This window comes from Zingiber officinale, chromosome 1B (genome assembly GCF_018446385.1).
Source record: "Zingiber officinale cultivar Zhangliang chromosome 1B, Zo_v1.1, whole genome shotgun sequence".
NCBI classification, from domain to species: domain Eukaryota; kingdom Viridiplantae; phylum Streptophyta; class Magnoliopsida; order Zingiberales; family Zingiberaceae; genus Zingiber; species Zingiber officinale.
The window spans coordinates 158111779-158183344 of NC_055986.1; the positions used below are offsets into that span (position 1 = coordinate 158111779).

A 71566-nucleotide genomic window follows, 5' to 3' on the forward strand; every position below is an offset into this window, starting at 1 on the left:
CATAAAAGGTTCCCAGTACTGACGTGGCGAGGCACATGGCCTTCTTGGATATGGGAGCAACCACCACCGACTAGACAAAACCTTTAATAGAAAGCTAATATTTAATTTCCTAAAATAACTTTAGGTTAACCAAAGAGAACAATCAAATCACAAGGAAAAGAAAGAAACAAAAGAACACAACTTCGAAAAAAAATATATTCGAAATACTAGAACGTAAGCCTCTTGTATTTGGTATTATTTCCATAAATAACTAGCATGATGCGGAAATAGAAATTACTAGTTATACCTTGTAGAAAAACCTCTTGATCTTCTACCGTATTCCTCTTCTAACCTCGGACGTTGTGTGGGCAACGATCTTCCAAGATGAGAAACCACCAACCACCTTCTTCTTCTCCAAGCAAGGTTCGGCCACAAAAGAAAAGCTTCACCAAGGAGAAAAACCAAAATACTAACCAAGCTCCAAGAGATGCTAGCTTTCTCTCCTTCTTCTTCTTCTTCTCCAAGTAGTATCCGGCCACCACAAGAGCTCCAAGGAGGGGAGAGAGGTTCGGCCACCACAAGAGGAAGAGAGGGAGAGGATGGACCGGCCACCACAAGGAACAAGAGAGGGAGAGGAATAATAGATGTTGTGTCTTGAGAAGGCACCCTTACCCCTTCTTTTATATTCCTTGGCCTAGGTAAATTAGGAAATAAATTTTCCTTAATTTCCTTGACATGATTTAATTGAGAGAAATAAAATAAAATTTCCCTAATTAATTTGTGATGGCCGGCCACATCATTGGAAGGCAAATAGGACAAGTTTCAATCAACAATTAAAACTTCCTAATTTGTTTCCGGAAAAAATAAAATTTCTCTTTAAAATCTCTTCATGGTTAATAAAAGGAAATTTCTATAATTTTAATTTTATCAATTATGTGGATAATTTTAAAGAGAAAATAAAATATCTTACCAATCTACAAATTAGGAAAGAGATCTAATCTCTTTCTTAATCTTTTGTAGATCTTTTACCAGAGAGATATTTTAATTTTAATTCTCTTTAATAAATTATTTCTTCCACATAATAAAAACTAAAATTAAAATCCCTTTTTAATTTTATTTGGCCCTACTAGCTTGGGTTCAAGCTAGGGCCGACCACCCAAATATACCTAGGCCGGCCCTAGCTTGTTCCCAAGCTAGCTTGGCCGACCCCCATTGGGGTATAGAAGGTGGGTATAGGTGGGTATAGAACTCTATAAATAAGAGGCTACGATAGGGACCGAGAGGAGGAATTGGTTTTGGTCTCCCGATAAAATTAAGCATCCCGTGTTCGCCCCGAACACACAACTTAACTTTATCAATGATAATTCATTCCACTAGAGAACTATCATTGAACTACCGCACCAATCCCAAATTACATTTTTGGGCTCCTTCTTATTATGAGTGTGTTAGTCTCCTTGTGTTTAAGATATCGAATGTCCACTAATTAAGTGAGTTACTGACAACTCATTTAATTAATATCTAAGTCCAAGAGTAGTACCACTCAACCTTATTATCATGTCGGACTAAGTCCACCTGCAGGGTTTAATATGACAATCTTTATGAGCTCCTCTTGAGGACATTATCAACCTAGTATCACTAGGACACAGTTTCCTTCTATAATCAACAACACACACTATGAGTGATACCATTTCCCAATTTATCGGGTTTATTGATTCATCGAATTAAATCTCACCCATTGATAAATTAAAGAAATAAATATCAAACATATGTGCTTGTTATTATATTAGGATTAAGAGCACACACTTCCATAATAACTGAGGTCTTTGTTCCTTTATAAAGTCAGTATAAAAGGAACGACCTCAAATGGTCCTACTCAATACACTCTGAGTGTACTAGTGTAATTATATAGTCAAGATAAGCTAATACCTAATTACACTACGACCTTCTAATGGTTTGTTCCTTTCCATTCTGGTCGTGAGCTACTGTTTATAATTTATAAGGTACTGATAACATCATCTTCTGTATGTGACACCACATACTATGTTATCTACAATATAAATTAAATGAACAACTACAAACAAATGTAGATAATTAGACCAAATGTGATTCTTTATTCATAATGAATGTTTACAAAGCTTAGGCTTTCAGTATACACTCCAACAGAGGGCGCCTTCAATGTTGTTGAGGACACTCTCAATGCTATTGAGGGCACCCTCAATCTGATGAGGGTGGAGGCGCCTCCAACGACTGTCGAGGGTGCCTCTAGCTGCTTTTCCAGCATTTCTTCATTTTCACTTTAGCTTCCGAAGTTCCGATTGCTTGGGTGATTGCGACTAATCGAAATAGGGCTCATCCGAACCTAATTTCCGGTTTTCTCCTCGAGCAGGCTTCCGTCCCGACTTCTCATCCCTCGAACATCGCACACGTTCTTCTCGTCCACCAATATACTTTTCCGCAGCTCTTTCGTCCTTCGGACGCACCGAGCCCGTCGACTCTTTTTCCGTGTCGTCCTTCTCGCTAGCTGCGTCTTTCGCTCGACTTCCTGCGCTCCTGCACCCACACAGGGATCAATAACAAATATGATCTAATCTAACTTGGTTAATCACATCAAAATAATTACGGAGTACAACAATTTTGTCTTATCAATTCATCCTAAGTTAATATATAAATTAACACAGAGAAAATAAATTATAGATGACTACTAATTATTAATACAATATTAGTACAGTCAAACGTGCTAATCATCAATTCGACTCCAACATACCACGTCTTAACTAACTCGGATTTTATTGGCTCTTGCTTGTATGCTCTATGATAACGGGATAGATGCTCCTTTTTCCACAACTTGTGGCGGAAGCCACTGCTTTGATTGATCGATTAATAAGTCATGTCTCTCGCTGATAGATTTTGAGCTCAAGGAGGTCGCTCGGCCACGCTGTTCGTCTTACAATCGCAAATCGCAAGGCTGACTATTAACACGCAGTCGATCACATAGAAGAGGAGGAGTGCAGCGGAGGGCGATGCAGCGGTACTGGCCGCAGTCGTTGGGCTCTTTGGCGCAGTTGCTGTGGGAGGAGGAGTACAGCAACTCCTTCGCACTCGGCGAGATGGGCACCGTCCTCGATTCCCATTTCTTGGCGCTAACCGCCATCGTCACTGTAAACCTCCCTTATCTTTGTTTGCGTCATCCTCTCTTTCTTTACCTGGGGATGAGTTTTAGGGGTGTTCTCAACTTCTCTGTCTTGATTTGCCTACTGGAATATGCCAGGTTGCCTATCAGTTTGTGTTCTTCGTCATTACGGCGCTCCTCAAATTCGATAAAGTTACAGATTTTGCAGGTGAATACTGCTTTTTGATATTGCCACTGTCTTTCTTGTTCGATTCTTCAATTTGTTGCTTCACCATTTTCATCCAATAAGGTAGCTACGATATGTTCCTGGATATCCCGCTATGATTTAACTGTAGTTAAATAAGGGACATATAGCTGTCCAACTATTTTGGTTCTGTAATTATTAAGAAATTTTGATGCTACTTAGTTCTTAGGTTTTCACAAAAGAAACAATGAAGACAAAACCAATGCATGATCAAGAGTTTAGCCTTCCGTCAGAAGAGGGTTGCTGTCCCTTGCATGAGTTGGCAATAGGGTTAACCCTCACACGCCTAAGCCGATCTAGCATGAATTAGGACATACCTAGTGTGACTCTACTATAAACAAGCTAGGTATGCCCGAGTTGAGGGGTGTGGTTAGCTCATTTTCATGTTTGACCAACTCTGATTTTGGGATAGGTCGGACCGGGATGGGCTTGGGTTGGGTCGAGCATGGGGGCTTAAAGCAATTCGAATCTAGGGATGCAATATAGGTCAACTGAATTTAGCCTTATGCTACATATGACTCAAGCTCAAACCTAATGTACTTCGACACTTTAAATAGTCAAAATGCTTATCAAATAAATAAAATTATAGGGGTATTTTAAAAATAAAATAATCCAAATATGTTTTTTTTTTTAAATTCTCTCATAAATACCCCTCCTTGCCTATCCTTTTCTTTCAAATTTAATTCAACAAATTATGTAATTGTGTCACACATATAAGAATAAGTACTTTTTTTATATATAGTTTTGGCCAAGATCAAGAAGTAACCTAACCATGCTTGACTCGATGTGGATTGACCTAGGCTAGTCAAAGGGTCAAATAACTTGTATACATAACTATTATAACTATTGAATATGTTCTTGGGATAAATTAAAGTCATTATATTAGTAAAATCTGTAAAATCACACAATGAGAAGCCATAAATATACCCTATATGGCAAATAGTATAATAATAATAATAATAATAATAATAATAATAATATATATAAAAGAGAAAGAGATAATATATTTCAATAACCTAATCTGCTTACATATAGGTATTTATATATATAAGAAGGGAAAGAGGATCATATAATTATGGTATGTCTATCAATCATTAATTACAATCAATCTTAATCCCTATAATCAAGCTAATCTAAATCAATTATAATCCCTACAATTAAGGGAATCTTTGGAAGTATTAAACACTCCCCCTCAAGCTGAAGCATATATGTCAATCATATCTAGGGTGTCACAAAGTTCTGAGAATCGTTTTCCTCCTAATGCTTTAGTGAAGACATTGATAACTTGGTCGGATGATGATGTGAATGACGTGACAATTTTCGGACTCATTACATACTCATGAATAAAGTGAGAGTCAACCTCAATATGCTTAGTCCTTTCATGAAAAATTGGGTTACTTACAATGTGAATAACTGCTTGATTATCACATTACATTAGGGATGACAATTTTCCCCGTGGGTTCGGGGCCTCGCGGGGAAAACCCGAAATGGGGATGGGGATCCCTGATTTTTCGGGGATGGGGCGGGTTTGGGGCGAGTATGGGAATGCTATCCCCATCCCCGAACCCGCCCCGAATATTATTATTAATAAATAATAATAATATTATTATTAATAAATAATAATAATATTATTATTAATAAATAATAATAATATTATTATTAATAAATAATAATATTATTATTATTATTAATATTGATATTAATATTATCATTAATAATAATGATAAAATAATAATAATAATAATAATTAAATATAGGGATGGGGGCGGGGATGGGGATTTGATCCCAGTGGGTTCGGGTTCGGGGATTCCCCGAACCCGAAAAAATGAGGACGGGGCGGGGATGGGAATGACAAACCCGCTCCCGCTCCGCCCCATTGCCATCCCTACATTACATTGGCAGTCGTTAATTGTAGGTGAACCCTAATTGTTCAAGTAAATTCTTCAGCCATAACATCTTGGTTACAGTGTGAGCCATGGCTCTGTACTCGGCTTCAGCAATCGATCTAGCAATAACATTTGTTTCTTACTATGTCATGTTATTAGATTTCTCCCTACATAAGTGCAATACCGAGAAGTAGATCATCTGTCAGTCTTAGATCTAGCATAATCGACATCAGAATAAACTTCGATCTTTAGGTGCCCATTTCTCTTAAATGACAACCTTTTTCCTTTTCCTAGAGATTTCTTAATGTACTTAAGAATCCTGATAGCGGCATGATAACGTTTAGATGAAGAAGAGACAAAAGAGAACACTCAATAGCAACAACTTAGATGAGGAAGAGACAAAAATTGAGAATCAATTTATTTCAAATTGCTAATAAATCTAAAACATGGTTACAAGCATAGGCTATACATGCCTTTATAATGTAGTAGGAGAAACTAATCTGATCCTAAAATCATGCCATGGATCCTTAAATTATGCATCTAGATTTTGACTTGATTCAAAGCATATCCATTAAATACGGACATATTCTATCTTAATTTTGACTTGATTTAAATAATACAACATAGTCTCCCTTAAACCAAGTCACAAATGTTAGCCATCCCAATTGCCTTCTTCAACTTGAGAAAAGTCTCTGTCTTCATTGATTTTGTAAAGATGTCTGCAACTTGACATTCACTAGGGCAATACTCAATGTTGATTTGTTTTTCTTCAACCCATTCTTTAATTTTATGATACTTGATATCTATATGCTTGCTGCGACCATGAAAGACTGGATTCTTAGATAATGCAATTGTTGACTTGTTATCACATAAAATTATCGTAGGGCCATCTTGTTTGTGTTGAAGAAAATCAAAAAATTTTCTTAGCCAAATTGCTTGCGTAGCACAATTTGTTGCTGCTATATATTCTGCTTCTGTTGTTAAAAGTGCTACCACTTGCTGTTTTTTAGAAGACCAAGAAAATATAGCTGAACCTAGATGAAAAGCATATCTTCATGTACTCTTTCTAGTCTCAACATCTCCACTATCTGTAAATCCAACAAGTTTCACAATTTAATTAGTAAAATACAAGATTCCATCATTAATTGTACCTTTGACATATCTGAGAATTCGCATTGCTGCAACCCAATGTGATTCTTTTGGTTTCTCCATAAACCTGCTAAGTACCCCAATTCCAAAAGAAATATCTGACCTCGTAGCAACCAAATATCTTAAACTCCCAATCAAGCTTTTATAAGCTGTAATATTCATACTCTTACCAGTTTCATCTTTGGACAACTTTATCTTTTCAATCACGGCAGTAGGAACCGGTTTTGAGCACTCCATTCTAAACCTTTTCAAAATATCAAAAGCATATTTCTTTTGTGAGACAAAAATCCCATCATCCATCAACTTCAAGTCCTAGGAAATAACTCATTAAGCCTATATTTGTCATTTCAAATTTACTAACCAAAGCCTCCTTGAATTCTGTGATTAACTTTAAGTTATTTTCGGTGAAGATCAGGTCATCAACATAAAGACAGACTATGAGTGTATCACCAGATTTAGTATGTTTAACATACAAAGCGTGTTCATAAGGACATCTCAAAAAATCATTTTTAGTAAAGTAAGAATCAATACAACTATACCATGCTCTCGATACTTGTTTTAAACCATATAAAGCTTTCTTTAACTTGTAAACTTTATTCTCTTCCCCTTTCTTCACGTATCTTGAAGGTTGTTCAATATATATTTCTTCTTCCAAGAAGCCATTCAGAAATGGATATAGTTTCCAATTATTTTGAGCAGTAAGTGAAATAAGCATGCGAATTGTATCCAGTCTACTTACAGGAGCAAAAATCTCAAAGTAATCAATACCCGCCTTTTGCTTGTAACCTTTTGCAACTAACCTTGCTTTAAAACAGTCAATTTCACCATTTGACTTATACTTTGTCTTGTACACCCATTTTACTCCAACTGGTCATTTTCTTGGAGGTAATTCAGTCAATTCCCAACTACCATTAGTTTGAATGGCCTGAATTTCCTCATCCATTGCCTTTAACCAATGAGTCTTTTTTGCAGCATCCTCAAAAGATATAGGATCACAATCTGCAAAAAGAGAAAACTGAACAATTTCCTCATCAGATAGGTCATTATCATTACTTAATATGTAATCTTGTAAGCGAGCTGGAAATCGGCGCTCGCGTTGTGATCTCCTAGTTGGTGCTTCAGATTGTTCAGAAACTTGAATATTATCTTGAGTAGGCTGCTCATCCAAAAAGTCATTGGGAATATCAGGAATAACCATTGACTTTTCTTTTTCAATAGATCAATTCCAACTACCATGTTCATCAAAAATCACATCACGACTTATAATAACTTTCTTAGTTTTAGGATTATATAGCTTATAAGCCTTTGATGTATTACTATAGCCAATAAAGATATATTTCTCACCTTTATCATCAAGTTTCTTCCTCAACTTATCTGGTACATGTGCATATGCCAAACAACCAAAGATCTTGAGATGTTTAACAGTTGACTTTCTTCCACTCCAGGCTTCCTCAGGTGTCTTATCTTGAACACTTTTTGTTGAACACCTATTCAAGACATACATAGCACAAGATACAACTTCTGCCCAGAAATGTTTAGGCAGATTTTTTGATTTCAACATACATCTTACCATGTCCATAACAATTTTATTTTTTCTCTCAGTCACCCCATTTTGTTGTGGAGTGTATCTAGCTGTCATTTGATGTTGAAAACTATGCTTCTTTAAAAAATCATCACAAACAATATATTCTGTCCCTCTATTAGTTCTTAAGATTTTGATTTCATGTCCACTTTGTTTTTCAACAAATAACTTAAATTGCTTGAAAATATCACATGCTTCTGACTTTTGATGTAGAAGATAAACCCAAATTTTCCGACTCAAATCATCAATAAAAGTAATAAAATAATTATTACCTCCAAGTGATGGAACTTCAACCGTGCACAAATCTGAATGAACAAGTTCTAACTGTTTTTGGCTCTCCATGACTTTTCTACAGGAAAAGGTTCTCTATGCTTCTTGCCAATTATGCAAGTCTCACAAACATGATTAGGCTTCATAATATCATGTAACTCAAAAACAAGCTTCTTTCTCGCTAAATAATTTAATCCAGAAAAATGAAAGTGCCCAAAACGCATCTGCCACAACCAATTATCATCCAAAATCTCAGAATTAAAGAAAGAAAGAAATTTATGCTGAATTTTTAAAGGAAATAATCGATTTTGAGACATCTTTACTTTTGCTATCAATTTCCCTATTCCATCTGTTATGGGGCAATACCCCTGAGTAATGCATATTTTATAACCCTTTTCTGATAATTGTCCCATAATAAGTTTTGGTGAAGTTCAGGAACATAAAAGACATCAGATATAAAATTTTGAGAACCATCTCTTAATTGAATATAAATTTTACCTTTCCCCAAAATTGGTACTTTTGTCTTATTTCCAAAAGTAACCTCTGACTGAATTGATTCATCTAACTCCGAGAATAACTCTTTTCTTCCACACATATGGTTACTACATCCAGTATCCAAAAATGATAAATTCTCATCTGCAGGTAAACTGTTACTGGCCAATAGTAAAATTTCATATTCATTAGTGTTCTCACCATAATTTCCAGCAATATTTGCCTGGTTGCCACGATTGTTAAATTTCTTGTATCTACAATCTGCAATTTTTTGCCCATATTTTCCACAATTATAGCAGTGAGCAGGAAACTTATCTTGCTTGACATTATCTCCAATTCTTCATTGATTTGAGTAATTACCTCGTCCTCTTCCTCTTCCACGACCTCTATTGAATCCTCCTCCTCCTCTTTGACTAGAGTCAGTCGTGTTAAGAATAACATGACTCTTTAAAGCTTCTTCATTTGCTGGTGTTTCCATCTTTGCTTCGATCCTATCAATATGACTTTCTATCATACTTTTTAATTTTGCAATTGTCAGTGGTTCAATATCATGTGATTCTTGAATTGAGGCCACCACATGATCATACTTCAATGGTATGGTTCGAAGAATCTTCTCAACTATGACATTATCTCCAATTTTATCTCCATACAATCTCATTTTATTGACAAGATCAGTAAGACGTGAAAAATATTGCTCGACTGATTCTGTTAGCGATTGCAACTTTGATTTTTGTGCTCGATCAACTCCTTTGTATGTCAATTTTAAGATGTCCCACGCCACCTTTGTCGTCTTAGCATTTGCTATCATGCCAAAAATTGAATAATCTACTCCTTGATGAATTTGTTCCAACACAAGTTGATCTCGACGTTGAGAGTTTGCAACGTCTCCTTCTGAAAGACCTGGATCAATAGAGCTCCAAAGATTTTGAGCTTTCAAATGTGTAGACATCATTATCTGCCAATAATTATAATCGAGCTTCCCATCTAATTTGGGACCAGACCAAACAACATTAAAGTTGTTTGTCATATTTTACTATTAAAAAAATGAGCTAGAAGGTAACTTGGCTCTGATACCACTTTGATAACATTTAGATGAAGAAGAGACAAAAGAGAACACTCGATAGCAGCAATTTAGATGAGGAAGAGACAAAAATTGAGAATCAATTTATTTCAAATTGCTAATAAATCTAAAATATGGTTACAAGCATAGGCTATACATGCCTTTATATAGCAGTAGGAGAAACTAATCTGATCCTAAAATCATGCCATGGATCCTTAAATTATGCATCTAGATTTTGACTTGATTCAAAGCATATCCATTAAATACGGACATATTCTATCTTAATTTTGACTTGATTTAAATAATACAACACGACATCCCACTGAACTTGCTTTAACTTATCCATAAACGACTAACTATTCCAATTGTAAAGATATGTCAGGTTTCGTTGCTATTAAATAGATGAGTTTCCCAATAAGCCGTCTATATTTTGTCTTATCCTCAAAGAACTTTCTAGTATCATCCTAAACACTTGAATTAATATCCATAAGTGTATCAACCAATTTCGTTCCAAGCAATCTAGTTTCTTTGAGTAAATCTGTAGCATACTTTCGTTGGCATAATGAAACTTCAGATTTGTTGTGAGTAATTTCAATTCCCAAGAAATACTTAGGACGTCCCACATCCCTCGTCACAAAGTGTTGTTGTAAATACTTCTTAACTTTGTCTATCCCACATATATCACTGTCAGAAATTAAGATATCATCAACATAAGTAATAAAAATGATAATCTCATTTGTGCTCTGTCGTATAAACATAGAATGATCCAATTTGCACTATTTGAAGCCAACAACACTGATTATATTATTGAATTTCTCAAACCGGGCTATGGGGCCTTGTTTAAGACCATAAATAGTCTTTTTAAGCTTGCAAATCATAGTAGCATTCTCCCCCTAACAAGATACCCTGGAGGTTGCTCCATAAACATGGTCTCGTGCAAGTCGCCATAAAGAAAAACATTCTTCACATCTAGTTGTTAGTCAAGATTGATTGACAACCAAGGAGAATAGAACTCTAATAAAATTCAGGCGAGCAATAAGAGAGAATGTCTTAAATAATCAATACCATAAGTCCGTGTTGTTGGTCCCGTGCGACCGACAAGAGGGGGGGGGGGTGAATTGTCTGAAAAAGAAATATACCCTTCTCGATTCTTTCGATTTTAGATTAAAAAAACACTTGTTAGAAAAACATAAATAAATTGCATAGAAATGAAAAGAGGCTACCGGATTTTACTTGGTTACAATCAGGGAGGTTGTTAATGAAGCATACTAAAAATCTCCTTTCATCGTAGGCTGAGAAGCCTCTTATAAGCGTTGAAAGCACAGAACAATGAAGATAGAAAAGAATAATTCGAGTACAAGTGTTGTGTTCAAATGAAGAAAACTAGGGCTCTACTTATAGCCCATTGGTCAAAAATAGTTGTTTGCTGACGTGGCTACTCCGGGCGCTTGGACTCGCTCCGGGCGCTCCTAGCTATGAGCCTTATCTGCCCACAACGGTGCGGTGATTAAAATTTATCACGGTTTGGGTGTCTGTACCTAGTCTGGGCGCTCGGACTGCTGCTGACGTAGACTCAAAGTTGATCCGCAGTAATAGATATGACAAAAAAAATGCGACAAATATTTCCTAATAGTGTCACAACCCAGCCACTTTGTTATCAAATTAGTTTTTAATTTTAGGATAAAAGGAGAAAAATACAACAAAAGAAGGAAACGATTATAATGAACTTTCTGTTAGAAAATTTTAGGTGATTTCAGAATATTCATCGATGAAGGCGATAAAATATTTGAACTTAAAGCACACATATGAACATTGATAGGGAAAGATGATCTAGTATGTTTAGCTAATTTACAGTGCTTGAAGACTTGATAGATTGGGATCCATTTGCCTCTGAGTTTTGGAGAGAGGGATGATTAATAGGGCTGTAAATCTCGAGGGATGAAGATGTAGCAAAGAGGGTCAAAGACAGTAGAGGTACATATAACTAATACAACCCATGAGATTCATCCCTAACACCAATTAGCTTGCCTACTCGAATGTTGAATGGAAACAGAAGTAGCATCAAATGTGATAGAACAATTCAATGATCTAGTAGATTTGCTGATAAACAACTAGTTCAATAGAAACTGATAGACGATTGATTGAATGAAAACTCAAAGATATATAAAACACATATTTATCTTCCTTAGTAAACAACTGGAAAGAAAAAAGTAAAACTATCTTCCCATTTATTACTATTCTCCTCTCCTTCTCCTTCTTTCTTTTTTTTCATGTTAGAATATGTCATATATTTATAGGGGTATTTCTATAATTATGTAGCATACATCTTTTCTATAAAAGCCTAACCCGTGGTATCTCATACACGAGATTTTAGGTTTTACTTAGAACATGGTATCAGAGCCAAGTTTTTAATAAACCCTAATTTTCTTTCTCGCCGAGCGCCGTCTATCTTTCTCTCTCTCGGACTCGCACGCCGAGCGTCGTCTTCCTTTCTCTCTCGCACATGCACACGGCGTCTCTCTCGCGAAGCAGCAGTTCGTCTTCAGTTCTTCTTCCTCCAAGCTCTCCGAACACGACGAGGACATCTTCGACGTATCCTGTTGGTTGCTACTCGGAAAACCTAGAGGTTCCACTGTACACAAATTTTGTACAAAGGTCTGAACCTTTTCCTAGCTACCATGTGTTCTTTTAAATTAAATTTTGGATCGCCTGCGGAACTTAACACGTTTGATCCAAAACTTAATCTATTTGTTCTTTTAGGTTTTGACTTGGATCTCCTGCGGAACTTAACACGTTCGACCCAAATCACCTTAAGTTATTAATTTCATTAAATATTAATTTCCATAATTGGTTCCCAGTACTGACGTGGCGAGGCACATGACCTTCTTGGATATGGGAGCAACCACCACCGACTAGACAAAACCTTTTATGGAAAGCTAATATTTAATTTCCTAAAATAACTTTAGGTTAACCGAAAAGAACAATCAAATCACAAGGAAAAATAAAACAAAAGAACACATCATCGAAAAACATATTCGAAATACTAGAATTGTAAGCCTCTTGTATTTGGTATTATTTCCATAAATAACTAGCATGATGCGGAAAGGAAAAATTACTAGTTATACCTTCTAGAAAGACCTCTTGATCTTTTACCGTATTCCTCTTCTAACCTCGGACGTTGTGTGGGCAACGTTCTTCCGAGATGAGAAACCACCAATCACCTTCTTCTTCCTTGCAAGTTTCGGCCATCAAAACATCTTCTAGGATGAAGAGGTTCGGCCACCACCACCATGCTCCAAGGGATGCTAGAAACGTGGCATGCTTTCTCTCCTTCTTCTCCTTCCTTGATCCGGCCACTAACAAAAGCTCGACCAAGAGATAAGTTTCGGCCAACAAGAGGAGAGGAGAGAAATAGGGCCGGCCACACCACCAAGGAAAAGAGGGAGAAAAATAGAATAGAGTCGTTAGCCTTGAAGCCTCCTCTACCCCCTCTTTTATAATCCTTGGTCTTGGCAAATAAGGAAAATTTAATAAAAATTTTCTTAATTCTTTTTCCATTGAAAAGAAAAAATTATTTAATTAAAAATAATTTTCTTTTTCAAATACAATGGCCGGCCACCTCAAGCCCCAAATCAAGGAAAGTTTTAATTAAAACAAGAATTAAAACTTCCTAATTTGTTTCCGAAAATTTATAAAAATTTCTCCAATAATTTAATCCCTTCATGATTGGTTTATAAAAAGGAAATTTAATAAATTAAAATCTTTCTTTTAAACATGTGGATAAAAAGAAAGTTATCTCTAAAAATTAAAATTTCTTTTAATCTACAAATAAGGAAAGATATCAAATCTTTTCTTAATCTTTTGTAGAAACTAATAAAAGAGAATTATTAATTTTTAAATTTTCTTTTTAAATCATGAACATGGTTAAAAAGGAAAGTTTTCTTAAAATTTAAAATCCTCCTTTAATCAACAAATAAGGAAAGATTTCAAATTTTAAACTCTCTTTTAATCATGTAGATGATTTACAAATAAGGAAAGTTTTTACCAAAAATTAAAATCATCCTTTTAAACTACAAATAAGGAAAGAGATTAATCTCTTCTCTTAATCTTTTGTAGAAAGCTATAAAAGGAAATTTTTAATTTTTAAACTCTCTTTTAAAATCATGATATCCACATAAGAAATAATTTAAAAAAAATCCTTTTAATATTCTAGTGGCCGGCCACCTAAGCTTGGGACCCAAGCTTTGGCCGGCCACCTACTTGACTCATCCACTTGGTCTTGGCCGGCCCCATTGGATGGGTAAGAAGGTGGGTATGTGGTGGGTGTAAATCTCTATATACAAGAGGCTATGATAGGGACCGAGAGGAGGAATTGGTTTTGGTCTCCCGATGAAATTAAGCATCCCGTGTTCGCCTGAACACACAACTTAATTTCATCAATAATAATTCATTCCACTAAAGAACTATTATTGAACTACGCACCAATCCCAAATTACATTTTGGGCTCCTTCTTATTATGAGTGTGTTAGTCTCCACGTGTTTAAGATAACAATGTCCACTAATTAAGTAAGTTCGACAACTCACTTAATTAATATCTAGCCCCAAGAGTAGTACCACTCAACTTCATCGTCATGTCCGATTACGTCCACCTGCAGGGTTTAACATGACAATCCTTATGAGCTCCTCTTGGGGACATTCTCAACCTAGATTACTAGGACACAGTTTCTTCTATAATCAACAACACACACTATAAGTGATATCATTTCCCAACTTATCGGGCTTATTGATTCATCGAACTAAATCTCACCCATTGATAAATTAAAGAAATAAATATCAAATATATGTGCTTGTTATTATATTAGGATTAAGAGCACACACTTCCATAATAACTGAGGTCTTTGTCCCTTTATAAAGTCAGTATAAAAGAAACGACCTCTAATGGTCCTACTCAATACACTCTTAGTGTACTAGTGTAATTATATAGTTAAGATAAACTAACACCTAATTACACTACGACCTTCCAATGGTTTGTTCCTTTCCATCATGGTCGTGAGCTACTGTTTATAATTTATAAGGTACTGATAACATGATCTTCTGTGTGTGACACCACACACCATGTTATCTACAATATAAATTAATTGAACAACTACATTTATCACAAATGTAGACATTTGACCAATGTGATTCTTATTTCTAGATAAAGCTTTATACCAAAAGCTAGGCTTTTAGTATACACTCTAACATATCCTTCTCAATGGACGACCGCTATCTCTGCTCCGCCTCTGACGATCGCAGTGTCTGCATCTGCCTTTCCGCCACGCCCTCGCCTCACCTCCGCCGTCGAGCAGGACACCACGATCTGGACCCGATCTCTCTCGCGAGGTGGCTTGAAGACGATGACTAAGAACTCTTCTTAGGGTTCTTTGCTGGAGGGGTGGTTCTGCTCCTGCTCCGGCGTGGTGGACTTCTTAGGGTTCTCTGCATCCCTATCTCAGAAATTCCTCTACCGACGTGGTTGCGAATGCGAGAGTTTATCAACAGAGGAGATATCAATAGTAGCTTCCAGTGAGTTGCAAGGGTTGAGGGTTCTTCTGGGCGGTGTTGGCAGTCCATCCTCCGGCACTGTTCTTTCCGGCAGTCCGGAGCCTAATCAATGGCTACATCTGGCTCCCCAAAGCCAGATATCTCAATCTTTACCAACCATATCATTGCACCCCTCTCTTCCGAGCAGTTGGATGGTAAAAATTATATCTCATGACATCTCACATTGAGCTTTGGCTTGTTGGACAAGGTTATGAGACACATCTCACTGAATCTGAAGAAGATGTTCAAGCCGCCGATCGTCCTCTATGGAAGAAGGTTGATGCTCAGTTGTGTTGTATTATCCGAGCCACCATCCATCCATCTCTTAGGAATGTCTTCCGTACTCACAAAACCTGCAAAGTTGTTTGGACACAGGCTCAACAACTCTTTACAAACACCTCTCGGCGACTCTATCGAGTTTGTGAAGATCTCATGACCATCCTCAGCGCCCATCAGATTAAGGATTCAATGTCAACTTATCTGGGTTCAGTTTCTAGCCTTCTTTGTGACTTCAATGAACTGCTCCCACCCGCGACCAATCCTATTGAAGAGCTTGAAAATCGGGAGAAATTTTTTATGTCTCTGGCTTTATATGGTCTGCCTACAGATTATTCTTATGTCCGTGATCAGATCCTGGGCAACCCCACAGAAGCTACATGGACAATACCTAGGCGACTCTTCTTCGTGTCCCGGCCAAAGTCTTGACGATGTCTTCTTTTGTTCCTGTCGACTCGTCAGCTTTAGTCTCTCGACACAAAGGACCTCCACCTCGCAAGGGTGGCAAAGGACGTCCTTGGTGTGATCATTGCCACCGACCGTGACACACGATTGATAAGTGCTGGAGTCTACATGGTCGTCCTCCTCATGCTGCTCAGATCGTTCAGAGTTCTGTTGCTTCTTCAACTTCCACTTCACAGTTAACACCTGATTCGACTCCAACACCTTCCTATACTCACTTTCTGAAATGGTTTGAGGATCGTCAGGCTTCTGGTTCCACTGCTACCATTGCACACATTGGTACTTCCTTTGCTGGCATATCTCGTTCTTCGAGTCTTGGGTTCTTGATTCTGGGGCCACCGATCATATCACTGGTAATAAATCCCTATTTTCCTCTCTCACTGCTTCTGATAATTTACCATTGGTCACCATGGCCAATGGTTCCCAAACTCAATCCTAGGGTGTTGACATTGTTCATCCTTCTTCATCTCTTTCCATTCATAATGTTCTTTATGTTCCCGGCGCTCCCTTTAATTTATTGTCGATAAGTCAACTTACTCGATCTCTTGATTGTATCATTTCTTTTACTAACACGTCTGTTTCCTTACAGGACCGGAGTACGGGGAGGATGATTGGCTTCGGATGTGAATCTCGCCTATATCGGCTTCAACAACCCTCTTTTGTTGGTTCGGCGGCGACATCTCCACTACTTATTTATGCTCAGTTGGGACATCCAGGTCTTAATAAGTTGAAACAGTTGCTTCAGGAACTAAGGTTTGGAGAGGTTACACAAATGTCACTCATATGTGACAACCAGGCCGCGATGCATATTGCCTCAAATCCAGTCTTCCATGAGAGGACAAAGCATATTGAAGTTGACTATCACTTTGTCAGAGAAAAAGTCATATCTGGAGAAATATCTACTAGTTTTGTCAACTCACATGATCAGCTAGCAGATATATTCACTAAGTCACTTAGAGGTCCCCGAATTGACTACATATGTAACAAGCTTGGTGCATATGATCTATATTCTCCAGTTTGAGGGGGAGTGTTAGAATATGTCATATATTTATAGGGGTATTTCTGTAATTATGTAACATACATCTTTTCTATAAAAGCCTAACCCGTGGTATCCAATACACGAGATTTTAGGTTTTACTTAGAACATTTCCCTTCTTTTTTCTCCTTCTTTGCAGTTGAGCTTCTATCTGCTGAAATAGGAGGAATCTGCTATTCTTTATTTACTGAGAGCACCATATGATACTTGCTGGCCTTATCTGGACGCCACAATCTGTTCCTTTTTTTTTGGAATTTGAATTTTCTATTGAAATGGGTTAGGCTTCACTGTTACATTCAAAATTCCAGTTTTAGTAATACCTTTCTAATTGTTGATGTATTGTCTGCTTGAATTTTTTAATCAACCTCATGTCTTTTGTCAATACAGGTAGCACAAATTTTATTATACTTGCATTATTAACACTAATAGTGAAAGGATCATGGCATTTCAGACAGGTATCTTTTTCTCCTCAACCACATTACTTGGTGAATTTTGTCCCATAAGTTATTCTTTAAAAGTATATATCAGCATCCCACATTACATATTGTTCTACCTACCAGATTGTGCTGACTATTCTTGTATCGCTTTGGGGCCTCCGCCTAGCATTGTTCTTACTGATGAGGTATTCTACATCATGCAGTTTCTTTCTTCAAGCATTATCCAGATATATTAAATAATAGGTCTTTTCTTTGTTGACCACAATGTTCATCCTGAGATTCAAGATTGAGATTATATTGTTAGCGCTGAACATAAATTTTTACTAGTGAAGGTCATTCTTTTAACTTGTTTCTCCTTTTTATTTTATTTTTAAAGAAAACTAGGAATTGAATCATTCTGCAATCAAGAACCCTTAACCTTCCTTGGTAAAATTTAATGACAGCTATGTTCACAAATGTAGCCTACAATGTGTTTTGTTGATCAAATATGCTCAATAGTCTCTTACAAGATCAACAGAAGGTTTAGAGTTGATTACTACCCTTTGGCTAAATTGATCTATAAATAGTAAAGTAAACCTTCCTTAGTAGCCAATTCCCTTATAATGTGGAAGAAGCCCCTTCACAACAATTACTCCTCTATAATAATTAATTCCTGACCAGCTCAAATAAAATACTCCCTATCAGTCTTTCAAGCAACATCACAAAATATATCATTCCTTCCAATATTAACAATTGTTGCTTCATGAAGCTCACTTGAAACTCTTTTTGACATCACATCCTTACACTTAGGCATTGGTCTTAATTAAATCGTATCAGATTCCACATTGCAAACTAATTCTTGAGCACGGAGGTCAATCCTCAAACCTGCCATTATTTCTATTCCTCCCCAAGTATCAAATTGTAGCGGCAATAAAAGGCTTCACTTCATTGGATTGTTCTTTATCCCGAGAAGATCCCTCAACAAGTCACTTCCCAGCTAAATAATCTCCCATGTAACAAAACTTTTACCCCCTTAACTTTTTTACTAGAGTCCACAGTTCTTTTCCAAAAGGAGATTAATATTCTTAAAACCATTCTATCTTTTGCACAAACATAACATTTCTCAGTTGAAACATTCAAAATTGATGGAAAATAACCTGATGTCGGCAGCATCCCCAAGCTATAATCTTTACAAAATTCTTTGCCTTTAGTGATATATTAATAGTTCATAGAATCTTTCATTTCAGCTGAGTTTAGTCCTCCATAATTTAAAAGTTTGTCTCCCTCATAAAATATTTAGCTACCTTAGCCAACTCATCAGTAGCACCATATTGGCACACCCAAGTATCTTCACACATCAGAAATTTATATTGTTAAGAACTTACTGACCAAGAAGTGTGAACATAATAGAATATAAACAATTCCCATTCAATTTTCCTCGTATGAGCTCTTGAACCAGCTTATATTTCCTTGGGTTCTGCACATTGAAATATGCTGGCCACAGTTGATATGAATAGAGCTAATCCAAGAATCATTTGTAATGTTTATTACTCCCACTTCTATAATCTGTATTATCACACAAGCGCTTCGCTCCAGTATACCCCTCTGAATATTCCTGAAAGCACAAGATGAACTCCCACTTCACACTTCTCCCCAAGGATGTGTGACACCATATCTTCCTCTTAGTACTTGATTTCCAATCAGTCATGTCATTCAAATAAGGCAAACTTCTTTCGCATTACTAGTATACCATTAACCTTCCTTACTCTATATTCATCTGTAGCTCTAGCTCTCCTAGCTGTCACTTCCCACTCTATCAAGTTGACTTTCCTCTACTTAGCATCATCAAATGCCTAAAATAAAATCTTGCATTTTACTGAGACGCTCTTTACCATACTGTCATTCATTTTACCATTTAGCAGTAAAGCAACAAAAGCTCATAACTCAGAGGAGCAATAAGAGGACTAGAAAATCCTGAATGAGACAAATATTCTGGAGGTTGACTTCTGAGTATGCATAAGCTGCGATTCGTATTTACTTGGTAGGCGAACTAGGGGGAAGGCCATCTACCTCCAAAATTAGTTAGGCGAAGCCCGGACACTTGGATTATCAAAAAAAAGAAAGCTCATATCTGAATTGATCAAATATAACCCTTCGAAGTTGTAAAATGTATTTGTTTTCCGAGTATTTATTCTCAAATGCCATCCTTTCCACTAACAAATTCAGAAGAGAAGGAACTCTCCAGAGTGAAGTATAAGCCTAAATACTTGAAGCGATAAGAGCTCTCCTTACATCCTAGAGAATTAGAATTCTCATCCTAGTTATTTTGCTGCATTGATATAGAAAGCATTATGCCATGTACTTGCTCACATTAACTTTTCTGATAGGAAGACTGCAAAAACAATCCAGCAGCACCTTAGTATTGCTGTAAATCTTCTTATCAGCCTTACAATTAATCAATAATCATCACAAAACATCATAGTGGATATTTCAACCCCCTACTTTACAAGGAATATTTTCTGAGCGACATTATGATCAAGCAACACTGCTAGTAATTTCTACGTTGAGAAATAAATGAGACCAAGGATCTCCTTTCCTGATAACAATGCTATTTCTGAATTCCATAGAAAAGAATGTTATTATTCACCTTACAACAAAATATGAAGCCAAACATGCTTTTTAAACCATTGAATTAACTTCTCAAGAAAATCCATAAGCCTCATTTTAGCAATGACTGTGTTCCAAGAAACTCTATTAAACGCCTTTTCTAATTTTGACAATAACATAGGAATTTGCACTCTGAAATCAGCAATAAGAATGCATCATTTCACTAACCACGAGAAGGTTATCATGGATACTCTTTCCTGTAGGAGAAACTTCCTGATTAGGTTTCATTCATTAACAAATCTTAGTCATAACTATATACAACTACTACAACAACAACAACCAAGCCTTATCCCATTAGGTGAGGTTGACTATATGATCCTTCTATATCGTTGGGCTCTATCCTCTACTATATGATCATCTATATTTAACTAAATTTTATAATGTTTTATCATTGCTAACTAAGTCTTCCTTGGTCATAAATGTATAATTTACATTATAAAGTGAGATAGGCCTAAAAGTTTTGATGGCTACAATGCACATTTTTTGATGAAGAAAAAATTATTCTAGTTTTACCTGAGTAGCACAACAACCTATGCATAAACCCCATCCTTAAGAAGTTTTGATATCCATTCACAAGCCCCATAACAGTTTTCTAAGAATAAACAAAAATCTCAGCACGTGGTTCAGGGCTTTTGTCCCTTCTCAAACTATCCCGTGTATAACCTACGCCTTCATAAGAGCAACATCTAACTAGACTATTAGCCTGCACAGAAGATAGCCTTTTCCATCCAACCTAAGCAATATTAGCAATATACTGATAAATAGCAAACTTAACCTTCCATAACTTCTGATACCAATCTGCAAAAGCATTATAAATAGCCTTATCCTCCCTATTAACAACATGGTTTTCCCAAATCTCTGCTGCCTCATTCTTTGTTCTCGTTGCTTTCACCTGATTATGGAAGAAAGCAATAGCCAAGTTCAAGCTTCTAATCTTCCTACTCCCTTGTTCAGTCAAACCTCAACAACTCTCTTTAGCTTTAATCTTCCTAGGCTTCTAAAGAGCTACCACAAATCCGCCTACAATACTCCCACTACTCTTCTAGTCCAAACTGCAAATTAGTTTGCCAAAACCTTTGATTTTTACACCCACATTAAAATCCTTCCCTCACTCTTGTCATTCCAGTTTCTCTTAATAATTTCCACACAGACCTTCATACACTCTCCTACTAGCCTAATTCCAGATCTTATACAAATCAGCACCCAGAGCTACTAGAGATGCCAATATTAGACATGACCCAATCACACCAATTGATTTAAATATATTGTTCTTCTATTGATATTGCAATAGTTTGTGTTTTTGAATTTCATTGAGGTTTTGTTATTGAACTAGTTTATTCTTTCATAAAGCATAGTTATATATGTGTCTAAATTCTATCCAAAACTTCTAGTCACTAAACATTCTTATATGGATACATTGGCTGTCAAGATTCTTATCATTATAAGAATACATGGTACTTTGTTCTTTTCTTGTCTTTCAATTAGAATCCTGCAATGGGGGGAAGACAGGCGCTTTGATGAAATGCGTAATAACTTGGGAAAGTTAGCTGTTTTCTGGATATTCCAGGTTTCAAGCAACAACATATGCTTTGCATATCAATAATGCGACTTCTTAGGACTTAAAATGAAATTGTATGTTTTCTCAGGCTGTCTGGGTTTGGACTGTAAGCTTGCCACTTACTATTGTGAATGCTAGCAAGAGGAACCCATCTGTTGAGGCTCGAGATGTCATTGGATGGATAATGTGGATCGTAGGCATCTCTATTGAAGCAATTGCTGATCAGCAGAAGTTGCAATTTAAGAACTCTCCTGCAAACAAGGGAAAGTGGTGCGCTGTCGGGGTTTGGAAATATTCCCGCCATCCAAATTACTTTGGCGAGGTCATTGACATTTCAATCTCATTCTTTCTCATCCTTTTCCATTTTCATACAATACTCTAGTTATTGCTATCTAGCCAGCACAAAGAAGGCATTGTCATCCAAACAATTCACTGAGATATCTTGATGTGTGCTGAATTTAGCTGTACACATCACTCGGTGCAGTTCAACATATGACGAATTGGCAGTGGATAAAGAAGAACATAATTGAATATTGCTTTGTTCAATGCAGATTTTCCTTTGGTGGGGAATATTTGTGGCTTCCACTCCAGTTTTGAAGGGTGCAGAATGGCTCGTGGTGCTTGGACCCATCTTCCTCACTCTCTTACTTCTTTTTGTCAGCGGCATTCCTCTTCTTGAGGTTGGCAATTATAAACATAACCTTGACAGGCATGTTCGCTGTTACTATGTTTATTCTAACTCACTCGTTGAAACAGGCTTCTGCTGATAAACGATATAAGAGTGTATCAGAATACCGACACTACAAAGACACAACAAGGTCAGTTCTTGTTGCTTTACCTCTGGTTTCATTTCTTTTTTTCCTATCGCAATTGGGAGGTGGAAAAAGTAGAGACTAAATTAAGCTGCTTGTGTATCTTCCAGCCCACTAATTCCGTTACCACCTTTTGTGTATGGAAATCTCCCTGCATGGTTCAAGGTTGCTTTTCTCTTCGAGTTGCCTCTCTATAGCCGAAGCCTTGCACAGGAAATATCTACTTAGCAAAAGCTCTTATGTAGCATTAATTTCTCATAGAATGATCATCGTAGAGAAATACCTCTATTGTTCCATTTTATTAAGAAAGATTGTTACAAGGTCTATCCTAAAACTAGATTTGATAGTGTTTAAGTTTGTTTATTATATATATAGCTCAATTTGTGATGTGATAATTTAAACTTTTAAAATTTATAAGGTATCAACAATTAATGGATACAAATAGTAGTATAAATACACATGTTCAATATATTATTTTTATATAGTTAAATGGAAAATACTTGAGTTTATAAACATCTTTGTTCAGATATCACTGTTGGTAGAATGCAGGGATCCTAATCTTCACGTAATGTACAGTATCTTTGTCATGTGACTGGCACATCTACATATAGAAACCTTCATGCATTTCATGGTATGTTTTTATCCTTTTTTTTTCCCTATTAATCAAGCTAATAATCAACATAGTTGTATTCCTAGATTGGTGTAGAATCTATAAGTGATGCTAGAACTCATTAATAAACAAAAACGACCATTCGAAGACCATCAAAATATTTTAGTTAAAATGCCATCAAGATCAAAATCATATCATACAGATATTATTACATCTCTAGGAGTGTCATGAATATGATTTTTGCATTTTAGCCATCATTTTCGTTACTCTTTTAAGGATATTAATGTCTTTTGAATAAAAAATTTGATGGTAGTAAAATATCCAAATAGCAATTTGAGACTCATTGATTTGGGATTCTTTAATTAAAGAATTCATTTATGACATCACATGGCCAATTTGATTAGTTTAAGATCATATGTAAAAAAAAACCTTGATAAGCCCCTTGACACACACTGAGATACTATAAAAATCTATCCATAACCGCAAATGATCCATTTGAGCCATCTATATATAGTCATCAAAGCATTTTGGCAAAGAAATATTAATGAATTTAAAATGTCCAAATTGACTATCTGACGCTTCTAGGCTTCCATTGTGCTAAGGATGTATTAAAAAATAATAATAATCTAGGTTGTAAAACGTGGGCGATGAAGAAAATAAATTATGAGGACTGAATATCTTTCTAAGGGCATCTATAATAAGAGATTTATAGCATAGGATTTATGCTATAAATTTCCGATTATAAATCTCATCTCCACTGTATGGATAAGGCCCACTGTATGGGTGAAATTTATAATTTTTTTTATAAATCGATACTAAAATCTTAATAATAAGTTTATATTTTTTGAAAAAATTTATAAAGGGGATTTATGTTCTCCAATTAATCTCATTGATTAGTCATGAAGGTAACTAACCCGGCATGAGACGGATAATCCAGAAGTCTAATATTCGTTAGTTGCATGTTTTATTTGGAAAAAAAAATTATATAAATATATTATAATTGAGGATTAAATATAGATGTCTGAGTGATAATATTATAGTATAGAGGACCATAATAAAATTATTGGATAGATGTATAATATTAGAGAGAGGTTTTTTTAGGAGTAAAATTTTAATTTGTGATATGATAGTGATAGGATGGAGCTTAAATTTCTACAAGGGGTTTACTATAAAGAAATTTTATTCCAAAAATATTATTACTCCTATCCCTGTTCTTATATAATAATTTATTATCTTACCAACTCGATAATGAGGCTAAGAAAATATATCCACGACCTTAATTATCAAATATTCACGTGTTATGTCCTTGAGTCTTTTGGTCAAAACTACGTGCCAAAATGTCAAGATTGATCTTTTAAGCGAGTCTTAATTAGATTGATATCGTCGAGGGCCCGGTTCGGAACAAGGCGGCAGTTGGTGAAGTCACGGGACACATCGGACAAAAACTACAGCGCACACTCTCACTGTCCCTCATTTCACACTCGCCCACGCCTCACCAAATCCAAAGCTCCCACAGAATTCAGAGATCGACCGCTTCTCCTCTTCTTCTTCTTCTTCTTCCTTTCTTCTCCAAGTACCATTCTGTCTTCTTTTTTTCTTCTTCTTCTCCCCGTGAGTTGGAGCATCGATCTCACATCTCAGGCCATGGCAGGAAGCAGAGCACTAGTCTTGCTGTTTCTGAATCTATTTCTAGCACTGTCATTGCTCTTCTCTTCCTCGCCGGCCGACGGCCTCAACATCGGCGTCCAGTCCGTCAACCCTGGCGGCCTTTCTGCGGTCTGAATCATTCCATCTCTTTCAACATCTCCTCTTTCTTAACTAACTGTTCCCCTTGCTCTGTTTTCTTCTAGAGCAAAGAGCAATGCAGCAGAAAGTGCGAGTCTTCTCACTGCACCGGTAACTTAACTTTACATATAGAATTCAACATCGAACTATTATTTCTTATATACATTTTTCAACTGTGAACTGTGATTTATTTATTTCAGTTCCTCCCTTCTTGAGATACGGCAAGTACTGCGGCATCTTATACAGCGGCTGCCCTGGCGAAAAGCCATGCGACGCCCTCGACGCTTGTTGCATGGTCCACGACGCCTGCGTGCAGCGTAAAAGTACTCGATCGTCATTTTGATTTTAACTCGACGTGGTTGATCTGGTAGTTCACTGGTGTTATATATATGTATGCATGGATAATTTGATGTGCAGATGACTACTTGAGTCAGGAATGCAACGAGAACTTCCTGAATTGCATCGAGACGGTGAAGGGGTCGGGGAAGGGGACGTTTAGGGGGAACAAGTGCATGGTGGAGGAGGTGATGGATGTCATGACACTGGTCATTGAGGCCGCCTTATTAGCCGGTAGAGTCCTTCACAAGCCATAGAGCCATCAGCCATGGCAGGTGAGGGGAGTTCAGTGTCTTTAGGTGTCACTTAAATGCATGAACGTGGAATTTGCCGAGTTCATACCACAAAAAATGGTGTAATTGTTGTTGAAGTAATTTAACTTTGTGACTGCCCATCCTTGGTGTTTGGTATCTTAAAGCTATCCTCAAAATGCTCTGAAAAAGTAGTATTGTTCACAGAACATCTTTGAAAGTTTTTGATTAACAGAAAATGCTAATGTAATGGTATATTTCAGGTGTTATTTTGCAAAGAAAAGACAAAACATAGAAAAGCATTTTGACAAAGATGTTTTGAGAATGAAAACTAGAGCTTAATTAAGTAGAAGATCAACATGATGAAAAAAAAAAATTCTGCAATTTTTTTCCCATCCAAGCAAACTTCATATTTTCTTCCTATTTCCCAGCTCCCTTCCCTTTCCTTCGTCCCTTGTCCTTTTCATGAAAGAAATAGCGATAAAAAGTTATATATGTTTATTCTCTGCACTCCAACATTGACTAATCATACAATGAGACGGGCCAAGTTGACTCACACTAGATTGCGAAACTTCAAGATACAAAACTTTTCAGACAAATCAAACTCAATCCTTGACAGGAATTAGCTTCTCACACACCGACTGAGTGATAGCAAACATAAACAAACACGGTTTCAATGAATAGATCTAGTAACCTTGCCCCTTCTCATTCAGCAATAGAGAAGACACAAACTTTATGAGTTTTCCGCTTGTTCTTCTAGGTTTGAGATTCCGAATGGATGATTATGGGAGCTTCAACTTGCATTTTCAGAAAATTGAATTCCAGAGCCATTACAGGCTTAGACAGTAACACCTCAATGCTTTGGTCACGTCCAACATCTTCAGTGGCTAATCTGTCCCCTAATTTTTTCTCTTTTGCTTTAAAATTGTCAAATGAGTTTTCAGGTTCAGTAATAGTAGCTTTAGCAATCATTAGTCTCGATATTTTAGCAGCCTCCACAGCTCTCACCCTGCACAGGATTCTCAGTAGAGTTGAAATCAAATTCAACTACTCTTTAGAGTTTCCATAGCCCAATTCTAGTCTTTCAAGAATGGCAATTTCTAAATCTGAAGTTTCATTTAGCTCTATTAGTAGTTGACCAAGAGAAGAACAAGTACATTCGTGCCCATACCTGCATTCAACTTGGCAGGAGTACTTAAGAAGATTAGGGTTGTATACTGTCTGGCCACTAAATTCCCACGGACAATCAAGAAGTTATGCATGAGTTAATCGATATTTACCATCCAAGCTTTGATAATCATAGAAAACTGACCTAAAACTTGGTAGTGATATCTTGATCTTTGGACCCATCCAGCTGTAACCTGCTTGGAATTTTCTAGTCATTGCATGACATGTGAATTTAAGTTTGTGAAATGGAAACCACATACCACACATATCTTCAGTAAATAATAGTTATGTACAGTCAACTATTAAGAATGCATGCTTAACTTAGGGCATCTAGGTTAGTCCTCTTATCCTCCATTAAACTTAATGTAACATATTATCAATAGTAATATTTGAATGTCTTGTATCATTTTGATATACTACATGAATCTTGGCCCTTGAGAGGCAAATTGATAGGACTTATTGACAACATCTACATGATTAAAGCATCTACAATGAGCATCTGTCATGACAATGTGAAAATAAAGGATCAAACTTGGAGCAAAAAATTAAAATTAAAACACAAGCATTATTTTGTTAACTCACCCGCAATAGGTAAACTGATGTTACAAATGGATATTTGGGAAGTATCCTCCATCTCTAGTACTTGAATCTCTTTATCGTCTTCCAGTTTTGGATGAATAGAACTTATTTGGCTCTTATTTAATGGTTGCTCTAAAGCTTTTCTGTTTTTCTGTTGAATAGAAACATGCAAATAAATCAGAAACCAAAACTATAGCAATGCTGAAACAAGCAGACATTGAGCTAACCCAGTTATTTTTTGGTGCAGGTGATTAAGAGCCCCAACTTGTGTTTCCCTTTTTTGGTTTCACTCTAGACTCAAGTCTTTCCATCAGTTCGGTAGAGAGAAAGACAAACATACAGGAACAATTTGATTTGTATTTTTTCTTTTGAAGAAAAAAAAAACTGCATCCTATTCAACTAGCTCAAGTATGGTAACATGCAAGTTTTTCCAGCAAGGTAGTCACAGAGAGAAAAAAAATATATATAGTAATTTATGTTTCCCATCTTTCCCTGGCTTCAAGAATGCCTTAGATTGTTGGATTGACAACACTGTATAGAAGTCTCAAGGCTTTAATTCCGAAAGAACCAAATAAGAAAACCATTGAGGTAACCAAGTGACAGTGATGTACCTTGGAGAAAATAGCAACATGGCTTGGGAGACCTATTTCCTGCAAATTTGAAAGAGCCGAAGTGGCATAACCAACTAAAAAACTTAATGAAAAACAAGTTACAGAATAAATAAATAAATAAAGATGCATAGTGTTTACTACCTTTCTACCATGTCTGCAAGCCTCATGGCTGTTCACAAGCACTCTAGAAGCCCACCTGACAGTATAAGAAATTCGGTATACTTCATAGCAACAGTAACTTCAACAAAAACTGGAAAAAAAAAATCAATACGCGCATGATGTTGGAGGATTCCACACAATACCAGCAAGTACAACGAGCTGCAGATATCATAAATCTGATATATCAGTGGCACTCTAAGTACAAGAACACTATTCTAATCTATCAGAATCTAATCTTCCATAGAAAAAGCCAAACTTTTACAGGAAGTGAAGAGAAGAAACCTCATCAAAAACTCCAGCTGGGCTCTCATCATAGTGAGCCAGAAACAGCCCCCCAAGTGTATATCTACAAACAAACAGAAGACTTCAGACGTCCTCCAAAGAATATATATTGTTCACATCCTTACCCAAATGCTTCAACCAGCTTAAACTCCTTGGGGATGAACGCCCGAACGATCTCTGCTTTAACCAAATGTAACTGATACAATGCTCTAGTAAAACCACACAATTGTAAACAATCCGCGGACAAGAAAACAAAGATTGTAGAAAGAAACAAGTAAAGGTAGCAAAAGCGTCACCTTCCCCTAAACAACCATGGCGGCCCCAGGGCATACCCTGAAGGAGAAGAAGAAGAGGAAGAACCTGCTCTTGATTCCTCCATTAATGGCCCCAAACATCATCAATCAGGAAAACCTAAAAGAGAGTGAAAAAAACCACTGAGAAATAGCAGAAAGCTTTCCAAAATGAGAACTTTGGTCGAGATTTGAATGAATACTCGTTGGTGAAGAGCGACTGGCGCATCGAATCGGTTGGTTGATTCCAAAACGGATTCGGTGGGCGCTTGAGAGAAGCAAAACAGCAGCAGGTTCCAAGGGTTTAGAAAAAAGCAGCCGCTTAAACGTTGTACGTGGTGCCGTACCTTTGGTGAGACGTGGCAGCTTGTGATTGGGTGTTTAATGTCCTTATCTTATTCCGTCGGATTGGATGCCAGCCCCCACCAATGCTGTGGAGATTAATTAAGAGCAAAAACTATAAAACGAAGGCTAAATTGCCCTCAACTCCCCCGGAAAATTTCACCATCCCTGTCCGTCCCTATAGTAAAGAATATTTATTTTAACCCTTAATCTATACTAATTTATCGAATTATGTATACATATTTTAAGGGGCTGTTATAAAATATAGATATAAAAAATTTAAAAAAGGTATATATTTTTTTAAATTTAACATCATTTAAATTCAAATTTAGTACCCTATTTATACACATAATTTTTAGGTACATAATAAAAAAATAGATATAAGAAATCCATAATTAGGTATAATTCTTTTTAAATTCAGCATCATTTCTATACACACATTTTTTAAGTACGTGATAAAATATAGGTACAAAAGGTTCATAGTGAGGTATAATTCTTTTTAAATTTAGCATCATTTAAATTAAAATCTAATATATTTTCTACTCAATTTAACAATATATAATAGATTGAAAAATATTATTTATATATGAATATGTGGTATACGTATATGCATAATTTATTTTATTAGTACAAAATATTTGAAATTAAGTATATGATCCTGTCCAAGCGCTGAGTCGATGGATACTGAGGACGTGACACTCTCTGCTGTCTTTGACTGGTGATGTGGATCTCTGGCGAACCTGCTAAGAAGTTGAGCCCGGAGAGTTTTCCCAACGACGACCCTCCGATGCTCAAGTCAGGCAGTGAAGAAGAAAAGGAGCAAAGTAACATTACTGTGACTACAGTGATGAGAATCCCCTACCTCCGTCGAAGTCTGGGGGTCCTTATATAGGACTCCGGGGAGGAGCAAGCACGCATCTCGATGCGTGCATGCTTCCCCAAACATACCTCAGTAGGGTTGTGTCAGAAAAACATATCTGACGTCATTCCGCAATCGTCCAAGCATATCTCTGATGTGACGGTGAAAACTTCCACCGTACGATACTCTGTCCGCTCCGGTCGCCGACCATGTTGTTTGTCGGCGGCAGGTGTCTCGAGGATGAAGTTACCAGCTGTCTTTTTTGTCTCTTTGCGCTCTTACATGTTCCCGAGCCAAGCGGACCAGTCGCTCGGCGCTCATGGCCTCTGGGAATGTGCATACCTCGGCCGGGGCGGGGGAAGCCCTGCTCATGTGCTCGGATGGAATTGCGCCTTTATTGTCCTATGGCTCGGCCGAGCAGCCTGTCCGCCTCCTGTCCGCCCGGCCCATAAACTCTTTTACCTTGAGCATCGGAAACCCGACCCCTGGTCGGACTGTCTTTCGTCCGGTCCGAGAGACCCCTGGCCGGATGTTCGATCGGCCCGCCACTCCGCTCGGCACGATCTCTGTCCGCTCGACACGACTTTGGGGTTGACCCTCTTGACTATTGACCTCCACCTGTCATTGACCTCTCGTCAATGAGGGTCCCCCGTCCTTACCACCGGATCAGTATATATATAATTTAATTGGATATAATTATATAAGATTATATACATATAGTAAATTAAATGAATTGGTATAAATTAGGAGTTAAAACATAGGGACTGACAAGAAAATTGAAAATTTTATATAAGAATTTTAAGGTGATTTACCTGAAAAAAAACGAGAAATGACATATTTAATTTAACAAATATCTCATAATTAGCTACAAATAATAAATATAATTAAGATGTAACTAGGGATAAATGAGTCGGGCTGAGTTTGCTCAATTTATATTGGCATGACTTGAACTTGAGTTTACTCTAGCATGAAGAGCTGAGCTTGAGCTCAAGCTCAATATTTAATTATGGACTCAAATTCAAACTCGAATTTTTTTATATATTTAATAAATAAATTATATATTATAAAAATATATATTATTATTGGCTCATTTGACTCGACGAGTGATCGAGTTAATAATAATTATGTCCGAATTCGATTCGATTTTTAATTAAGTCAATTTGAGCCCGAGTCGAGTTTTGATCGAATGCAGGACTTAGACTCATTCGCATGTAACTATTGTTAACAGGCCTAGTCTTTTTTTTAAAAGCCCAGGTGTCCAGTAATAACCAGGCCACCTAGTCATGGTTAAAGAAACGAGAAAATCTGTCTCAATTTTCTCTTTTGTCAAGATTGCAGCAAGAGGAGCGAGCGAGAGGGAGAGATGGAGGGGATGTTTGTAGGGATTCTATCGATGCTTCTCGTGTTCGTTCTCTTCCCACTCCTTTGGTGGCGGAGTCGTCAGATTGCGCGGATACCTCACGACCACGAAGACGATCCTCAACCCCTTCAGGCGATTATTCCCATCTTTTTTTTTTCTTTTTTTCTTTTTTTTTCATTTCGATCTTTTCTGTTCTATGGTTTAGGGTTTTTCTTATCAACGCTTTTGGGTAAACATTCTTTTATCTTTCATGTCCTTTGATTTCGTGGAATAATCATTTGCTAGAAGCGGATTTTTTAGGGGAAAATCGTAGTTGGTTGCTGTGCCATGCGTATAGTTTTTTTTTAAATTTTTTTTAATGTAATATTTGTATAATTAAAGAGATAATAGGGTTGATCTGGTAAAATTGGGTATGGAATATTTAAGAAATTGTGGACAGATTTAAACATCGGAACAGATATGAAACAAGACTATATCTCTACATTTTTTTTTAAAAAAAAATTGTAGTAAACTTTTGAGTATGACTGCTTTCTTTGTTTTAGGGAATGGTTTCACACGAGTCTAGATGATTGTAGGAGTGTGTCGGCACTGGTTAAGCGTTTGGGACAAACAATTAATCATTTCATATACAAAATGTTGTGAATAATCCTAAGTGATCAATATAACATAATACTAATTCAGATGAAACAATCTAAGCAACGCATACAAAAATTACTTGCTCTAGATAATTAACGTCTCTTTTCTATATGGATAAAATTGATTTAATCAAATCAGTTTTGAATTGAACTTTAACTGTTTAGCAAACTAGGGATTCGTTAGCCTTATTTGTCTATAAGTATATTCTGTGTGTTCCCTTCCTGCAGAAATGTATGCAATTGCATAACCATCTTATGTGGCTGTAAACTGATGCATGGTGGTTCCTCACTACCTTAGCATATGTAAGAGATAATCTTTTCCTAATAAAACAATAGCAGAGTTTTCGACTAGATATTAGTCACTGAGAAATTTTTGTCTAAATATGTTAATCAGATTGATCACCTCAGGGTTGTGTCTTCCAGAGCACATAATTTTTTGAATATGTAGTTGAATCTCCTCCTGCCACAGAAATGATATTTTTTCTTTTGTGTGTTTAAGGTAGGTTTATTATTTCTTAACAATATTTAGCAGAACTTAATACTTGTGCGAGATTGCCCCCACAAGATCTCTTCAAGGGTCTCATTCAATCATTAAATTTCAATGCACTCTTTTATATATTCTAGCTATTATGTGCTCATTTTTCAGTATCAAATAAGATCCCTGAATTCCTTCTAAAATTATATGGTTTGCCATTTTATCCTTGGTGTGTACATTGTGATACCTGAATTATTCAATGTCACAAGCTAAACAATAGGCTTTGTCCCCTTAAAGTTGTCTTAAAAAAGGGTTGGCAAATTAAGAATGTCTTGAGGAAGTTTCCTAATGTTTGATCGTTCAACTAATCGGCCACAATCTTTACATGCCCAACATTATGAGCTCTTTATCTTATAGCCTTGCTAAGTAGATGTTATTGTGTTTAATTCGACTCGTGTATAAATGATCCTTATTTGATGGTTGTTGAATCAGTTTCAGTACCAGTTCACGTGCTTTGGAGAACTATCATATGCTTTTCTAGCATAGTGCTGAATGGAATTTTTTTTTCTGCCCTCCTAAATCCTTCAAAACATTTCATGTTTAATGTATAATTTTAATGCTTGATTTTAAATTGGATTACTTTTTCTTAAGAGAAAAAAATCCCTCTGATATTATTTACATTATATAGGCTGAAAGAGTTGTTCGTCCTTCAGGTGCTCGCCGCATGCGTCGCAGGCCTTCTGCTGCCAGCTCATCGGTTGCTTCCACCAGTGAAGGTACTCTCCACCCCTCCACACGAAATTATTGCAATTATCATTCTCCAATATGGGGTCCTTCTATTATTTATTTTAGTAAAATAAGCAACTGTGTTATTGTTTAATAAGTTATCTTTGGGAGTAGGGTTGTAAACATGCCGAGCCGAGCCGAGCTTTAGGGTGTTCAAGTTTTGATAAGGTAACCAAGCCAAGCCGAGCCGAGCCGAGCTTAAAATGAACCAAGCTTTTGAAATGAGTGTTAAAGCTTGGCTTGGTTTATTTTTTATGAGCTTGAGCTTGTTTGAAGCTTCGCTTGAGTTTGGTTCGTTTAGATGTTATCAAGCTCTCAATTTAAGCTTGGCTTGAGCTTGGTTCGAGCTTGGTTCGAGCTTGGTTCGTTTAAATGCTATCGAGCTCTCAATTCAAGCTTGTTTGATTGTTTGAAACTTTTAGTTGTTTGAATAGTTATTGAGTTTGATAATTTAAATTTATTTATTTATTTTATTTTATTTTATTTTATTTTATTGTTCATTTAGCATATTGAAAAGAGTTTTATTAATAAATATGGTTCGTAAACATTGTTCATGAACGTTGTTCATGAATATTGTTCACGAACGTTGTTCATGAACATTGTTCACGAACGTTAACGAGCTGAACACATATGTGTTCAAGCTTGTTTGTTTAGCTTAACGAGCTGTTCAAGCTTGTTTGTTTAATTAACCTTATGTATATTGAACGAACATAAACAAGCTCTTACCAAGCCGAACACCAAGCTTGTTCACGAACGTTTGGTTCATTTACAACCCTATTTGGGAGCATTAAATATTCTGATGTTTCATCTTTTCACTATCCAATTTATTTCATATATTCAATTTTAGTTATCCCCATGGGTTGGCGCAGTTGGTTCCTGCATGGGTGGTTGCTCCAATTGGTCTTGAGGTCAATTCCCAACTAGTGCAAAATGCCTCGCTGGGTGTCTGACCTCCCCCATGCAAAGGGCCGCTGCATTAGGGCAAAATGCCCTCCCCCGAGAGTGTGGGGCCGTCCTGAAGGGGCCGCTAAGTTGATGGCTTCATCAGTGCTCCAATATATTCAATTTAAGTTCTATTTTTCCTAAAAATCTTGTTTTATGAAGATTTCAAAACAATTTAATTTTTAGTTTGATCTATTATACTCTCTAACTCAATATCATCAGAAAATAATAGGTACTAGGAGAATTTGTTTTGAGTATGATTTGGTTGTTGAACTTGTACTGATGTAATTCGATGAGAATAGAAACCCTTGAATAATCATGTATAAAGAAGTCTTGTTGCTCTCTTGCTGGATTTAATCTAGTAACGACATTTCATCCATGTTCTTTATCAACAACAACAACAACCAAGTTTTTTCCCACTAGGTGGGGTTGGCTGCATGAATCCTTTTACGTCATTGAGCTCTATCTCCTATTATATCATCATCTATATTTAAATAAATTTTATCTTGTTTTATTGTTGCTAACCAAGTTTTTTTTGGTCTTCCTCTTCCTCGTTTGATATGCATGTTTATCATAGTTTTACATCGCCTAATTGGAGCATTTATTGGACGTCTAAGTACATGTCCGTACCATCTTAAACGTGTCTCTCGGAGTTTTTCCTCAATAGATGTAACTCCGACTTTCTCTCTAATGCTTTCATTTCTTATTTTGTCCACCTTCGTATGTCCACACATTCATCTTAACATCCTCATCTCTGCAACTCTCATCTTCTGCTTATGTGCTCGAGTCACATTCAGCTCCATATAACATAGCAGGTCTAACTGCGGTTTTATAGAACTTACCTTTAAATTTAAGAGGTACTTTACGGTCACATAAAACACTTGACGCTCCCCTCCATTTCACTCATCCTGCTTGTATTCTATGTAAGACATCTCTCTCAATCCCTCCATCATTTTGTAAAAATAATCCTAAATATTTAAATTTCTCGGTTCCGGGCAACTCGTCCTCTCCTATCTTAATAATTGTTTCATTACTTCTAATATTGCTAAACTTAAATTTCATATATTCTGTTTTTAATCTACTAAGCTTAAAATCTTTCCCTTCTAGTATTTCCCTCCAAGATTCTAGCTTAGCATTTACTCCTTCACGTGTCGCATCTACCAAAATAATATGATCTGCAAACAACACGCGATCATGTCTTGAATGTCTGAGTTAAGTCCATAATTAGTGTAAAAGATAGGGACTTAGAGTGATCCTTGATGTAACCTTATCTTTATTGAAATGCTTCATTCTTCTGAAGTCTTTACTCTAGTCGTTACATCCTCATACATATCCTTAATTAGTTCAATATATGTTACGCTAACACTTTTCTTTTTTAAAATTCTCCATATAATTTCTCTTGGGACTCTATCATAAGCTTTTTCTAAGTCAATGAATACCATGTGTAGATCTTATTTTTGCTCCCGATATTTTTCAATAAATTGTCTAAGAAGATGTATAACTTATCATCGACCTTCGAGGCATGAACCCAATTTCTGTCACGTCTCCTTCCTTAATCTTTTTCTATTATTTTTTCAAAGTTTGTTTCATTAGTTTAATACCCCTATAGTTTGCACAATTTTGTACGTCTCTCTTATTCTTATATAAGGGAGCTAGAGTACTTATCCTCTATTGATCAGACATTTTTTTCGTTTTCAATATCATGTTAAATAATTTTGTAAGTCATTCAATACCTTGTTTCCTTAAGCACTTCCATACCTCTATCGGAATATCATCTGGTCCAACGACTTTTCCATTGTGTATCTCATTTAAAGTTTGTTTTACTTTTGAAGTTTGAATTCTACGATAAAAATTAAAATTTCTATGCTCATTTGACCTAATTAAATTACCTAAGTTAAGTTGGTCACCTAAACCTTCATTAAAAAGTTGATGAAAATACCTCTTCCACCGCTCTTTTATTTCTCCATCGTTTACTAATACCCTATTACATTCATCTTTAATACATTTTATTTGGCTAAGATCTCTTGTTTTTCTTTTTCTCACTTTAGCTATTCTATAAATGTCTCTTTCCCCTTCTTTTGTATCCAATTTTTGATATAATCGTTCAAAAGTTTTATTTTTTGCTTCACTCACTACTTTCTTAGTTTCTTTCTTGTCTATTGTATATTTTTTTAAGTTTTCCTCGTTCTTACAAATATATAATTTCTTATAAGCTATTCGTTTTTCCTTCACTTTCTCTTGTACTTTCTTATTCCACCACCAAGATTCTTTACTTAGTGGTGCGTGTCCTTTGACCAAGTACACTCTTAGCTAATATTTTCAACTTTGATACCATCTTATCCCATGTTGTATTAGAGTCATCAGATATTTCACTAATGCTTGTACTTCTACCTTCTCCTTAAATATTTGTTGCTTCCCATCCTTTAACCACCACAATTCTAGGAATTGTATATATTTTCTTTCTATTGATACTATGTTTGAGGCGTATAGCTAACACTACTACCCTATGTTGGGTAGTTAAGCTTTCTCCAGGGATGACTTTGCAATCTTTACAAATCTTTCTATCCTTCTTCCTAACCATAAGAAAGTCAATTTGCGATTTATTATTCCCACTTTTGAATGTGACTAAGTGTTCTTCCCTTTTCTTAAACAACGTATTAGCTAATATAAGGTTATATGCTATCGCAAAATCTAATATAGTTTTCCCTTCCTCATTCCTCGTTCCAAACCTATAACTCCAATGTACTCTCTCATATTCCTCATTTTTCACTCCGACATGCCCATTTAGATCACCTCCTATTAAAATCATTTCATTTGGTGGAATATTTTGTAATATTTCATCTAAGTCCTCCCAAAACCTTGATTTGGCAGCTTCATCTAATCCTAATTGTGGTGCATATATGCTACTTATGTTCATAGTTTCTTTCGCCACTATTATGGTTATAATTCTATCCCCTTTTCTAACTACTCCTACAACTTCATCCTTTAACAAACTATCTACAATAATACTCACTTCATTTCTTGCTTTACTCTTTACAGTGTACCATAACTTAAAACCCGAGTTCTCTATCATCTTTGCCTTCTCACCTGTCCATTTTGTCTCTTGTACACACAAAATACTAATTTTTCTCCTAATCATCATATCTACTACCTCCATTGATTTACCAGTGAGAGTTCCTATGTTCCATGTTCCAAATCTTAGATTATTAATTTTCCTATCATATTTGTTCTTATCTAACCTATGGTGTGAGAACTCTTGCCTATTTAACACTACACCCAAGTTCTCATGGAGATGTAGCGGTCCTTACTGAGACGTTACAGTCGGACCCTGTTGTTAGGATCTCTTCGTACGGCTAGAGAGGGGGGGTGTGAATAGCCGACCCCAAATTCTCGCGTTCTTCCTTGCTTGCCTTCAACTGGTTTCCGTTGACGAAGCAGCAACTTCACGGAAGAACAGCAGCAGCTGACCAGCCGGGGAAGCTCACACGAAGCTTCACGAATCAGAGAGCTCAAGTGCAGCTGGGATGCAATAATCGAGGAGAGGAAGAAGGAGGCTCGCGGCGGCCCTCCTTTTATAACTGCGGCGAAGAAAACACGGAAGAAATCTGGCGGTTGCGGCCGCGGCGGCTAGTACTGAATCGATGCGTGGACCGATCGGGCTCCGTGGATCGGTCCGGGCCGATCCATTTCTAACTTTATTGGTCACGATCGGTCCGTGGACCGATCGGGGTGATCGTGCCCGATCCCCTTCCTTTCCTTCTCGCGTTGCTCGTCACTGATCGGTCCACCGACCCAAGCATCGTATGGTCATCTGTCTTTCTTTCGCCTCTGTTTTCTTCGATCGGTCACGGGCCGATCGATAACCAACAGAGCTTACCGATGTCGATCGGTCACGGACCGTCGAGAAAAGTATCGGCTGGATCGATGCGGTGGCCGATCCGAGCTTTTTGCCCAAACCAAGTCCCAAGACTTCAACCAATATCCGGTCAACCTTGACCTCTTGGTACCATCCCTAGCATCTGGTCACTCCCTCGACTGCTAGAACTCCCCGCAAGTGTCCGGTCAATCCCTTTGACCCACTTAGACTTTTCCACACCGGATGTCCGATCATCCTCGATTCTGGATTTTCTCTTCGTGCCAAGTATCCGATCACTCCTCGACTACTTGGACTTTCCCCACCAAGTCCGATCATCCCGATCCATCTGGATTTTCCCTTGCCTGGCACTCACCGGGACTTTCCAACTGCCTAACATCCAGTTAGACTTTCCCACTGCCTTGCTTCACTGGACTTTCCCTTGCCTAACATCCCGTTAGGACTTTCTCACTCACTAGCTTCACTAGGATTTTCACTGGCTTCACTCACCAGGTCCTTCACGGCCTCACTCACTGGGACTTTCACCTTCACTTCACTCACTAGGATTTTTCCCGTGCCACTCCCTGTTTGGACTTTCCCGTGCCAAGTCTCCATACTTGGACTTTTCGCGCGCAAGCTCCTGCTTGGACTTTTCCGTGCAAGTCCCCATACTTGGCTTTTTCCCGTGGACTTTTCCGTGCCAAGTCTCCATACTTGGACTTTTCCGAATCAGTTCACCAGTCAACCTTGACCTACGGTTGCCTGATAATCTCCATCTATTCTTGTCCCATCAAGAATGGAACTCTCTCGAGTGTCGAACATCAACACGTAACTCAACCATGGGTCAACCTTGACCTAGGTTGCATCAACAATCTTCCCAGTCAAACATCAAAATCTGACTCGAGTCAGTCAACTCGAGTCGGGTCAACCAGTCAACCTTGACCTAAGGTTGCACCAACAATCTCCCGATGTTTGACAAAATCATAATCAGTTAGGTTAACCTAACCTAACTTAGGTTTTCAACCATCTTCCATGTCCGATGTTCTTTCCTCGAACATTCTCGGACATTCTCCCCTTAGGTTAACCCGATAACCTAACTTGGGTTCTCTAATAATTCTCCCCTTTGACACACATCAAAGTATTCCAATGTTCTTCCTCGAACATTCCTTGAAACTTCCCTAGCTTAGGTTAAACCGATAACCTAACTTAGGTTCTCTAATAATCCTCCAATGAACACTCTCCCCTTTTTGACACACATCAAAAAGAGGTATCAAGGTCAAGAGTTTCTTCTAATGAAAGTCCCATACCTTTCGTTGAAACTCTTATTTTCCCTCGATACTAAGCTCAACAATCCACTTAGTGATAATCCCATATCACTAATCCTCAAGGAGTAAAACTCCCCTAAAAGTCAACTCCCCTTGACTAATAGTTAAAACTCCCCTAAGGCCAACTCCCCTTGACCATTGCACACGATGTCTTGGAGTTTCAAACCTTTATAAATCTAAAACGACTTTCGGTGAAATTTCGGACATGCGGTCGAATTTCAGCACATTGCACGCTTATCGGACCTCACTGGATCGGTCACGGACCGATCCACGACTGGATCGGTCCGATGACCGATCCGCCCTCTGGATCGGTCCGGCCGATCGAACCAATCACGAGGATTTCTGATTTTCCTCTCCGAAATTGAAACCCTAATAAATTCAGAAAATTGAAAAATTGTGAAATTTTGAGGATACATTCCTCATGTCATACACTATCATGGAAAAATAATTTTCTATGAAAATAGTTTCCATTTTCAAATCTTGATCAAAGTTCAAAACTTTGAAATAGTTGATTTTAACTTATAGTAGCTATCAATGATGAATGCTATCAGTAGGAAAGCTTCATCAAGGTTTTTCAAATCAATTTTAAAATGCTTTTAAAACCATTTGAATTTAGGACCATAATCTTAGGGCTAGATGTACATGACTTGTACACAAGCTTTCCCTATGATCCTCAATTTCTTGAATTAGGCTCATCTAGGTACAAGAACTATGCACCTTGATCCTAACTCATGATCCTAATATCTCACACACATCTAAAGTGTATCAAACACATCCATGTCAATTTTGATGTGAGATATGGGTTTAGGTATCTTAGACTAAGGTCTCATGCATTCTCTAAACACCAATTTGATCTCAATATCAAATTATATGTTTGTCCTTAAATCAATTTCATTGATTATAATGCAAGAGATGATGACATGGCATATAATGATATGAAAACATGTGCCAATGTCATGATGTCATGGCATAAAGCTTGAAAACTTAAATAAAGCATGACATATAATAACCTAAGCATTATCATGACATTTCAAGTGATCATAACTTAAATATGATGTCATGACATGGCATATGGCAACCAATCATGGCAAGTTAGCACAAATAAAATACCTAAATCTCTATCTAAGTATCCTTAGCCTTAGCTAACTTAAAATCTAACCCTAGATTGCCCATATATCCCTAAGAGAAAACCAAAATCCCAATTATGGTATTTCTCTAGGTTTTCCTCAAATTGTGCCACTTAAGATTAAAAATGATATTTCCACCATTAGGCACATTTAGCTCTTCAAGGGAGTAAATGATAATTCCATTTCATTTTCAAAAGTTCTCAAAACCTTGAAAATGCTCCTTGAGTGTCAATTTCCTCAAAGTTGGGTTAACTACCCTTCTAATCGGAGTTGACACTCTCTAACCCATCTATGGGGTAGAGAAGATGCTCCTAGGAACCCAATACCTATTAGAGCTCATTGGGTTCACTAAATATTCACTAGGGATAACTTCCCTAGCAACCCTCCTAATGACCCTCTTAGGCTTTAAAGCCTTGGTCATTTGGGTCTCATCAAGGTCAACTATAGGGGTGACTCCCCTTGTGACCTTGGTAATGGTCTTCCTAGCCCTAGGTTTTGTTCCATAATCGAATGAAACATTATGATAAGTGGGCTTGACCACTTGGGACTTAGGTTTGTGACCCAAACCTTTCTTGTCCTTGGACTTGGGTTTTTGACTCTTAAACCCTAGAGATGACTTCTCCATGTTTTTAAGAGCCTTTTCTAAAGTATCAAGTCTTGACCTCAAGACTTGATTCTCCCTCTCTAATACCTCAATTTTTGATTTGTCATTTTTCTTTGAGGCATTCCTAGGCATGTGTCTAGTTGATTTGGGATTCTACCTAGGTTCTCCTTAACCTTAGATGAGGTAATTCTAGGGTTGGCTTTCCTAGTGTTATCCTTATCTAGGCTCACATGTTTGCACCTAAGCACGTGTATTGATTCCTAAGGTTATCATGCTTGTTATTATCGACAAGTGCAATAAAATTCCTAGCATGCATTTTATTAGAGTTGCAAAAATGAACCTTAGAGGTTACCTTAGGGTTTGCCTTAGCTCCCCCTATCGATGTGCCCGGTCTCTTGCCCTTGTGAGGTTGCCTCCCCTCGGACAATGGCTCCTATAGTGTCCCCTTTGCTTGCATTGGAAGCACATGTGCTCCTTGCCCTTGCGTTTCGGGACTCCGGCTTCCTTGACCTTTGGCGCCGGTGGAGTCTTTCTTACCCTCTTTGGACACTTACTCTTGTAATGTCCATGTTCCCTACACTCAAAGCACATAATGTGTAATTTAATTGAACTTAAATTGCTTGAGTTACCTAGGGTTGAGGGTGGATGCGAGCTCTCTTCTTCATCCCTTTCGGAGGTAGAAGCTTCTTCTTCTTGCTCCGAACTTGAAGAAGAACTTTCCTCCTCTTCGTCCTTAGATGTTGAGTAACCCTCAACTTCTAATTCGCTCCCTCCATGATGTGAGCTACTTGGCTCACTAGGCTCCTCTTCATGGCTTGAAGTGGAGCTCTCCTCATGGTACTTGGCCAAGTTATCCCATAATTCCTTGGCATTGTTGTAACCTATCTTACACAAGATGTTAGTAGGCAATGAAAATTCAATTATTCTCGTTACCTCTTCGTTGATTTCGGATTTGTGAATTTGTTCTCTTGTCCACTCCTTCTTCTCAAGTGGTTTTCCTTCCTTATCCACCGGAGGAGTAAAACCTTCTTGTACACAAAACCAATTCATTATGTTAGTCATAAGAAAATACTTCATCCTTACCTTCCAATACGCGAAGTCGCCGCGTTCGTAGAAAGGTGGAATGGTAATGTCTTCTCCATGAGATCCATTCTCTAGCTTTGCTCCACGGGTGTTGATCCGTCGAAGGCGGCCTTGCTCGATACCACTTGTTAGGATCTCTTAGACATGCTAGAGGGGTGTGAATAACACCCCAAATTCTCGCGTTCTTCCTTGCTTGCCTTCAATTGGTTTCCGTTGACGAAGGAACAAGCTCAGCAGAAAACCGGTAGGGAAGCTCACGCGGCTTCACGAATCGAGAGCAAGCTCAAGTGCAGCAAGAATCGAGGCAAGAATCAAGGAGAGGAAGAAGGAGGCTCGCGGCGGCCTCCTTTATAACCTGCGGCGAAGAAAACACGAAGAAATCTGGCGGTTGCGACGCGGCGGCTGGTACTGAATCGATGCGTGGACCGATCGGGCTCCGTAATGATCGGTCCACGCGGACCGATCCATTTCTAACTTTTTCGTCACGATCGGTCCATGGACCGATCGGGGAATCGGATGTCGACCGATCCCCTTCCTTTCCTTCTCGCGTTGCTCGTCGCGATCGGTCCGCGATCGATCGGGGCTTTGATCGATGCGTGGACCGATCAGCTGCTTTTCGCCTCTGTTTTCTTCGATCGGTCACGGACCGATCGATAACAACGAAGCTTACCGATGTCGATCGGTCACGGACCGTCGAGAAAACAGTATCAGCTGGATCGGTCGGTGGCCGATCCGAGCTATTTTTGCCCACCAAGTCCCAAGACTTCGAACCAATATCCGGTCAACCTTGACCTCTTGGTACCTCCCTAGCATCGGTCACTCCCTCGACTGCTAGCACTCCCGCTAAGTGTCCGGTCAATCCTTTGACCCACTTTTCCACACGATGTCCGATCATCCCCGATCCATCCGGATTTTCCTCTTCGTGCCAAGTATCATCACTCCCTTGACCTACTTGGACTTTCCAACACTAGATCATCCCCGATCCATCTGGATTTTCCTTGCTGGTTTCACTCACGGGACTTTCCAACCGCCTAACATCCCAAGACTTTCCACTGCCTGGCTTCACTCACGGGACTTTCCAACTAGCCTCCCAGTTAGGACTTTCTCACTCACCTAGCTTCACTCACTAGGATTTTCACCGGCTTCACTCACCAGGATTTCCGCCTGGCTTCACTCACCGGACTTTCACCTTCACCTAGCTTCACTCACTAGGATTTTCCCGTGCCTGGCTTGACTTTCCCGTGCAAGTCTCCATACTTGGACTTTTCGCTTGCCCCCTGCTTGGACTTTTCCGTGCAAGTCCCATACTTGGACTTTTCGAGTAAGCTCCCTGCTTGGACTTTTCCGTGCCAAGTCTCCATACTTGGACTTTTCCCGAATCAGGTCAACCAGGTCAACCTTGACCTACGGTTGCACCAATAATCTCCCAAACATCTATTCTTGTCCCACATCAAGAATAGAACTCTCTCACGAGTGTCAAACATCAACATGCAACTCAACTAGGTCAACCTTGACCTAAGGTTGCATCAACAATCTTCCCAAGTCAAACATCAAAATACAACTCGAGTCAAGTCAACTCGAGTCGGGTCAACCAGGTCAACCTTGACCTAAGGTTGCACCAACACCTGTAACGCGAACTCTTGCATATTTATCACTACACCCGAGTTCTGGAGATGTAGCAGTCCTTGCCGAGACGTTACAGTCGGACCCTGCAGCGCGTTCCTTCCGGGGAACAACCTAGCATTAGCACAATAGTTTAATGGATTCATTCATTGAATATTTGCCATAGTTTGACGCTGGCTGGCAACCTAACGCAACCCTCCTCCTTTATCCGGGCTTGGGACCGGCTATCATGGGCGGAGTTCCATGTTCTTTATCAAATTGATTAAATTCCTAGATTTTTCTTTGTTGCAATAACTTTTTCGGATTCCACAATAAGCTTTATAAGTAAACACATATCAAATATAAAATCCTTTATTTTTTTTATTTCTCTATTAGTTATCATATTAAATAACTAGCATCTTGATTTTATAGTCATTGAGCCAATTTGTTACATGAAGTCTAGATTGAAATTATTATAGGCTGGTGCTTAATGGGATCAGATTTTACAATGCTGTACTTAACACAAAAGATGAACTTTTACTATAGCCTAAATACTGCCACTAATTGTCACAAGTGGATGGCTAGGGTACTTTGCGTATTGTATTCGTATCTGTGTTGTATCCATGTCCGATACTTCAAAAAAAAAAAAAAAATCGGAGTATCTGTGCTACATAGAGTATTACCGATAATCCTACCACCTCTCTGTGAAATCTGCAACATAACTATTCAATTGGTTGCCCTAATTGGCAACATTTGTTTGTAATACTAAGTTCGGCTCAAACTACAAGCTATTAGCTTTGTCTTTATGTAATGTCTTCCACAAAATTTTTGCATGGAGTTATCCCATCAGGGATACTAAGCGAAAGTGAAGAGTTTTCACCCTCACTTGATGTTAGTCATGTAATTATAATAATCCGGTGACATAGCTGGTTTTGTGTGTTATAAAATCCCAAATCAATCAGTTAATACCTGAATTCTTCAACTGATGGTTGTTGAAGTGGGTGGCATCGTAGGCTTAATTCATGATTATACTAAATCTGGTTGATCAGTTATATCTTCAATGTCTCAGTTATTTGATGTAACTCAGTTCATTAGTAAGATTGTACTTCAACTAAACGTGGTTACTACCTACATGGTAGGCCTATAAGGTTATTTTTCTCCATGGGTGGCTTGGTTGGCCAATACATTGTATATTTTTCTTATTCTGAATAGTGGTAATTACCTTTTTAACATCATTTACTTCATAACTTCCAGAAGTCTGTCATTTTGTGGGATAATCACCTATTATTTTCCCTTCACCATCGTACTTACTGCCAGCAGAGGCCCACTGAACAAGATAGAGAAGACAATGTGAGGGTAAATGCTCTTCATTTTGGCTAGGTGATAGTCTAAAGAGCCAAGTATGGTAGCTTTCTGATTATGACTGTTACTTGGTACTTTGCTGAAACGTAATTACCCACAATATAGGCCAAGTACTCTTTATTTACTAATGGCTTAATCTTATCTCTATTTTCTTACTACAATTATTAGATAAATTTCACACAATGAAATTAGTTGATTGTGTCTGTTCTTTTGTGCCACTTCAGAAGTAATGTGCCACATGAAAAATATGTTAAAGTTTGGCACTGTCGACAAAAGTTATCTGCTACATGAATCTTGTATTTTGCACATTAATTCTGGTGAAAGTACAAAATATACTCAGAGTGTTGTATTTTAATGACAATCCACTTAGTTGAGAGTTTAAATTTTAGCTGCATCTAAACTGTAAGCTTTTTACTGAACTTTCAGTCTTTCTTAGTTTTTTTAGGAATAAATTAGAAATGTGCTAAATAGTTTTATCTTCAGAAGTTCTTGTTCAAAGTGATGAAGAGATTCTGGAAGCTGATCATGTCAGTAAAGCATCAAAGAAAAAAGAAAAGAAGAAACAAGAGCGGGAAGCACAACGACAAGTGAACTACTGTTCATATATTTTCTTGCATTTTTATTTCTCAGATTCTAAGTGTTCCTTTTCAAATTTATCTACTGTATCAGGCTGAGGATGTCGGGCGTGAATCAAGACAAAAGAAGCAAGATCGTTATGCTGAAATGCAGAGGAGGAAGGACGAAGAGCGTGAAGCACAAGAACGCTTGATGGTTGATGTCTTTGATTTTTTTTTTTAATCATTTTGTCAAGGGGAACATTTTACCCCTGTTATGAAGCAGATAAATTGATACAGGAAGAAGAAGCCATGGCTCGGAGAGCTAAAGAGGAAGAAACTGCAGTTTTGGAGTTTGAAAAGTGGAAAGGAGAATTTTCTGTTGATGCTGAGGGTACAACTGAGAATGTGATGCAAGACGACAACCAAAGTTTGCTTTCTACTTTTGTAGAATACATCATGGTAAGCATTTCATAATTGAATGTTGTCTCTTGTCTAATTTCATTACATTGTGTTATAACTAAGAAATTATTTGGATTGCTTTTCTCCTCATGGAGAGATGTCTTTCACAATCTGAGTTGATGTTTAATTAATATGAAAAGCAAACACAACATTCACATCACAGGCTAGCCTTTTAATATCATAATTATATGGAATCCCTAGTTACAACAAGGAAAATAAGCTCAATGCATCTTCTTAGCCCTTTTTAGCTTGGCTTTCTACTATGTAATACCAAGGTGAAGAAATTTTGTAAGACTCCCAAAACTAATAAAACGAAATTTCAAATAAAAGTAATCTGTATCTATAAATGCAATGGTGTTGACAAAGTTGGGTAGTTAGTGTTAATGTGGCCATTTAACTAGTTTTTGTTCTTCTCCCAAGTACAAGTGTGAAGCTTACTGAGAAAGAAATTAAGGTTGCTTTAAGGGTTCACACATATGCTAGGAATAAAATTGTTACTACTGTTGGGAAGTTATTGTGAGAGAACACTCATCATGGATACATGGTCTTTGTAATGAATGGATTTGCTTGTGCTTGTAGATTTATTGTTTGCTATGTTCGCATCAAAAAGTTCAGACTTCTGATAAAAAATGAGCAGTTCTAGCAAGATTTGATATGGTATTTGTTGTTGATTTCTTTATTTAGTTCGTATTGCTTAGATATGCAATTTCTATTGCTTGGATATACTAGATATTCAAAACATTCAAGGCGATTAATGGGGTTTTGTAAGAATTGCAAGTCTTTTACACTGGTGAAATGGTATTTTAATATTGTTTTATACCGTTTCAGAACCAGAAATGTGTACCTCTAGAAGACCTTGCTGCAGAATTCAAGCTGCGAACCCAGGTATATCTGCTAAAAGAATAGAATTTTATGTTATGGAACTGGACCCCCCAAAACTGGATGTTTACTGATTGCTCTCTCTCTCTCTCCCCCTCCTTTTCCTTTTTCTTTGGCAATGTAAAGAGCGGTCTATTTCGTACCTGATATTATGATATTACTTGATCACTGGAGTTTGCAACTGTCACAATCTTGTAGAAATTCTATATCAAGGTCGTTAGGTCTATAAGTGTCAATATATATATTTGTGTAATTCCAGGATTCAGCAAGGCACTATCATCACAGAGTTAGATTTGGCCTTTTCGAGATTGAGTTGAACCTACATCATGGCCTTGACCCATGGTTTTTGAAATGACTACTTTGGTGCATCAGGTTAATGTTTTTTTCATGTTAATTAGTTGTTTGGTATGTGCCACTGACTCACTTGATAGGTTGACAAATGCAAAGATCCAGTACAGGGACAGTAATTGAAACTGTTTAACTCATTGACTAAATGACACAGCACGAATACATAGAAACACGATATAGTTATCTTGCCCTTGGGTCATAGTTGAGTTGGCTACTGCAGGATAGATATAGCTACAATGGGCAATGGGTCTAATATTGGCAAAGCCTAGAAAAATGCCCTTCCGACAGTGGCCAATTGTAGCTTTTCGATTTATCTCTTTACAAATGGTTGTGGGGCCGGCTGTATGGGATTGCTGAGGATGGATTCCACCTTTTGCTATAATGATATAGTTATCTGGGATAAGCGCAGTGTGCCTAGTGCCTTGGTTCTATTAGTATAGTGGTCAGAAGTTATACCTCTGAGTTGCCTTGATTGTTTTTGATACCTGTGTTAATGGTGAAAACACAATTGAGGTATTGAATTCAAATGGCTTCTACATGTCAGGTACGTTCTGCCGATTATATGTAAGCAAAGGATTCTTCTCGTCATATATCATTAAAAACCCATGATGCATTCCTACCAAATTCATTCATTTTCTTATGTGATTGATTTAATTTTGATTATGCTCGAGGGTTTGCTCTCCTATGCTATAGTTGCTTGAGAGCATTGCTGAGATGCTTATTTTTCAGCTTTGATTGTTTCCATGGTTATTTCTTCTTTTTTTTTTTTCTTCTAGATATCTAATTGTATGATACTTCTGTAGGATTGCATCAACCGCATAATCTCGTTGGAGAACACGGGTATGTTTTCATCCACCTCTCCCTCTCTTTTAATTTGTGTACAAGTATAATACATAATTCCATCTCTTAAAACAATGTTTTTTTTTTTTGGGGGCAAAAATGATCCATCCAAATGTTGAAATGGGAACCGGAGAGGGAATTATCTTTTCATTCCACCCTACGTTCTCATTGTTTGTAATACATGCCTGAGAGCTCACATCTCCAGCACTATATATTACCCTTTCTATAATGTTATATTATTAGAGGAACTCACATCTCCAGCACTGTATATTACCCTTTATAATATTTTTTATTATTTGATGAATCTATGACTAACTTTTGTTTCTCCTGCTGTGGATATATTTTTTCTTGCATGAATAGGGAGGTTATCGGGCGTGATGGATGACCGTGGTAAGTATATCTACATATCACCCGAGGAGATGAAAGCTGTGGCAGATTACATCAAGCGGCAAGGAAGAGTCAGCATCTCACATCTTGCTAGTAAATCCAATCAATTCATTGATTTGGAGCCTAAGCCTCAATTAAATGACCATGTGACGGATGGAATATCTGTGGCGTAGGTTAAACTTTGTGGGGGCATGAAATTTGCCAGATCAAATTTGGTTTGCTAATTTTATGTTGTTGGAATAATTATAAACTTGATAAAATACTAAGTATGTGATAGTCGATAATTTTAATTTAAATGGCCGAAAAGCTTCCAAAGCAGCGCAAGAGTGAGGAGCATGGCTTTCCTTCGTCTACAAATACCCACCACTTTCCTCGTTCCTCATCAATGACCCTTTTCTCCGTGAAAGATCTCAAGCCAACCTTGCTGCTTGTGAGCGCTCTCTTGGAGAAGTGGGTTGCTGGTTGATGCGGGTTCGACAACGTAGTTTGAAGCTTCAAGCCAAGCATCTTGTATCATTTTCGATAAGTAACAGCGGTCACTTTGTTGGTTAACCATGAAGTCACGGAAAATTCATTTCTTGTGAACACAAAATTCAAACCACGTATCTCCTGGAGTTTACCTTTTAACCTCGGGTTTGTATAAAGACCCATATAAAGTTGTACCCATCCTTTAGCAGATATTTGCACCATCTCTGATGACAGAAGTTGTAACTTTCTAAAACGGGGGACATAGAGGCTGCTCATATAAATTAAAGGAAGTATGAGACTCCCATCATGTAAGGAACAAAGCATTACTCTAGGAGGAGAATTTAGAGAATCAACAAATCTGTGCATTATATGATCAAAGATAACTTCATGTTTTCCACTGCCCTGAGAGCAAATAATTATTATAAGTAAATAATTATTTATTTCCTAATTATTAGTAAATAATTATTATTAGAAAATAGTTATTTATTTTCTAATTATTATAAATAATTATTATTAGAAAATATTTATTATTTTTCTAATTTATATATTTTTCTATTTTGTAATGGTATTTATATATACTTATCATTAATAATATGCATGTGGATTCTATCGTCAATATAGTATAGAACGATAAATTTAACAACAATCTTTTTTAATTTTTTTTTCTCCTCTCTTCCGCGTTTCCTTTTCTCATTGTTCCAAAAAAGAAAAAAAAACCTTAGATTTTTCTCTTTTCTTTGCCACTAATGCCAACAGGATTTGCCGTTGTCGCGTCTTTTCTACTGTTCACCTATTATTGCGACCAGAGGAGTCGTCATAGTCCAAAGGCAGTCCACCATCAGCCTTGTCGCCATAAAAAAAAAAGTTCTTGCTGTCCCTCCGCCACCGACGTCCTTGTATCAGCAGTCCCCCTTTCCCTACAAATTTAGCGACTCCATCGCTTCCTTCACTTTCTCCTTCATGAGTTCAAGTCCATCCTGTGACACATCTTTCATCGGTGTCGCCTTTTCTCGGACTTTCTGTCTGGCCGCATCTGTGATCTCTTTAGCTTTCTTAGAATCTTCTTTCTCCCCTATTTTCCTTTCTTATATTTTTTTTTGTCCTAAAATAAAAATTTATTTTCTGACTTCCTCTTTTCCACTGTATAATAATTTTGTTTTCTTCTTTCAAAAGGTCCATTATAGTGAGGTTCAATTCTTCCTCTTTTCTCTTTCTCTTCTTATTTTTTCTCGTAACAAGAGCAATATTATTATCTTTTTTCTTAAGTCCTCTTCCTCCTCTGCTTTGTTTGTTTGTTTTTTTAAGTAGCAGCCGCATTATAGTGGTCTTTCGTTCGTGAGTATTGTTTTAGCCATCTTCTGATAGGCCAGATAACAAGTTTTGTTTTTCAAGTTTTGTTCAATAGCAGATTTTTTACATCTGCTCCAGCATATGCAGCCATCAAAATGCAGCCTTCTCTCTCTGCTGCTCTTATTTCGATGACAAGTCAGATTCCAACCTTCAAACAACAACACCTCGTCTCCTTCTAGTTGTTGTCTTCTTTCATCAAAGACAAAGTTTAACAAATCGTCGTTTCGTTGATCGCACTGGTGGATTTTGCTCTAAAAGAATACTCATCGGCCGCCTTCTACAATGGTTGCCACTGACGACATCACTCGTCGACTATCTCTCACAAATACTCCTGATTCATCTTCCAAACAACGCACGGTTGCGTGCTCTTCGACTGAGAGTGAATATCACGTCATTGCCTCTACGACATCTGAGATCCAATGGATTAAGTCATTTTTGACATATCGGTTTCTTCCGATTACCACACTTGCTGTGCTTTTCACTGATAATTTGGATCTCCGAACTACTAATTACTTATATTTCTGCTGAGGATTAGTTGACTGATGCACTTACCAAGTCGTTTTCTCGACCTCAGCTGTTTGCTATATGTAATAAGATTAGTGTCATTTCTGGGACATCATCTTGATAGAGCTAATTTCAGTCTGGTTTTAATGCAACCGAGAATAGTGGATTAAAGTTTGTATCTTATAATGTAATTAAAGATGACGGTAACTGTGAAGCAAACTACCTTTCATCACTATGAGAAGTACGGCAGTGGACAAATTCAACGACGCCACATACGGTGAGTGGCCAGAGCAGTTGAACGTATGGAACGCAGTCGAGTCGGAGTAGGAGGCTGATGTGCAGGTGGAGGAGCCTTACATTCCAATCAATGGCAATAGACTTCAAACAGAATTTTGGTATTCCCACAATGAAGTTGTAGGATTATAGACGATCCTTCAACTATAGTAGTTTGAAAGTAAAATGTTGACTCCTTATCTGTCTATAAAGATTTGATGATATTTCATATATCAGAATAATTTGAAAGAAAATAATTTTCTTCTAAGACAAGCAACAAGAACGAAGATATATATATAGATTTAGATCTCAGAAATTTAATATATAGGTCTTCATTTGAAGTGGTTTCACCGTACTTGCAACAAGTTGTAAGATGTAGATTTTGGATGCCAGGAATATAAGAGAATAAAATCCCCTCTGATTGAAAGAGTAACCATTTTCGGATGCAGAATTAAGGGATCTCTTGAGGCTCATTACGGCTTGGAGAATATTTCCGGCATGCAGGGGAAAGGCTGCCGGCACACGATCGGGGGATTGTAGAAAATTTGGAACTCAACATCTCCATCCGGAAAGGACCGTCGGACTCCAAAAGATCACTAGCACTCGGCTGGACTCGCGGCGGATAGGAGCACAAGGCACGACTCGAGTAGCACAGTAGAGACGAGGAAGACGAAAGTATGGTCTATGTTCATCGGCGGCCACACGAGGAAAGCAGCTGGCGCCGCTAGGAGCTCGGCGGCGTCCGGCGACTCTGAGACCAAGACGACGTGGCTCGTGGTTTTTTTAATATTGAAATAAAAATATCAAAAATATTTTAACATTAATTAATTCTTGAGATGCTTTCTCAATAATTAGTCATCGCTTAGAGAATATTTTTATATAAAAACAATCAAAAATTATTAATAAATTTTAAATTATTTTCAGTTTGAAAGAAAAAAAATGTTAACATAATTTAATTTTAAATTTCATTAAAATTAATTATTAAAGGATTAAATTCTTAATTAAATAGTAAGATAATAATAATAATAAATATTAGAGCATTTTGAAAATTACCCTAATGCGATAAATGAAATAATTAGCATTAATTAATCAGGTTATCAACTGTTAAATTCTAATCAACAACAAGACACTCATATAGTCACTTAAATATTTATGATTCAATTCTTAACTATGACACTTTATGACATTTTTCTCCAATAAATTATGAGCATTTTTAAATTTATTTTAATGGTAGGTTAGAACTTAGAAATTTCATCTCCAGTGCCTAATACAAGCTAACAAACTGTTAGCTCTCGTATTAACTCTAGTAGGTTAGGAACTCCCGTTAAAAAGTAGCAATCACTATAACAAATAAGATCAACTCAAATTAATTAAGAATCTTTCAAATTTAGCTCTATTATTAGGTTATTCGTCTTTGTTTATTGAAATATACTATTGATCAAACCATGACCACTTCAATAGAATCGATAGAATAGAATGCCCTCTCTTTTCCTTCTCACCATTTAGCTTCTTCTTATCATCAAAATTATCCTTCTTTATCCACTTACCGACCAAAAGGGCAGAGGATTATTCCAAACTAGCACCGCCCGATGCGATGCCCTCCCTCCTCATCCCACGGCCTTCATCTCTTCACGCTGGCTAATATTCCAGTGACTCCTCTTGACGACGACATGCCCTCCCGGTTACGGCCCACGTGGCTCGACTTGGCTCGTCGAGCCTAATGCGGCAGTACTGCACATTGCTACCACCGCGCAGTGCTTCCGTGCGGACAATTAAATTAAAGCGTCGCTTTTGCCGTAAAGAATGGCATCTATTTTGCTCAGGGGGAGGGCCTCCACCGAGAGATGGCTGAATAAAAGGAGTGATCTACGAGTTATTTGGATCCATAGACAGGGAGATGAAAAGGAATTGCTGACGGAGAGAGGAATCCTCTACTCCTCTTTTATTAAGTACCCCAAACTTAGTTATTTAATTGCAGCATGAAAATGGAGTGAGTGTGCATTTCCGAGTGAAGGAACACTTTGGAAGCTTCTTTAAGCATACATTCGTTCAGTTTAGTCTAGTGGGCGGACTAAGAATTAACGACGAGTGATGGAGAAAGAAAAGGCGGGGATAAATTAAATGGAGCAATATTTATCTATATATAAAGCCGGGAAAAAGGATCGAGAGAGTGATGGTGGAGCCCTGGGCGGCCAAAAAGCTTCCAAAGCAGCGCAAGAGTGAGGCCGGAGCAGAGGGAAAAGCATGGCTTTCCTTCGTCTACAAATACCCACCTCTCCTCTCCTCATTCATCATCAGTAAACCTCTCTTCCTCCGGGAAAGATCTCAAGCCAGCTGCCTTGCTGCTTTTGAGAGCTCTCTTGGAGAAGAGGGTTTGCTGGTGGACCGATCGAGAAGAACACCTCCTATCTGTTCCTTGCAACCGAGAGCTAATTACTTTCAGTCTTGTTTAAATTTAAATGTAATTCGATTTATCTCAAAATTTTCTCTTGCTTAATTTTTAGTACTGGATTAACGATTGTGACTTTGAATGTATAATTAAAGATGACGGTGGCTGTGAAGCAAACTCCCTTTCATCACTTTGAGAAGTACCTGCGAACGGCAGTGGACAAATTCAATAACGACGCATACGATGAGCGGCCAGCGCAATCGAACGTAGGGAACGCAGTCGAGTCGGAGAAGGCGGCTGATGGGCCGGTGGACGAGCCTTACGTTCACCACCTGGTGCGCCGATCCTCCAGCTCGATGAGCCTGAAGAGCCTTCAGATATGCACCGAGAGACTCGGGTCAGAGACCGGCTCCGACGAGCTCTCCGACCATGAGTTTGACTGCGTCGAGATGGAGGGAGACGAAGAGAGCAAGAAGTATGAATATGTGGAGGAGAAGGTCACGCTCGTGGAAGAAATAGAGGATGGTCTGTTCGTACGACGCCGAGCGAAGGAGATGACGGAGGTGAACTACCATTGTTCCTCTGTTCGTCTGAGGTCGCTTCCGAGGTCTTTCCCGCCGCCGCTTCCATCCATCTCCCGCCGTGATGGTCCGTGCCTCCACATGAGACCCCACCGCCGCGACGGTCGCCTTGTGGTCGAGGCTGTGGCCGTGCCATCCCGGAATTACCTCCACGCGCAGCGTGAGGGTGGCCGTCTAGTCCTCTGCTTCGTGGATGCCTCCGTCGATGGTGCGAGATCGAGTGATCAAATTGGAGAAAACAGAGCGGTGGAGTTTGCTGAGTTTGAACTAGAAAAAGAAGTGGAACCAGAGAAGGAAGAGGAGGAGGAAGACGAAGACGAAGAAGAAGAAGACGATGAAGAAGAAGAAGAAGAAGAGGAAGTGGAAGTGGTGGACAGAGGAACCATGGTGGAGGTCAAAGTGAGCACACAACCGCAGCAACAGAGCAGCAGCAGCACCAAGAAGGTCCTCCGCTCTTCGCTCGTCATCAATAAGTTCGTCAGCGGCACACCCGACGAAGAGGCCAACAACACTGCCGCCGATCTCATCCAACCGCAAAGCTCGCCTAAGCGGCCGACGACAGCCACCGCCGCTGCCGCGGTGGTGGCAGCCTCCACCCTCAGCGCCCGCAACGAGCTCATGAGGGACGGGGCGAGGCCGGTGCCCGGCAATGCGCAGATGGATAACACCCTGCTCTTCACGTCCAAGCGGGGAAACCGCGACGCAATTCTGCGCAGCATGAGGCGGTGCAGCCAGCTCCGGCGGCCACTCTTCTTCTGGGAGCCCTGTTGCATTGCCACAACCTCTTGATCTCAGTCAGCTGCCAACTATCTGACATTAATCTACGTAATTAAGTTTGATATAAGTATGGCATCATTACCTAGTATTTGTCGGTCTAATAAGTAATTAATTAGTATTAATGCGTTTGATATGGAGTGAGTGGGGAGGAGAGTGACATATACGACTCGTCCACTCTGTTATTTTCGCATTTAATGGAAATTTTAAATTATATTACTAATAAAAAATCAACTTGTGTTCCAAACTGTATTTTCATTAACTTCCTCATTTTCCACTTCTTCATTAACTATCATATCAAATCGGAGGCAGGTGAAAACAATCTGGAACATATATATACAACTCAACATGTCAAAGTTAAAATTACATTCTTGGCGAAGCAACTTGAGTGCACCTTCATCTCATTCATATTGAATTACAGTTATCCTGTCCGAAAGCTCCAAAATGATCATGTCCAAAGGTACGAAGTTAAAAAGCCAAGAAGGTGACAGTTCCGCTGACGGGATGAGAACCTCGTTATCTGTAAAATAAAATCAAGATCATGGAAGGGATATCTAGCGTTGTCCCTCCGACACTCAAGTTAGAAACAAAAGAAGAAAAAGTGAGTACTAAGGATTAAGAATTTTCTATCTTTCTTTATACTTGACGTGTCCTTTTTATACCTTTTCTGATGATCTTTCATCTTTCTCTTTTTAATGATATTAATTATCTACATAAAACATTTTTGTCTTGACCTCTGTATATTTAATGACTCCTTTGCTTTCTCTCCCTAGAGACTTTTAGTTTTCTTCTTTATTACTTCGCCTAATTGATGCCGAGACCGTATTACTGGAAGGGTGACCCGCTTGGACTGATTTTCCTCTTACCAAGCGACATCCTTCCGATCGACGGATGCTGAATTAACCTCGAATCCTGATGTTAAACGTTTTGAGTTTGGCCTACACCATAACCAAAGCTTTTATCTCTGCATCAACAGCCAAACGTAGAAATTACATCAACGATAAACGATACTTTTCTTCTTCCTTGTCTACTTGGATATCACAATAATCAAAATTATTTCACTAAATAACTGTTTTTCAAATATATTTCACTAAAGACAAATTTGATAGGGTAGAGATCTTGCAAATAGACCCAAATTTATACTTATTTCTTTGTTCATTTGTTGCTAGTTGCCCAACCTATGAAGGTTGAATGTCTAAGAAGCTAGCTTTAGGAAGACCTAACATTTCCATTAATGGTATAGTTACCCCTCTAGTAACTCTGCGTTCGTCTTCTTAAAATAGTAATTACCTAGAGTTTGATTTCAAGCTGTCTACAATTCTTATGATGTATATGTCATCATGTGACCACCTAGACATATACAATATACAACTTTATTATCTTTTATTGTGTTTCTGTGGGTAACAACTTGAGTGTTTTTCTATATGATCGTCTTTCGTTGAGAACCTTTGATTTGGCACATATGTTTCTATATTAATATTGGTGTGATAATTTTACTAAATGGTAGGAACAATTTATATAAAAGCAAAATTCAAATTGCTATTCGAATGATGATTTAGTGTGACAATAGAGATACTATAGTATTAATCAAATAACTAACTTTGCGGAATCCATTTGCAACACTTCTTATGCTAAAAGCAATATCATGTGTCAAAAGGTTACCTATGCTTAAATAATGATAAAAAGATAGCTAAGTTTGTTTAGTTCCATGGATTACAGAGTGTTAAGTTATTATCTAGATATTTATAATTTATTTTCTAATTACGGTATATTTGTAAAAAAATTTCTTTTAAATGAGATATGTAATCACATGATACTGAATTTCTGGGCCACTTGTTACGATCGTTTTTTTAATTTATCTTGATAATCGAATTTTTTTTTATTAAGTCAGATTGATCAATCTCAGATTGATCATTTCAGGTTCCATGCTATCATGGCATGTTCTAGAGAACAAAACAAAACGAAGGGATGCCATATTTAGGTAAAAAAGGAGGGCAACATTATGCCAAAAGGGAGAAATCTTGTCTCGAATTCTTTTCCACTATTTTTCATTTTTAATCAATAATTATTTTCTTGTTGGGAAAAAAAATAAAAGTATTAGTTATACCATAATGGAGGCGTTACGGAATCAATGGTTTGACTTTGTATAAAACCAAAATACTCATTCTTAATCTTTTAACTTATTCCTTTGCGCTTTTAAATTAAACTAGATTAGACAGTGGCTAATTAAAGAGGTTGAAGATTGAAAACAAATGGGAAGAATTGCGTAATGACGAAGCAGACTCCTCTATTTAGTAAATCTATGAGGAACAAAATGATGTATTGGATGTTGAACTGATCAATTCGATTCGATGCGATGCGACGACAAAGTTGAAAAGCAGAGGAGAAAAGGAGAAAGAGCAAGGCATTTGGTAAAGCAGGGGAGCGAGAATGAACGATCGAGTAATCAACTCAGCTTCAGCATCAGCAGGGATTTGATTAATTAATGCCCTCATTCCTCCTCATCGACTCGTGCCATATGCTCGACGCAGATATAGAAAGTCGAGAATAAAGCAGCAGCCATGCATGGTCCATGGACAAGGGGAATCTGGTCCATTCTCTGACACTGGCTCTCCCCTGTTTGCTTGCGCCAAAAAGGGTGCCATGATGGCTCCGGATCTCGCAGCTCTGCTTCGTGCAAATCGGGACACTGTGAGAGTGTGATTGACGTCGGAGTCCATTCTCCAATTCAGTGTAAATGTTTCCAAAATGAAACAAGAACCGAAAAAGTTTTAATTGTTAATGTTCGCCTGCCTTCTGCATTGCTGGCTGATTGGATTGAGAGATGCTTAACTCAGTGTCTTGGACATGTTTGGAGCAGGATGGCGGCTCATTTCCAATCCTTGTCGTTTCCTTCATATTCCAGCCAATGATTGGGATTCGGGATGAAAGTTTCTGCGTCGAGAATCTGCGAGGGACCATTTGGTCTCCATCCTTTAAGAGGGCGAATTTTCTTATTGGGAGAGCCAGTAGGAAAGTTACCTGTGAATGTTATCTCGCTGTTTCGGGGGGTTTGAAGTCACCTGAGGGTTGTTAAGTGAAGAATGGAAATCTCTACTCGATGTCTGTTTTCAGTGTTCGGCTAGACGAAGATCGTGTGGATGCCAAGTTGATCTTTGGCTTTAACTTCAATTCTGAATTCTCACTGCTTGCTTGGCTTGGCTATTAATGTACTCACCTATTGTTTGCTGACTTTCACCAACAATAGACCACTCTTAACATGTGTTGTTTGTATATAGAAAATTGTCCTTTTATTTTATTGTATAACTAATTTTTTCATTAAAAATATTAGGTGTATTTGCATAGAAAATATTTCAAAATTTGATATAAAAAACGGTCGACATGATAAAATAATTTTATTATTAAGATCTATTATCTATGCCAAGTTTGATTATGTATTTAAATCTTAATCTGAGATCGTTTAATCATTCATGGAGAAAAAACGAAGGATATTTGTGAAAATAGATATTTATCGATGATCTTGTCTGAAAATTGAAGATGACAAGCTGAGAATGTGACTGCTACGTTGACTGGATATAGACTCCGCTCCGCTCTGCAACACAATAAACGTTAGTGCCGAGTCAGAGAAAGAGTCTTGACGTTGGCCCTCCGACGCTCAAGTTAGTCACCAAAAAGAGGAAACAGATGGAGTAATAGTAGAGACAGGCGTGAATAGTGCATAACGCGTACCTCCGTCGGTATATGAACCCCCTTTATATAGTACCTCGTGTGCGACGTGCGTACTTCTCTCGAGACGTGGGCACGTTCTCCAACAGGTTGTGGGTACGTTCTTCAATTTGTCCTATGAAAAGACATGTCGGGAAAATACCTCTGACATCATACCTTAACAGAGCATGCATATCCTTGACAAGATAATAGAAGTTTCTGTCATGCTATCTCCAAGAAGGATATTGATAGATACGACAATGATCGTGCTGTTCGGCGGAGTGAGGTAGCCGCACGGTTGGGACTCGTCCGTTTGGTCGGCCTCAGCTATTCTTCCTTGTGGTAACTAGGTATAGTAGCTTATCTCCTTCCGCTCGGATAAGTGCTTCGGTGACCTTAGCATTCTGTCGATCTATAACGAGCATCTGACGATCTTGCCCTATTGTTCCGAGCTGGAAGGGGGTTGGCTCGGACAAGCCTCTTGCTGATCAAACACTGCCCACACCTATCGACCATTGTAGTCAACCTCCGCTCGACCACCATAGGTGAGCCCTTTGACATCTTGTCATTGACCACCTTGACTTTAACCTCCACGTCAGCTGCTATCTTCGTCCTTTGACCCGCATTTAGTGTGCCCCCTTTTATCACCGCATCACAAGCCTTCTCCTCAAGTCTAGTCGAAGGAGGCTGCAAGTTCGACTGACTGGACGACTAGTGTCTCGGGTGACCTCTGTCGATCGGACACTCTTTGTGCTTAGATGCTGGTCGGCTCATATCTCCTAACTGTCGTTCGGACGTAATGAACATTGAAGTTTATCGCTGACTCGGAGGTCTAAATTGTCGTTCTACTTTATTTACTAACCTAGACGTGTAACTGCCGCTTCGATCATCCCTCATAAGCCTGATGTTGGGTCGGTCACTCGACTTCATGATAGTAAGACATCTATACCGATCGGGATGATTGACAACAACACTTAATAAATTTTTCTATTTCTAAGTGTCAATGCATGATCGCTCGTTCGATGCATCTGTCTTTTGTTAATTTTTACTAGCATTCCTTCATGCATCGCTGTTCAGCTCCGGTGAGGCTTTGTACCACTTAGCATTTCATGAAAATTTTCTAAGTATAACTCCCCGCTTTCCCTATCGTTAGTGTATCTACTCTCATAAACTTTCGCATGCTCATTCTAGCATAAGCCGAACGACTATATCATAGCGATGCATCCCTGATTTGGTCACTACATGACCTATTAACTTTACTTTATGGCTTTAGAAGCCACTTAGCCTTGTTTATCGCTGCCTCAGTTTTAGAGTCGTCGCTCAACTGTTATTTGTCGTAGACTCGAGTTTATAGCCGCCACTCGGCTGTTGATGCGTAGACGAGGGTTTATAGCCGCTGCTAAGCTATTGAAGGTGTAGACGAGAGTTTATAGTTGTCGCTCGACTGTTGATGAAGACAAGAGTTTATAGTCGCCGCTCGACTGTTACGAAGATAAGAGTTTATAGTCGTCGCTCCGACTGCTGACGAAAATAAGGGTTTATAGTCGCCGCTCGACTGCTGACTTAGACTAGGGTTTGTAGTTGTCGCTCAACTGTTGAAGGTGTAGATGAGGGTTTATAGTCGTCGCTCGACTGTTAATGTAGAAAAGGGTTTATAGTCGCCGCTCGACTGGTGACGAAAACAAGAGTTTATAGTCGTCCCTCGACTGTTAACGTAGACAAGGGTTTATAATTGCTGCTCGACTATTGACGTATATAAGAGTTTATAGTCGCCGCTCGACTATTGACGTAGACTAGGGTTTATAGTCGTCGCTTGACTTTTAACTTGGCCGAACGACACAAGAGTATAGAACACTTTAGATTTTTATTCATTGTCTTCCTACATTCACAAGACAAACACTTATACAGGTACATTTGGATTTAACCACGCACCTCTCACCTGAGATGGTTCGCGCTCCAGGACCGCTCAAGCTTTCTCCCATCTTCGTCTTGTAGGTAGTAGAATCCCAAGCGGAGCTTCTGAACGACTTTGAAAGGTCCTCCCCAAGAAGCCTCCAGCTTAGTGACATCATCGACCGACTTTATTCGTTTCCACACCAGGTCGCCGACCTGGAATGACCTTGGGATCACCCTCCGGTTGTAATTTTGCCTCATTCGCTGCTTGTATACCATCAGCCAGACGGTTGTCTTATCCCACGCTTCGCCCACCAAGTCGAGCTCCATGAGTCTCCGCTCGATGTTTTCCTCATCGTAAAGCTGCACCCGATCGAATCCTACTCTGACCTTCACTAAAACTACCGTTTCTCCTCCGTACATCAAATGAATTGGGCACGTCAGTGGAGATGACAATACTAAGAAGTGATCAATTACATTTAATTCTCACTCTGCTTAACTTGCACATAGCAATATTAGGCTTACTACATAGAGTGATAAATGAATCTATTAAGCCCCACAACTTCAAAGAGTGACAAAGAATCTCTAACATGATGATCTTCCGTGGAGGCTCAATTCCTCTTGACTCTTCCTCGTACTCATATTAAAGTCACATCATTCACGTCCTTAACTTTACTTTTGCAAAGCACGTATATAACTAAAATGGCAGATGAGACGAATGTGTCAGATGTTGATTTCGAGTATGTACCCATTGTGCTATGAATTTACTTGGTAGGTGAATTAAAAAGAATGTCGTCAACAAAATTTGATAGGATTAGATGTAGAGGTATGTAGAATTCTTAACACCCTTCATAGATGAGATGTAAGACATTATGAACTTAATTTGATAGAGACTACCAAATTGATACAGTTGCCCTATTATGAACTCAAGGTTATCCCTTGAGTTTGAGTTCTGAAATTTTACTTAGTTTTTATTTTATTTGTTTCTTTAGCTGAATATTTATATTTATGTTATTTTATTCAATGATCTCAAAGGCCTGTGTTTTCAAAAGAACTTTCAAAGTCATATCCTAAGCTGTTTGTTATTTTTTTTTTGCCTGCACCATTTGCAGACATCCCTTCACCAACATTTCCTTCCTCATGTCTTTAAGGCCTGTTTATGGAAGGATTACCATCGCAGGCAGGAAACCCCAATGGGCACTGTTAGTATCTCGAGATAGTTTTGATGTGGTTAATCGAATTAAGTTAGGTCATGTGTATATTTGATGTCTTGTGTCTAAGTGTGCAGGAATTTAGGAGCACAAGAAGTTGAGAGAAAGATGCAGCTAGCAAGAAGGACGACATGGGGAGAGAGTCGACGGGCTCGGTGCATCAGAGGGACGAGGTGCTATGGAAGAGTACGCTGGCAAATGATAAGGAAGCGTGTGACATTTCTGAGGGACGAGAAATTAGAGTGGAAGCTTGCTCGAGGAGAAGGCCGGAAGATGAGTTCAGGTGAACCCAATTTCGAACGGACGAAATCATCCAGTTGATCAGAGCAGCGGAAAAACAAACGGAGTGCTGTGGAGCTGCTGGAGGTGCTCTCAATAGCGTTGAAGGCGCCCTCGCACCTTTTTGGTAGAAGGCGCCTTCAATACCTTGAAGGCGCCTTCACACCTTTATGGAAGGCACCTTTAACTCTTTCAAGGCGTCTTCGACTGGGCAAACAATAATCATTAGCGAAGATAGAGTTTATCTTCGTATGGATAAAACTTGCCATGCTGGAGGCGCCTTTAAGCCTATTGAAGGTGCCTTCCAAGCTCAGATAGAATTTTTCAGGGGCTATAAAAAGACCCCTAGAGCTAGGAAATATTCAATAACTCAAGTATTCATTTCCCAGTAACTTTCTAAGCATTCAACGAGTATAAGAGGCTTCTCCGTCTTCACCGAAGGATATCTTTAGTATTTTTCTTTTGTCTTAGATTAACAATCACGTAGGTTGTAACCAAGTAACCTTCTCTGTCTCTTTATTTTATTAGTTGTTAAATTGCTTTAAGTTAATTGTGCTACTAATCTTGTTTGAAAGTTCGAGAAATACCCATTTTTAATTTACAGGTAATTCAACCTCCTCTTGCCGGCCGCACGAGTCCTAACAAGTGGTATCAGAGTCAAGTTTACTTTAGAAGGACTAACCGCCATCCGAAGCAAAAGAAATGGCCGGATCTAGCATCTTCCCGTCGAAATTTGAGGGAGACTTCACAACATAGAAGAAGCGCATGAAGATATTCTTCAAAATTGACTTCGAAATTCTATTAATTATAAAATACGATTTTGTAGCACCTATGGATCAGCATGGAGCCGAGAAAGAAGAGTATGCATAGACGAAGAAGGAGCAAGCCTACTTCATGGCTAATGGAAAAGCATAGTTCCATTTCCTTAGCTTTCTTCCGCCCCAGGAGGTCAGCCGTATTGGAAGCTATGACTCCGCCAAAGATCTCTGGGAGAAATTCCTGGAGCTTCATGAAAGTACTTCAGAAGCCAAACTAGCAAAGAGGGACATCCTCCGAAGCCAACTGATGAACCTCCGGATGAACAAGGAAGAGAAGGTAGCCCAACTCCATGTAAGGATCAAAGAGCTGATCACACAGCTCAACAACCTCGAAGAAACGGTAATAAATTGTGACTCCTTAAGGTACACACTTAATGCTTTTCCAAAAACTCAAGAGTGGTCAGCCTTAGTAGATGCTTACTACATCTCTAAGGACTTAGAGGTATGCACTCTTGAAATTCTATTTCTAACTCTTAAACTTCACGAGACTCGTTGTGTAGATTCTCAAGAATTAGAAAAATCTAACAACATTGCTCTAAAAGCCAAGAAGGACGAATCAGATGTCGACACCTCCCTAGACGATGATGAAACAACTTATTTGGTAAGAAAATTTAAGAAGTTTTTTAAAACTAATAAGTTCAATCAAGTGTAGGAAAAGAAAAGAAAAATAAGGAAGATAAGATACTATAACTACAATGAAGAGAGACACATCAAGGAGGATTGCCCAAAGATGAAGAAGAGGACAATAAGAAGGGACCAAGTACAACAAAGTGAAAAACCTTGAAGGCGACTTGGGATGAGTCGTCATCAAAATATGATTTGGAGGAGTACACTGGACTTGCACTGATGGCAAGCCACCAAGAGGAGGAGAGCATAGATGAAGGGGGAGACTCCTCAAAAGAAAGCTGTAGTGAGGAGGAAGAAACAGACTTCAGAGCGAATATGGTAAGTGAGGTATGTTTACTACCCCTGACAAGTTATACTCAGATATTAAATCAATGTCTAGATCACTATGTAAACTAAAATAAAAAAATAATAACTTAAAAAGAGAAGTTCTTGAATTAAAAATAATCTTAGCAAAAACTTACCCATTAGAAATGTATGATAAGTTAAAGGAAGAAAATAAAAAATTGAAGGACCAAATTAAAAAATCTAGAAATTCTGCATATCTTAATCAAAATGCCTGAAAAAATTATAGAAGTCTAAATTGGTATCTTAAATATCATAAGGGATAAATTAGAAAAATATCACAAAAATATATCTAAAGAAATTTCTTATTAACCCTATAGGTAAAAATTTATTTTGAGTCCCAAAATCTTTTTTAGAATAAATAAACGATTATGCATGTTTAAAAATATTAATTTGCAAAACCAAGTTCGTATGCTTACTATTATTTCTAAATTTTTTTTACTAGAATATAAAATCTCTTAGTATTAATTGTTTTTAGAATTTTCCTTTAAATAAAAGATTTTTTTATTAAAAATCATAATTTAAAACTTAAAATTCTTCGGATAATTATTTTGAAAAACCTAAGTTTTTAGAAAATTACAGTTATATTTTGAATACATAGAAAAATCAATCTGAATTTTGGACTAATAAAACTATTTTTAAAATATTTATTTCTAAAAAAAATTATAACTGGTCAAAATATTTTTTTTTTGTATAATCTTTCTACTCGAAATTCTTAGCCAAATTTTTTTCTACGGATAGAATTATTGAATTTCTATTCGAAAATATATTTTTATAAATTTTTAATAAATAATAAATTTTTTATGGATTATTTACCGAAAACTTTACATTTAAATCTAAAAAATCTTTTAAAAATTTTAATTTTTCTTTAATCGTACATTCTTTTATCAATACTTTGTAAAATATTTGAGGATTTATTTTAATAAATTTTTAAAATTTAACTTACAAAACCTATGTTTTTGTGCAAAATAATTTTATTTGTACTAAAATACTTATAAATTTTTCGTAATTTTTTTTGTTAAACCTTAAGACAAATTTTAAAATTTAAATTCATTTTTTTTTTGCAAATGTGGTTATTAAATATTGGAAATTCAGATTTCTTTTTTACAAATTGAAATCTATTTCCTTACCCTTACAAAAGTTTCAAATTATTTATCTAACTTTGCTTTTTCCAACTTTATTTTTGATATGATCAAAGAGGGAGAATGAGAGTTGAGAGCTTAAGTCTAGGGGGAGATTATATTTGTACTTTAGTAGCCTGTAAAAGTTACAGTTTTAACAATGATTTTTCCCTAACTCTAACTCGGGTTGATGCACATCAAAAAGGGGGAGATTGTTAGTACCCCGAGGTAGTTTTGATGTGATCAACTGAGTTAAATTAGGTTTTGTGTGTATTTGATGCATTGTGTCTAAGTGTGTAAGAACTTAGGAGCACAAGAAGTCGAGCGAAAGACGTAGCTAGCGAGAAGGACGACACGAGAGAGAGTCGACGGGCTCGGTACGTCTGAGGGACGAGGTGCTGTGGAAGAGTACGCTGGCAGACGAGAAGAAAATGAGCGGCGTTTCTGAGGGACGAGAAGCCAGAGCGGAAATTAAACTTGCTCGAGGAGAAGGCCGGAAGATGAGTCTAAGTGAGCCAAATTCCGAATGGATGAAATCATCCAGTCGATCGAAGCAATGGAAAAGCAAACGGAGTGTTGTGGAGCTGCTGGAGACCCCCTCAACAGCTTTGAAGGTGCCCTCGTGCTTTTTTGGTGGAAGAAGTCTTCAATCCCTTGAAGGCGCCTTCGCGCCTTTATGGAAGATGCCTTCAACCCTTTGAAGGCAACTTCGACTGAGCAAACAGTAATTGTTAGCGAAGATAGAATTTATTTTCGCACGAATAAAACTTGTCACATTGAAGGCGCCTTCAAGTCTATTGAAGGTGTCTTCCAGCCTTAGATAGAATTTTCCAGGGGCTATAAAAATACCCCTGGAGTTAGGAAATATTCAACAACTCAAGTATTCATTTCCTAGTAACTTTTTGAGCATTCAACGAGTGTAAGAGGCTTCTCCGCTTTCATCAAATGAGATCTTTGGTAAAAATTTTTTATCTTGGATTAACAACCACCTAGGTTGTAACCAAGTAACTTTCTGTGTCTCTTTATTTTATTAGTTGTTAAATTGCTTTAATTTAATTGTGCTACTAATCTTGTTTGAAAGATCGAGAAATTTCTATTTTTTATTTACAGATAATTCACCCTCCTCTTATCGGTCGCACGGGTCCTAATAGACACAGTATCTAGTGGGGTATTAGAATCTTGACTCCTTATGGGTGATTTCAACTTAATATTATGACCAGAGGATAAGCAATGAGAACCCAGTGACCGCCTATAAAATTGTTGTTTTTTTTAGTTTCATCACAGCCAATGAAACAGATGATATGAGCTCATTAGGGTGCAAATACACATGGACTAATGGCCACATGTGATCTAAACTTGACAGGCCAATGATAAACAAAACGTGGATGGAAACTGACCTAAGATGCTCTGCAAAATTTCTTCCCCCATCCTTATCATATCACTCTCCTTGATTATATTGGTAAATATCATGGCTGATTTGCAAAGGATTAAGACCCCTCAAATTCTAAAATATGTGGGCATCACATGATAGCTTCTTGCAAATTGTAGAAGACGCATGGGGCACTCACATAATTTGCAGGACAGTACAAGTTCAAGAAGAAGCTGTAACTATTGAAACCGCAGTTCACTGCTTTGAACAAACATCAATTTCACACATCTCTGCCTGTGCTCAGTGTGTCAAAGAAGCTTTAGAGGATGCCAAGCTATCTAGTCTAACATGTGGCAGAATGGTTGAAGATTATCAGAAGTAGTCAAGCAGGCTACGAGGCCGAATGAAGTTGAATTCTCCTTTTATTCACAGTATGTCAAATCATTGTATTTCAAAGCAGTAGATAAGAACACCAGATTCTTCCATGACTTAGTCAAGAGTACAATAAACGAAATAAGATAGTGGTGCCTCAAAGAAGCATAAGAGAGCTCACAACCAGCTGGCAGAAGTTGTGTCAGTTTGTTCAGCATTGCCAAAACTTGTTAGGGACAACAAGCAACAAAGAAGTAGTTCCAACTTCTATTTTCAGTCAAGGGAGAGTAGTTACTTTAGATCATTGCGCTCAACTCATCCAACCAATTACCCAAGAGGAAGTTAAGCAAGCCTTGTTCAGTATAGGTGAGACAACAAAGCCTTGGGACCTGACGGCTTTGGAGCGAAATTCTACAAACAGGCCTGGACAGTTACCAAATGACTTCACTGCAATGGTCCTGGAATTTTTCCAAACTGGAAAATTATTGAAGGAATGTAATCACACCTTCATTGCTTTGATCCCCAAATCCACTCATACTGTCACAGCCTATTGCAATGTGTTATACAAGGTCATCTAATAAAATACTAGCAGGAAGAATATCAACCATTGCAGGAGACATGCTTCATTCAGGCAAAACCATATTTGTAAAGAATAGATCCATAGCCGATAACATGCACATGGCTCAAGAATTGTTGAGAAGATACACAAGGAAGAAGAGGATCTCCCCAAGATGTGTCCTTAAAATAAACCTCTAGAAAGCTTTTGACTCAGTTCATTAGGATTTCATCCAGGAAGCACTGAATGGTCTAGGTTTCCCTACACGTTTTGTCTCATAGATTACGGAATGTATAACTACACCATCTTTCTCAATAACATTGAATGGGGGAATCTATGGGCACTTTAAAGGAGCCAGAGGGTTGAGGCAAGGAGATCCCTTATCACCCTACCTGTTTGGGTTTTGCATAGAAGTTCTCTCAAGAATGCTATGACAAGTTGCAGGGAGATCAGATTTCAAATACCATCCCAAGTGTGCAGGGTAACAAATCACTCACTTACCCTATGTTGATGATCTCTTGCATTTTTGATAGGGGAGATTTACCATCAGTGGAGGCCTTAATCATCTGTCAGATCAATTTGGGAATATGGATGGATTGTGAACAAACAACATGAAATCCAGAATGTATATGGATGACATAGATGAACAAACCAATACAAGGCTATTGCAACTCACAGGTTTCCAAGAAGGAGAGTTTCCATTTAGATACCTAGGAGTTCCACTTGCTTCTGAAAAGCTTTAAGTCTCATATTATAGCCCACTAGTAAACTCACTCATTCACAAGATCAATTCTTGGTCCAAAAATACTCTCTTATGCAGGAAAATTGTAGCTCATATCATCAATACTCCAAGGAGTGGAATGCTTATCAATATCAAATTTCCCACTTCCTTATACAGTCATAGACAGGATACATGCAATTTATTGTGGATTCATGTGGTCCTTAAAGCATCCATCTATATCCTGTATAGACATATGCACACTTAAGGATAAGAAACCTCATGGCTTGGAATAAAACATTCATATTATGAGTTATATTCTCCCACTTATACAATCATAGACATGATACATGAAATTTGTCATCAATTCATGTGGTCCTCAAAGCATCGACCTATATCCTAGATAGACATATTCACACCTAAGGAGGAGGGTGGGTATGGGGTAAGAAACATCAAGGCTTGGAATAAAGCATTGCTATCATAAGTTCTACGGAGAATTTAGGGCCAGCAGAATTCCCTGTGGATAAAATGGATTCATCACACATACTTGACACGAGTTGATCTATGGACATGGCAGGCTCATGACACAGAGATTCTCCATTAATCAAGAAGTTGCTGGGGATACGAGATGAGATTCTAATCAATGTTGACTCCCACTTAGATGCAGCATAGTTCCTAGTAGGATGGTTTGTTGGAGAGACTAGGAGTGTGGATAAGGCTTATCCATTCTCCAAGCAACCAAGAGTGACGAAATCTGGGTCACTAATATTGGGTTCCGAGTGAAAGTTAAACCAGAAAATGTCGTGGAAATGGAAAAGAACCCACTAGAAATCCATGTGAGTTCTAATTACATCATTATTTTGTAAAGATGTTACCTCTTGATATGTAAAACACTTTTGAGTTCCTGGAAAGTCTAGTCAATTTCAGCATGATTAATATGTTCGTGCCTCTACGGTATCCACACGAGCATAACCGTTGCCTATCTCATAAGCATAATTGGAGTTTCTCAATATCGTACACATAGTGCTAGTTGCCATACATATATATAAGTTTTAGATCAAACCCTAAGTGTGCGTTTGGTTCAAGTTATCATGTATAATCTTGGTTATGTGATTACCAAATAATCACATAACCAAGGTTATGGAGCATAAAACATAACCAAATGTTGTTTGGTTCAACTTAGGTCATGCAATAAAAACTTGTTTGTTTGAAGATTTTAATGAATAACCTAGTGTAATATTTTACTCTATTACCCTTAGTTACAAAATCAACCATTTATTATTATTATTATTATTTAAATTTTATGTGTTTTTTACTTTTGTCTTTTTCACTTTATTTCTATGTTTTATTATTATTATTATTATTATTTATTTTCAATTTTTATTTTTTTAATTATTTTTTATTTTTTTACTTTTTAATTTTTTTTACGTTTTTACTTTTTTTTATTGTTTTACTTTAGTTACAAAACCAACTATGCATGTACATAGATAAATAATAAATAATAAATAATAAATAGTAATCAGCTATCATCTTCTTACACGCATGTATATAAATAACCCAATTTTCAGCAGTATGCATCACACCATTTGGTCTCAAAGGCTCCGCAAATGTCACACCATCTAGATACAGTTTGAAATTTTTGTGAGGTAAATTAAAATCCAAAATGTATTTCATGTCACAACATTGACACAGTGATGATGATATTATCCACAAGTTTTAGCACAGTGAGTCCTTCAGCTGAGATGGTACCTCCTCTCCACAAGTGTCTGCACGCTCACTGCATCTGAAACTAGGGGCAGTTGCTACAGTTGTTTTGCCTCTCAAAGTTCTTACAGATGGTGTAGCTCTATGATATAAGTTCAGGAGCAATTAATAAATAGACAGTATAAATAGAGTAGAAGATATATGATATAAGGATACAAAGCAAAAGAGTGAGACTCTTCTTCATCTGCTTGCGTTGCATTATGAAGTTGCAAAGGCTTCCTGGATGTGAGAAGTGAGTTTCTCTGCAATACCAACAGGATTAAATTCACAATTGATCATTCTTTAGATTTCCCAAATACATTTCCAGAAGAATTTGAAATACTTTCAAGAATAGAATAAGCCATATAAATTTGGATTCAAAACTTGTGATCTTCTTGATCTGTTGATAGGATGCATGCATCGAGAATGAACTGCTTAATAGAGAGCGTGAATAGGAATGCTCTAATTTTTATCACAAGTTGATAGTTTGAAGTAAAATAAAAAGTCATCCTTAAAATATTCAGATGTCATTGCAGGGACACAATAAGAAATAACATCATGGACGATTAAGTAATTTTTATACCAATGGATAAGTCACCTGAGGCTTGTTTGTGATATTTCTCGACTGGAGATAATCTACAGTTGCGTGTTTGCCTGCATTCACAGTTATAGCACACTTTTCAGTTGCAAGAGTGCAGCTGACTTTTTTTGATTTAATGACTTGTGAATAATATGCTTATTTTCCGCTGCAGTATGTAATTGATCTACTCATAGAATATACAGCATACGAGGGCATGACAAATAATATAAAAATATTTTAAAAAATATTGGTAAAGCGACTAATTATCCACTATCAAATATTCCATGTAATAAAATCAAGATCAAATGACAACATTTTTTGCTCAAAGAATTCAGAAATAACATTGAGCCGCTTAAAGTTCAATCCAATAACATCCAAGTTCAATCCAAAAAAAAAAAAAGATTCATCCAGGTTAAATCCAAACAAAAAGATAGATCCAAGTTCAATCCAAAATATATCAAAACATAAGTAGCAAGAACCAAATAGAGTCATTGCAACCTATAATATAAAAAGGACAATGAACCAAATAGAAAATCAACAAGGTGAAAATCCTAATAACTGATAAGCGAAAGACAAATATAAACATAGTTTTCATCTTAGAAGTATCATGAGGTCAGACACATAGATATAAAGTAATTGGGAAATGAGCACATATTTCTCATCCCAATAGTTATCACTAATTCCACAGTTCGAATTAGAAAAGGACTAAAGCAGACAAAATGAAGCCTCCTTAAACTAATTTGACATCATATTCACCTTAGAAGTGGAACCTTTCAAAGAATTTAAATTTTTCAAAAGATTTTATGTTTTATTCAAAGAAAGCAAGGAAATCATAAATTTGCTTGCATGGACTCAAAGTATTACCTTACAAAAGATTTACGGTGCAATTGTATTATGCTGCAGATTTGCAGACTTGACATTTAAACTATTTATTTTTAGCATATCTTAGCCAAGGAAAATTGAACGCTAATTGTTAAAGTACTATTAGACACTGCTAAGCCTTCAAATACCATTCTAAACTTGTGCCAGATCACCCGACACAAACACCAAACTGTTTACCACTATTGTTTCTATTGTTCATGTGTAAAAATCTCAGAAACAATCACGTCGGGTGTAAATTCATACCTGTAATTCTTGAATCCAAGTCTGAACATATGATGTGATAAGATGAACATGCAAAATTTTAGTAAGCATCTGTGCTATCACTCTCACTAAACTAACTATAATTTGCAAGTTCCTATCAAATGGTCAGAGTAACAACCATTGGACACAAATACAAACATAGTTTATTCATTCTTTGATTTCGAAGAGAAAAAGGTTAGCTAATAAAAATTTGATTGTGAGGAAGATCTCAAGATTAGCTAATAACTTGAAAACAGTTCGCCAAAAAATGACA

General features: G+C 37.7%; 5 protein-coding genes and 1 long non-coding RNA gene across 6 annotated transcripts; 4 read left to right on the top strand and 2 right to left on the bottom strand.

Annotated features, from left to right (window-relative positions):
• Positions 1-2806: 2806 nt before the first annotated feature.
• Positions 2807-22997, top strand: LOC121986160. The gene is made up of 9 exons (XM_042539989.1): positions 2807-3137; positions 3248-3317; positions 17537-17604; positions 17710-17771; positions 21718-21799; positions 21879-22112; positions 22342-22470; positions 22547-22608; positions 22713-22997. The coding sequence occupies exons 1-9, from the start codon at positions 3000-3002 to the stop codon at positions 22828-22830; spliced, it is 963 nt and encodes a 320-aa protein (XP_042395923.1). The 5' UTR covers positions 2807-2999; the 3' UTR covers positions 22831-22997.
• Positions 22998-24692: 1695 nt separating this feature from the next.
• LOC121986178 (phospholipase A2-alpha-like) lies at positions 24693-25727 on the top strand. Its single transcript, XM_042540008.1, has 4 exons — positions 24693-24988; positions 25063-25108; positions 25198-25320; positions 25415-25727. The coding sequence occupies exons 1-4, from the start codon at positions 24857-24859 to the stop codon at positions 25588-25590; spliced, it is 477 nt and encodes a 158-aa protein (XP_042395942.1). The 5' UTR covers positions 24693-24856; the 3' UTR covers positions 25591-25727.
• A 332-nt stretch (positions 25728-26059) lies between these two features.
• Positions 26060-28985, bottom strand: LOC121986170 (protein NEOXANTHIN-DEFICIENT 1-like). The gene is made up of 11 exons (XM_042539997.1): positions 28876-28985; positions 28679-28793; positions 28508-28591; positions 28383-28446; positions 28213-28259; positions 28083-28137; positions 27942-27980; positions 27334-27481; positions 26897-26945; positions 26756-26812; positions 26060-26593 (listed from the first exon to the last, which is right to left on the bottom strand). The coding sequence occupies exons 2-11, from the start codon at positions 28759-28761 to the stop codon at positions 26341-26343; spliced, it is 879 nt and encodes a 292-aa protein (XP_042395931.1). The 5' UTR covers positions 28762-28793; positions 28876-28985; the 3' UTR covers positions 26060-26340.
• Positions 28986-31159: 2174 nt separating this feature from the next.
• LOC121986185 (DDRGK domain-containing protein 1-like) lies at positions 31160-48793 on the top strand. Its single transcript, XM_042540022.1, has 8 exons — positions 31160-31365; positions 33032-33119; positions 45511-45614; positions 45697-45798; positions 45882-46043; positions 46872-46928; positions 48074-48110; positions 48471-48793. The coding sequence occupies exons 1-8, from the start codon at positions 31237-31239 to the stop codon at positions 48668-48670; spliced, it is 879 nt and encodes a 292-aa protein (XP_042395956.1). The 5' UTR covers positions 31160-31236; the 3' UTR covers positions 48671-48793.
• Positions 48794-53250: 4457 nt separating this feature from the next.
• Positions 53251-54961, top strand: LOC121986190 (protein FAF-like, chloroplastic). The gene is made up of 2 exons (XM_042540037.1): positions 53251-53553; positions 53637-54961. The coding sequence occupies exons 1-2, from the start codon at positions 53266-53268 to the stop codon at positions 54849-54851; spliced, it is 1503 nt and encodes a 500-aa protein (XP_042395971.1). The 5' UTR covers positions 53251-53265; the 3' UTR covers positions 54852-54961.
• Positions 54962-69591: 14630 nt separating this feature from the next.
• LOC122014142 lies at positions 69592-70221 on the bottom strand. Its single transcript, XR_006120608.1, has 3 exons — positions 70189-70221; positions 69768-69853; positions 69592-69693 (listed from the first exon to the last, which is right to left on the bottom strand). It is a non-coding gene; the product is annotated as an uncharacterized LOC122014142 (long non-coding RNA).
• Between the last annotated feature and the right edge of the window lie 1345 nt (positions 70222-71566).

Excerpts from the sequence above, each read along its gene's own strand:
- LOC121986160 (XM_042539989.1), top strand. The coding sequence starts at position 3,000 with ATGCAGCGGTACTGGCCGCAGTCGTTGGGCTCTTTGGCGCAGTTGCTG. Across the intron at positions 17,605-17,709 it reads GATCATGGCATTTCAGACAG|ATTGTGCTGACTATTCTTGT; the intron begins GTATCTTTTTCT and ends TCTACCTACCAG. Across the intron at positions 22,609-22,712 it reads CACTACAAAGACACAACAAG|CCCACTAATTCCGTTACCAC; the intron begins GTCAGTTCTTGT and ends TGTATCTTCCAG.
- LOC121986178 (XM_042540008.1), top strand. The coding sequence starts at position 24,857 with ATGGCAGGAAGCAGAGCACTAGTCTTGCTGTTTCTGAATCTATTTCTA. Across the intron at positions 25,109-25,197 it reads CGAGTCTTCTCACTGCACCG|TTCCTCCCTTCTTGAGATAC; the intron begins GTAACTTAACTT and ends TATTTATTTCAG. Across the intron at positions 25,321-25,414 it reads CGCCTGCGTGCAGCGTAAAA|ATGACTACTTGAGTCAGGAA; the intron begins GTACTCGATCGT and ends TTTGATGTGCAG.
- LOC121986185 (XM_042540022.1), top strand. The coding sequence starts at position 31,237 with ATGGAGGGGATGTTTGTAGGGATTCTATCGATGCTTCTCGTGTTCGTT. Across the intron at positions 33,120-45,510 it reads GGTTGCTTCCACCAGTGAAG|AAGTTCTTGTTCAAAGTGAT; the intron begins GTACTCTCCACC and ends TTTTATCTTCAG. Across the intron at positions 45,799-45,881 it reads AAGCACAAGAACGCTTGATG|GAAGAAGAAGCCATGGCTCG; the intron begins GTTGATGTCTTT and ends AAATTGATACAG.
- LOC121986170 (XM_042539997.1), bottom strand. The coding sequence starts at position 28,761 with ATGGAGGAATCAAGAGCAGGTTCTTCCTCTTCTTCTTCTCCTTCAGGG. Across the intron at positions 28,447-28,507 it reads AAGCTGGTTGAAGCATTTGG|ATATACACTTGGGGGGCTGT; the intron begins GTAAGGATGTGA and ends GTTTGTTTGTAG. Across the intron at positions 28,138-28,212 it reads AATCCTCCAACATCATGCGC|GTGGGCTTCTAGAGTGCTTG; the intron begins GTATTGATTTTT and ends TTATACTGTCAG.
- LOC121986190 (XM_042540037.1), top strand. The coding sequence starts at position 53,266 with ATGGTGGAGCCCTGGGCGGCCAAAAAGCTTCCAAAGCAGCGCAAGAGT. Across the intron at positions 53,554-53,636 it reads AGTCTTGTTTAAATTTAAAT|ATGACGGTGGCTGTGAAGCA; the intron begins GTAATTCGATTT and ends GTATAATTAAAG.